This window comes from Perissodus microlepis, chromosome 18 (assembly GCF_051167445.1).
Source record: "Perissodus microlepis isolate ML-2025 ecotype Zambia chromosome 18, ASM5116744v1, whole genome shotgun sequence".
Taxonomy (NCBI): domain Eukaryota; kingdom Metazoa; phylum Chordata; class Actinopteri; order Cichliformes; family Cichlidae; genus Perissodus; species Perissodus microlepis.
In genome coordinates this window covers 22,555,577-22,616,524 of record NC_140478.1, presented here as the reverse complement: position 1 = coordinate 22,616,524, position 60,948 = coordinate 22,555,577, and the positions used below count along the sequence as shown (strand labels likewise).

At 43.6% G+C, this 60,948-nt stretch overlaps 4 protein-coding genes across 5 annotated transcripts in view; 2 read left to right on the top strand and 2 right to left on the bottom strand.

Moving 5' to 3' along the window:
- Positions 1 to 3,779: 3,779 nt before the first annotated feature.
- skila (SKI-like proto-oncogene a) lies at positions 3,780 to 39,583 on the top strand. 2 transcript variants are annotated; one of them, XM_084911801.1, is made up of 8 exons: positions 3,780 to 4,057; positions 6,332 to 7,612; positions 26,133 to 26,225; positions 26,771 to 26,859; positions 28,748 to 28,890; positions 32,818 to 33,188; positions 33,844 to 34,074; positions 35,110 to 39,583. In XM_084911801.1, the coding sequence occupies exons 2-8, from the start codon at positions 6,482 to 6,484 to the stop codon at positions 35,350 to 35,352; spliced, it is 2,301 nt and encodes a 766-aa protein (XP_084767927.1). In that variant the 5' UTR covers positions 3,780 to 4,057; positions 6,332 to 6,481; the 3' UTR covers positions 35,353 to 39,583. The 2 variants fall into 2 exon arrangements, with proteins under 2 accessions (XP_084767927.1, XP_084767928.1); XM_084911802.1 differs by having other exon boundaries at positions 3,780 to 4,111.
- A 1,329-nt stretch (positions 39,584 to 40,912) lies between these two features.
- Positions 40,913 to 41,565, bottom strand: gpr160 (G protein-coupled receptor 160). Its single transcript, XM_084912732.1, is given in 3 exon segments — positions 40,913 to 40,994; positions 40,996 to 41,235; positions 41,273 to 41,565. Coding segments are annotated over 3 exon segments (615 nt in total).
- Positions 41,566 to 42,920: 1,355 nt separating this feature from the next.
- On the top strand, positions 42,921 to 54,942 carry nadkb (NAD kinase b). Its single transcript, XM_084912052.1, has 12 exons — positions 42,921 to 43,206; positions 44,791 to 45,084; positions 45,191 to 45,274; positions 45,891 to 46,020; positions 47,055 to 47,163; positions 48,348 to 48,433; positions 48,914 to 49,016; positions 49,097 to 49,272; positions 51,896 to 51,995; positions 52,125 to 52,282; positions 53,824 to 53,906; positions 54,001 to 54,942. Exons 2-12 carry the CDS (start codon positions 44,792 to 44,794, stop codon positions 54,158 to 54,160), a joined length of 1,482 nt encoding a protein of 493 aa, XP_084768178.1. The 5' UTR covers positions 42,921 to 43,206; position 44,791; the 3' UTR covers positions 54,161 to 54,942.
- A 1,207-nt stretch (positions 54,943 to 56,149) lies between these two features.
- Positions 56,150 to 60,948, bottom strand: part of sec62 (SEC62 homolog, preprotein translocation factor) — an 11,968-nt gene continuing 7,169 nt past the window's right edge. The window contains exons 5-8 of the mRNA XM_084912053.1: positions 60,487 to 60,582; positions 60,176 to 60,236; positions 59,969 to 60,088; positions 56,150 to 59,062 (exon numbers count right to left, since the gene is read on the bottom strand). Coding sequence (XP_084768179.1) covers positions 58,533 to 59,062; positions 59,969 to 60,088; positions 60,176 to 60,236; positions 60,487 to 60,582 — 807 coding nt within the window. The 3' untranslated portion in view covers positions 56,150 to 58,532. The remainder of the gene's footprint in view (positions 59,063 to 59,968; positions 60,089 to 60,175; positions 60,237 to 60,486; positions 60,583 to 60,948) is intronic.

Sequence of the window (60,948 nt, the reverse complement as noted above, 5' to 3'; positions counted from 1 at the left end):
CCCCCTATGAGCAAGCACTTTGGCGACAGTGGGAAGGAAAAACTCCCTTTTAACAGGAAGAAACCTCCGGCAGAACCAGGCTCAGGGAGGGGCGGCCATCTGCTGCGACCGGTTGGGGTGAGAGAAGGAAGACAGGATAAAAGACATGCTGTGGAAGAGAGACAGAGGTTAATAACAGATATGATTCAATGCAGAGAGGTCTATTAATACATAGTGAGTGAGAAAGGTGACTGGAAAGGAAAAACTCAATGCATCATGGGAATCCCCCGGCAGCCTACGTCTATTGCAGCATAACTAAGGGAGGATTCAGGGTCACCTGGTCCAGCCCTAACTATATGCTTTAGCAAAAAGGAAAGTTTTAAGCCTAATCTTAAAAGTAGAGATAGTTTCTGTCTCCCGAATCCAAACTGGAAGCTGGTTCCACAGAAGAGGGGCCTGAAAACTGAAGGCTCTGCCTCCCATTCTACTTTTAAATACTCTAGGAACAACAAGTAGGCCTGCAGAGCGAGAGCGAAGTGCTCTAATAGGGTGATATGGTACTACAAGGTCATTAAGATAAGATGGGGCCTGATTATTTAAGACCTTGTATGTGAGGAGCAGGATTTTGAATTCAATTCTGGATTTAACAGGAAGCCAATGAAGGGAAGCCAAAACAGGAGAAATATGCTCTCTCCTTCTAGTCCCTGTCAGTACTCTTGCTGCAGCATTTTGGATTAGCTGAAGGCTTTTCAGTGAGTTTTTTGGACATCCTGATAATAATGAATTACAGTAGTCCAGCCTGGAAGTAATAAATGCATGAACTAGTTTTTCAGCGTCACTCTGAGACAGGATATTTCTAATTTTAGAGATGTTGCGCAAATGGAAGAAAGCAGTCTTACATATTTGTTTAATATGTGCTTTGAAGGACATGTCCTGGTCAAAAATGACTCCAAGATTCCTCACAGCGTTACTGGAGGCCAAGGTAATGCCATCCAGAGTAAGAATCTGGTTAGATACCATATTTCTAAGATTTTCAGGGCCGAGTACAATAACCTCAGTTTTATCTGAATTAAGAAGCAGAAAGTTAGCGGCCATCCAGGTCTTTATGTCTTTAAGACATTCCTGCATTTTAACTAATTGGTGTGTGTTATCTGGCTTCATGGACAGATAGAGCTGGGTGTCATCTGCATAGCAGTGAAAATGTATGCTATGTCTTCTAATGATGCTGCCTAAGGGAAGCATGTATAATGTAAACAGAATTGGTCCTAGCACTGAACCCTGTGGAACTCCATAATTAACCTCAGTGTGTGAAGAGGACTCTCCATTTACATGCACAAATTGGAGTCTATTAGATAGATATGATACAAACCACTGCAGTGCAGTACCTGTAATACCTACAGCATGTTCTAATCGCTCTAATAGGATATTATGGTCAACAGTATCGAATGCTGCACTGAGGTCTAGCAGGACAAGCACAGAGATGAGTCCACTGTCAGAGGCCATAAGAAGATCATTTGTAACCTTCACTAAAGCTGTTTCTGTGCTGTGATGAGCTCTAAAACCTGACTGAAACTCTTCAAATAAACCATTCCTCTGCAGATGATCTGTTAGCTGTTTGACAACTACTCTTTCAAGGATTTTTGATATGAAAGGAAGGTTGGAGATTGGCCTATAATTAGCTAAGACTGCTGGGTCTAGAGATGGCTTTTTGAGTAAAGGTTTAACTACAGCCAGCTTGAAGGCCTGTGGTACATAGCCGATTATTAGAGATAGGTTGATCATATTTAAGATCGAAGAATTAATTAATGGCAGGACTTCTTTGAGCAGTTTTGTAGGAATGGGGTCTAAAAGACACGTTGATGGTTTGGAGGAAGTAATTATTGAAGTTAACTCAGAAAGATCAATTGGAGAAAAAGAGTCTAACTTAACATCAATGGTACTAAGAGTAGCTGTAGATAATATTACATCTGTGGGATGATTACTGGTAATTTTTTCTCTAATGATAAAAATTTTATTTGTGAAGAAGTTCATGAAGTCATTACTAGTTAACGTTAAAGGGATGGTTGGCTCAACAGAGCTCTGACTGTTTGTCAGCCTGGCTACAGTGCTTTTTGCTTCCAACTGTCACCAAGTTTTTGGTTTTACATAGTAGTCCAGCACAGATCAGCTCATACATAGTATGAAACATGATTGTAGCGTTATAGCTAGCAGGTAATGATCCCAAGTTCCAATTATATAGAAGTCTATGTGAAAATTGTCCTCAGGTCTTTTTGCTCTGAACTGTTGTAGACTGGTCATCCTTATTTTGAATTGTAAGTATGATTGTTGAGGATATGCTAATTAGCAAACGAGGGGGTGGTTTCACAGTTGCATCTACCCCTCTCTCACCACATCTAATTTCAAAGGAACAAGGTGGTGATGAAAATACTGAACTCATAAACTCATAATGAAATTTCCCCAAATAGTGAGAGGCAGCAGAGTGACTATGTCCATCATTTATATACAGGCTATGCTTTCAGTCTACTTGGTGCAATATATGTAAGTCAAACCAGGGAACTGCAGAAAAAAAAATCTTCCTTTAAATCCAAACATGGCAATCAATATAATTCAAGAAAAAATAAATAAATAAAAGAAAACCCTGCGTAATTTCTGAAGAAATAACAAACTAGCATGGCAGCATGGCTTACATTATATAACAAATAAAGCTGATCCTTTAAAAAAATATATAAACTCCATCTCCAAAGGTTGACTCTGTTCATCTGGAAGTAGCGTTTTCACGTCCAGATGAACAAAATCAGCCTTTGGAGATTTACTTACCTGGATGATTGAGAATGCATCAAGATATATAAACTCCAGTTTCCTTTAAAAAAAAGTTTCCCATACCCTTTCAAATAGTTATAATAAGGCTTATAGTAAAATACAATAAAGAAATATGGATTAAAATAATTTCTCTTATTTAGTGTGTAACATTTTCTTCCTTTTCAAAATAATGGCATTATATTTTAGGCATTTAAAAGACTGAGGTTAGGGTTAGGGTTAGGGTTATTTATGAGGTATTTATAGTCAACGATAGCTACTTCATTGATGGCTTTGGATCATTTTAAATTATACAATAAATAACTCAGAGGGTATAAATGCTCACCACAGTTATTCAAGTTATTCAGTACAAAAGGATGCTTAAACTCTTGTACAGCCTTGCCTTATATGTATTACATCTGTATCAGGCCATAGAGCTGCTCCATTGAGCTCTATTATTGTTATTAATATTAATAATAATACATAATAATACATTAGTTATTAAGATGATCTCAAGCTGCAGCAATAAAGTGAAATGTGCATTAATTAATTAATATAGATGATTCAATATAATAACGTATATGATTCTGAAAATAAGTGCACTTGCTTTACGTAAGATGAGATAACTCTTTATTGTCATTGCACAGTCATACATAGTACAATAGTACAGTGAAATTGGAAAACTGCCCCATGTCAGGAAGACTTGGAAAAACAATTAAAAATATAAATAAATTACACATGGCGATAACATGGAGTTAAGATTAGTGCCATTTCTGATATGACCTCACAGTCTAAATACTTGTTTAGTCACTTTGTAAAACAGTTGTACATGTTTTTCTTTCTTTTTTCCTTTTTTTAATACACTGAACAGACCTGTTATAATTCTTTAACAAAAGGATGTATTTAACACATCTGTATGGGGGGTGTTTTTCAAGTTGTTTAGATTTCCTGTACCACCCCCCTCCCCCCGCCGGCTCCTACGCCCCCCGTTTAAAAAGCTGGGGCCGCCTCTGCAGCGTTACCTGCTCCTGAAGGAAACAAACCTCACAGACTGTGTGAGACAGACAGACACGCGAGCCGACAGACAGGAGGAGAGACAGGCTAGAGACACCCCCGCATAGTTTCCGTCAGCCGGATGACGTCTCCGCCTCTCGGCCGTGTGCAGCGTGACGTTACGGCGCTGTAGTGGAGCCTCTAGCTGCATCTTGTTGACGCTCCGCCAGGCTTTTCCAGTACTGAGAGGACCCCGGGAGAGTGAGGACGGCCGATACACAGCGTCCAGGCAAGTGCTCGCCGTTTCAAAGGACGGAGCCGGTTAAACGGGCTCGTTAAGGAGGTACGGGAGGTTGGTTTGTTAGTAGCGAATCCGAGCCGGTGATTAACGGTTATGGTTGAATTCCTGCGTTTGGCCGACAGTGAGTAGCGGAGTGAAGGGGGGCGAAGCTAATCTGCTTTAGCCTGCCGTATCGGTGTCTATCTGGGGTTAGCCAGTCGTGATGTTAACGCTTTCCGTGCTCTCGGTAAGCCTGCTTTATTAGTCTCTGCGCGGGGTTAGCCTGCCTTAATATGGTGGCTGTTTATCCCCCCAACGGTCGCGGTCAATGCTTACAATGTATATGAGCGCTGAAGTCTGTTCTGCCTGCTTTACTCTGGTTGTTATTGCTGCTGGGGGAGGGAACTGGGCAAAAGTGAGCCAGTCTGTACTCAGGGGAGCTGGGTTAGCCTGCTTCACAGCCCTCTGAGCTGTTCAGACTGCTATACGAGCGGCTGTATCGGAGCAAGGCTGACTGGGGTGGTCGGGCTAGCTAGCGCTATGATGATTTAGTGTTAAAGGACTCGAGAGCTGCTTCTCAGCGGGTTTCCAGTCAAATGCGCACATTTTTTACACTCAGAACATATTCTTGTTTTAAATAATCTAGATCTCATATTTTTAATATTAAACGCTTATTGCAAGTGTTTTGACCCTTAGTGACAAGTGCTCTACCTGTGTTTGGAGGGGATTGGAGAGGGGAGATTGCCACGGGTTTAAACCCGTGCCCTCACCAAAATCGGCGTGTGCGCAGAAATGCCCAACCGCGGTGCCTTCACCACACCACAGCAGACTGTATCGCAGACAGTGAATGTCATTATCAGCACTGTCTGCATACCAGTGCCGAGCCAGCAGAGGAGGCGAGGTAGAGGCTGCAGACTGGAGGAGGAGGAGGGGGATAGTTGGCGTTATACGCGGTGTCCTTGCACCAAAAAAAAGGGTACTAAGAAGTAGTGCGGGTGACGTGAAGACATAAGTCCAGCTCGGGCAAGAGGCTGCACGAGAAAAGACGGTGTGTGTCTTGGGGGAAGTAAACCGAGATAGATTTGTTTAAAAAAAAAAAAAACACGAGAAAAACCGGGGCAAACGCTCCTTTATGTCAGCCACTGATTTGAATTTTGCCGTGTTTATGGCTGTTTTGCCAATTGGCCCACGGTGGTATTTGCCATTATTACGCCCACAAACATCCACCCGTTTCAGAGGTTTTGCACCGCGACAGCTTTTTTTCTTCTTCTCGTCAGTCAGTGGAAAAAAAGAGAAAACATCGGGATGCTAAAATTTGCAGAAGCATGCAAAACCATGTCTTGTGGTTAATTAACCGAGTCTGCCTGTTTACCTTTTTGACAAGCCAAAATTTCCGTTTGGCGTGTGTGTGTGTCTCTCTCTCTATGCGTGTATATATAGAGAAAAAGCATTTCGTTACCACACCAGAAAGCGTATCATCAGAGCCGAAGTGCATGGAATCTGCTGTCTCTTGCTGTCATATTGCAGCACCATAATGCAGCCATTACCAACTACAAGGCGTTTTAAATTCGATAAAGCCGCTCGGTGTTTACCTTATTAGTAAAATCCGAGAGTTAAAAACAAAAAAGGGAGACGGAGGGAGAGAGAGAGAGATTGGGGGGGGGGGCATCGGTTTCCACAGTGCTGAATGTCAAGCTGTGAGAGGATTGAGGGAAGGGGATGACTGCTGTTAACGCTTTTATCAGTTGTTTTTCACGGAGTTGATGGGGTCAGCGTGGGGTAAGCACACCTACGGGAGCGTACAATATGGCTGGGAAGGGCACTTTCATTTGCAAAGTGAAATGTTTTTGAGCATTGTGGATCAGCCGCTCATTAACAATGTAATGACGGGGGGGGGGGGGGGGGTAAAGGTAGGGTGTTGTGGTGGTGGAGGAGGATTTCTGTTTGTCTTGTGTGGTCAACTGGTTTGGCTTGTTAAAATTCTCACTCAGCGCTGAAAAGTTTTGTCGTTTGAACCTTTGGTGGATGTAAATTTCTTCCTCTGGGGTTCAATTACAAGAGCCAAGAAGAAAACCCCCGTGTTTGTGTGAAGTATGGTAATGGCCATTTGGTATAGCGGGCCAAACTGACAGCCGATGACTTGTTCAACAACCCCGCAGGGACACCATAAAACCTTTAATGCTCCAGATATTTTTTCAGTTTGTTCATCTGTCTACAGGAAAGGTAGAAAAGACTATGATTAATTTTTTATTTCTATTTTTTTCCTTGTGTTTTCATGCTCAGGGAACAGATCAGACGATAGAAATCTTCAGTAACAATCATGCATGTGTCTCATCGCCAGAAGATTTGAGAAGAGTTAAGGAGGAAAAGAGACCCAGAGGAATACGAGAACTTGGTCAGCTCGCAGAAACGACAATAACCCTGTGCTTAGATATGGCCAGCACCCAGACCAGCCTGAAAACCCCTTTCAAAGACTTGACCTCATTCAAGGGCAACATGAAACGGCTGTACAGAGAGCGGCTGGAAGACGCGCCCATCAAGAAGCGCATGATGGCGGAGATCAACCTGAAGCGTCGCAGCTTGGACTCCCTGCCCCCCCTCCCCAAAACTCCCAAGGTGAAGAGGGAGCAGACTGAGGACCCACTCCCCGACTGTGACATGGACATGGAAGGCCGGGCTGAACTGCACATTATGGGCTCTACTAAAGCCCTGGACCTGAGCCCTGGGCTTAAACACACACTGGCCCAGTTCACCCTCAGCAGTCAGAGCTCCCTCGGGGGCCCGGCCGCTTTCTCTGCGCGCACGGGCCACGAGCATTCCCAGGCCGGCATGCCCCCCCTGCCCTCCCCTCCTGTTTTGGGAGGGGGCCCTTTGCTGGTTCCTTGCGACAGCTCTACTGAACTCACCCACTCCCTGCTGGAGGGAGAGTCCATCTCCTGCTTCGTTGTTGGGGGTGAGAAGCGGCTCTGCCTGCCCCAGGTGCTCAACTCCGTGCTCCGCGACTTCTCACTGCAGCAGATCAACACCGTGTGCGACGAGCTGTACGTCTACTGCTCTCGCTGTGACGCCGAGCAGCTGCACATCCTAAAGGTGCTGGGCATTCTGCCGTTCAACGCGCCTTCCTGTGGCCTCATTACACTGACGGATGCACAGCGGCTCTGCAACGCTCTGCTGCGTCCTGGTGCAGCCCTGCCTGCTGACCCCAGCGGTAAGCTGTCAGCCCAGGGCCTCCTGAAGGAGAGTGAAGCCAGCTTCCAGGTGGAGCACCAGTGTCTGGGGAAGTGCCAGGGTCTCTTTGTGCCCCAGTTCTACACTCAGCCCGAGGTGCCCTGCATCCAGTGTGTGGAGTGCCAGTTGCTCTTTTCACCGCAGAAGTTTGTCATGCATTCGCACAAGTCACCCGATAAGAGGACCTGCCACTGGGGCTTTGACTCAGCCAAGTGGCCCTGCTACCTGCAGCTTGCCAGAAAGTACCAGGGGACCCCGGAGGAGCCCAGACTCAAGCAGCTGCTGGACGAGGTCAAAGAGAAGTTCCACTATCAGCTCAAGAGGTCGCTAGACAAAGTAAGTGCACCTGTTAGTGATACCTGTGTAAGCTGAGTGTGTCTTTGCTTGCTATAAATCCTCATTCATCACCATTCTGCTGTTTGACCGGTGAAAGCTTTTCTGTTGAATTAAAGTCTCCATATTTGTTTGTCTAGCTGACACGTCCTCTGTCCTGCCCTCTTCCAGACTTGTGTTTTGTGTGTTGGGCTCATTTGAATAAAATGGCTGGTGTTTTCTTAAACCAGTGTTGACCTAGTGTGTGTGTGTGTGTGTGTGTGTGTCTGAGGCCTGGGACAGGTGGTGACATCTGCCTGGCCAGGTCTGATCAGACGAAGTTAGGCCAGCTGGCCACAGCTGAAGGGGAAGTGCATCATTTGTCCCCCCGGGTCACCTGGAGGTCGGTGGGAATGTGACTGAACAAAAGGCCAATATGCGAGGTTCAGGAAGCAACCCTGAAACTCCGGTACTGGAGTTATCTGTCAGCACCAAGGTTATTATAGCCAACAAAGACTTTTAAAGGGAAAAGAAAGAAAACTAAGTGACACAATATTGCACTTACAACTAACTGTAGAGGAAATGTTTAGTTTGAATGATTGTTTAGTCAAATTTGGTATCGGAACCTACCTGTATGAGGGTACATGTCTATGGGACCGAGTCAGCTGCCTTCAAAAAGCGCTTTATTCATATTGTAATATCTAATCTGTACTTCTGAGAGAGATGCCCATGGCAAAAGCCCTCCATTTTATAAACCTAACTAGTAAAATGAATAAAATCTATACTGAAACCTAACATTTTCAACTATTAAAAACTAAACTGAAACAGGGAAGCCCACACTGGAAACTAACTGTAGCTAAACAGAGTTAAAAAGGAAATAAGCTGGTCCCTTTTTACTGACTAATAACTGGCCAGTTTACCCAGGTTTACTTCATCTCCTTTCAGCACAGTCTGAGATAATGGCTGATGGAAAGGAAATCTCGTGCCGTTCACTGCTTAGGAGCCTTTTGGCTGGTTTAAAAAAATGAATGTTGGAACAGTCTACATGTACTGAAAGCCACACTTTCAGTAGTGGAACATAAACCGATGTTAAGCAGGGCTGTGCAGTTAATTGAAGCTTAGTTTCAGTTATAGTTTTGATTGGCAACATTTATTGAAAGAAATTTGTCTTATTTTAACTTTCAGCAGACCGTTTAGCTTTATTTAGTCACTCCCAGCACATTGGAATGGGTTTATATTTGATTTGATTGTGATTTTTTTTTTTTTAATTTGTTTTACTGCTCCTATGTATTTTTTTTAAGTTGCTGTGTAGAAAAAAAAAATCATGCCAGTGCAATATAGAAGCCACAAGGGCAGCGATCCTATTGAAAGGTCAGTGTTTAGAAGAGGAGGAGGGGGAGAAACTCCAGCTCGTTTCACTGCTATTAACTGGTTTATGTCGTCTCATGACCTCTCTGTGACCACAGCGGACTACCCCGGTTTGCACTGTATTCTGGGTGAATGGCTGGTTAGCTCACACGCAAATCTATATGCATGTTTTTGGTGAAGTTGGCTGTCATTGTCAGGATTTATATGTCACTACTTGGCAGCTGGTTGCATGCAAGACTGAGCAGAGTTTGTGCAGAGTGTGAGGTTTGTACGGCTCAAGACACACAACTTATGTGTGCGAGACAGAGGAATTATTTGCCTTTTGCGAATTCATCGGAAATAGCATCTACCGTCTCGCCCAGCGTCCTGACCACATTCCTGTCTCGCTTCTTCCCAGCCGGTATGCATGTGGGAAGCCACAGACGTTCTTTCTGAAAGCCAGAGACATTTTTGTAGCTCAGAGGGAAACTAGCGCACAAACTACTGCACCATGTACCTACTGTCGAGGGGGCTGATGAGTCCCGCAGTGTCGGTGGTGTGTGTGTTTATGTGTGAGACACATTGCCCCTGTGTGTGTGTGTGTGTGTAGGCCAGTATGACACATCTTTGTTTCTCTGTCTCACACACTCACACATTGCCAGGCCCTCTGGAGCATGTGTCTCACCACAGTTTCAGGTGCTGTCTCCTCTGTGAGGTGATGATTTTTTAAATTTATTTTTTTCTCAGTCAAAGTTTTTTTTTTTTTTCTCTCATTTTCTTCTTCTAGTTAAAACCCCACAAACACCATGTTCTGGTGTTTGTGGTGTTTTGGTTTCAGTGGAAATGGTTTTTGCAGGGTTAACAGCAGTGGTGAAATTTTATGTAACAGTTATGCTACAACAGTAACAGTTATGCTACAACAGTAACAGTTATGCTGGTGTTGACAGAGACAGACAAAGTCACAAATGGCTAAAATTCCTGGAAAGATGTTTGCATGAGAGTGTCCAGGAAGCAGGTGACTTGATAGAGGATGCCAGTATAAACTTCACACCCCTCCCTCCTGAACAGATTTACGAGTGTGTGAAAGGTCAGTGACCGGAGGAACACGATGACCTCGTACTGAAGTCAGGACACAGGGGCTCTCCCTTCACGTTCAGCCACTCTCTGTTTGTGTATTCCTGTAATGAAAGTGTGCGTTAACTGAACAGGAAGTGAAACAGACGGACGTGTCTCTCACCCTGAACATCCTCCAGACTCTCTGTGTCCAGCCGCCTCCACCGCACTGGCTGCGTGACTCATAGTTTCCACATCCCAGTGGATGTTGGTGGACGGCCAGGCAGGCAAGCTCATAGTTGCGTATTCTTTTTAGAAAGATGGCTCGCCTTCATGCGTGTTGGTCTAACCCCAAATGTATACCGTTACCCAATGTCCCTTATTTACACACAGTGTCAATGTGCACATTTACAAGCAGTTTTAACAGAGATTTCTGGGACCTCATAGAAAACAAGAGGGGAGCTTTCTGGAATTCCCCCCCCCCCTCCCAGTCCCAAATCCTGCTCGGACTGTTTGGCTTAAAAAGGTGCAGTTAAAAACTCCAGGACCTGCGCTCCATAAAGGCGCTTTGTGCCTGGAGGCAGTGCTAGCCTGTCTACTGATCCCTGCTGTGTAAACAGTTTACTAGACACAACCAACGCACACAGCAACAAGCTGAAACCTTATCACCGGAGTCACTTTAGTATTCGACAGACAATGATTTCATTTTGACCTCAGGGTTTGTTACAGACGCTCATTCTTTAGACTGAAAATGGTTCCTCATATTTTTAAAGCCATTTTCAAATGTATTGTGTAAATAAGCTCATGCTACTAAAAAGGTTTTTTACACTATAAGCGAGAGAGGAAAGAGCCGAAACAATCAGATTTGATATTTTGGGCTTGTTTCCTAACTCTAATAAGCAGCCCCAACATGGTGGGTGTAGCAGTTTGCTGCTTTTCTTTTTTTGCCTCAGCCTTGTTTGTAGCGTTGCGCTGGCCCCGAGTCAGAAGTGTCAGACGGAGAGAACAGCCTTCCTCTGTCTGTCTCCCTGGCCGGGTTGACACAGTGGCTGCGGCACAGACGGCAGACAGCTGCATCTTTCTGGCTTCCTCTATTTGCTATTTGGAAACCAGTGACTTCATTACCGCAGACCGGTGCAGCTGCTGTCTCTGGCTGTCTCCTGGGCTGTTTGTCTGTCTGCTTGTCAGTCTTTCTCTTGGGCGGTATCTAATTGGATTTTGGCGAGCATGCTAATCGTTCGCTGCGCCTGCCTTCTTCATCTACCTCCCCTCGACATTCAAACTGCCTGCCTTCTCTTGGATTCCTGCCCTCAGACCCACAGTCTGGTCTTCACGCTGCCACCCATTGCTCACCATTACCCCCTTTCTCCCAACTCAGACGTTCTCACATGTATCTGTAAACAGTCAATGCCCCCTCCCTGGCCCCAATTGGCGAACAGTAGCAAAGTAGGCAGCCAAATGACCCGATAAGTCAATCGTTACATAAGCAATAAGACCACTTGTGCGCTTCTGCGAGGTGGATGGGGAGGAAAGGCCAGCGCCTATTGATCAGGTCTCCTTGATGGATATAGCGAGTTGCCGGGTGACACGGACGCTGAATAGAGTGGGGGTGGGTGGCAGGGGAGGGTGCATCAAGAGGAGAGGGAGGAAGAAGGAAACAAGAAGAGTGAAAGGAGCAGACTGTTTTTTTTTACAGAGGGCACAGCCAGTGTTACATAAGTTCCTGTCTGTGTTCAGACATGTGAATCAGTGTCCCAAGTTCACTTCTCTACTGCTTCTGCTGTTGCATGCATTCATTTGAAGCAGCATCGGGCAACACAGTATCTTTGACCGCCTGAGGGCAAGACACTTGGGCAAATAAGAGAAGTAAAGGCTATGAAAGGATGTGAGGTTAGAGCCAGGACACGTCGCCCTGAATATGGTTTACTCAAAACTGCTCCACTTTTTATTTATTTATTTATTTATTTGGGGTGGGGGTTTGGCCTCTGGCCTCAAATTTCCTTTCTTCCAACATGAAGTTAACCTCAACCTCAAATGTTGCTTGTAACAGCCCTCTTTATTGGCCAATCACATGCCTGCTAGCTTGGATTTCCCCAGCTAACAAGAAGGACACACATACACATATTTCTGTCTGTTTGTGCATTTTCCGTAGAACAATTGTCCCCTTATACTGAATACACGGCCGCTTTTTGGATGCTGGCCCACACTAACCTACAGTCTATTAGGCCTGTATGTAGTTTGGTGTGGGAGACAGTCTGTGTATAACGAGCCATGCCTTGGCCCATGTTTGCAGCCTGTTGTAAAAGGCCTAAAAGGGGCCCCTCAAGGTAGGAGGGGCTTAGCTGAGGGGCCTCTGGTATGTCATCGTCAGGTCAGTGCCAGTATCATAGCTCTATAACAGAGTTGCAGCTCGCTGGAGGAGTGCCCAAACCATTACTTCCTAGTCTTTGTCTGAAATAGATAAGAATCATCCTTTAAAGCTTTAGGTTTCACATGACCACAGGCCTCTGCCACAGTTCATCAGCCTGTGCTGTTCACCACAGCCCCACATTTAGAAATGTACCATCACTGGGCTGGAACAGCTGCTGCTCTTTATTTTGGATAACAAAGTAAAAATAAGAGGAAACTGTGCTGCTCCGGGCCTGACGTGAGCCTGCCGCAGCAGTGGGCAGAACAGACAGGTCTGTCCAGATACAGCGGAGCCTCTGCCACGTCTGCCAGCACTCACACAGACTAAACACACTTGCCAAGCCCCTCCCCGCTAAACGTCCTGCAGGCTTTTAAAAGAAGCCTCGACTGATGGCCTATTTGCATGTTTGCTGCGCTCTCGCTCGCTCCCCCTCAGGGCGCCAGACCAGTTTGCTGCTTCTGAGGAAAACGAGATTGAGAACAAAGTGAGAATAGTGGGGCTACGAGTTCAAACAAGATGCAAGAAGAGAGAGGTTTCTGGATCAAAACACGCCTGACTCGTTTGCTTAGTTGGCTTTAGAAGAAAACAGAATAATGAGGAGTTTTGGTATTAATTAATCGATCTGTTGACGAGAAGATTAACTGTCCACTGTCAGGTCTTCCTGAAAGACAGCTGGACAGCCGGACAGGTTGTGCGTGTTGTGAGCTGCTTCGCTGGTGGGTATACTGTAAAGGGGCTGTGTGTGTGTTGTGTGCAAGCAGAGAGAACGCGTTTGCATTTGAAAGACTCCTCTGTGCGGCCTCCCGGTGGGAACGGTGATTAATGAAAATATAAATGGAGAACCCCGGAGACGCCGCTTTCCATAGGAGCACCATGTACACATCAGACAGTACACGTAGACGCCCGGCATATGGGCAGTGTTATAGTTTCTCCCACAGCCCCAATCTCCGAGACAAGCAGATAAACAACGGATATCAAAGGCGTGTCGTTGAATCCCAATGGGCTGCCAACCGCAATCCTGGTCAAAACGCATATCAGTCATGCGTACTGCAGTTCTGTGAAAAGCAGGGGGAAATACTGATTAATAAATCCCCATTTATTTCCCTGATGGGTAACGACTTGTTGTTTCCACACAAGTGTGTTCCTGCCTGTTTGATTTTCTCTTAATTTGCCTCTATCAAACTGAGCCTAGTTGCGATGCCTTGTTGTGACCTTAAGCTTGGAGCCTCAAATTGAAGCACAGTGAACCGCTTGCTCTATAAGTCCTTCACTTTGAGGCGTCACCTTTGCTCCACTTACATCAAACACTTTCCAATGGTGTCTTTCCCTTTCATTCTGTATACCCTGTAAATCCTCCTCTCTCCAGGAGCCTGGGTGATGTTGCTCCGGGCAAATCTGTGAAGTTAACAACTGGGAAATGGACTGCATTAATAAGGATGGGGAAAAGGGACATTTTAAGCTTTGCCCAGTCTCCTCTCTTCCCATTTTCTCTTGATGTGTTTATCTCTCCGCTATTCCCACCTGCAGTGACGACACTCATGGGACTCATCCATCTCTGGGATGTTTCTTAAGCCACTAGACATGCAAACATACAGTCTTCTTTGTACCATATCCTCCTGGGGTCCAAACCAGCTCATCTAGATACTGTAAATGGAGGACTCCTGGATCTGGATTTCCCTCTGGATCTCCAGCAGCCCCACTGCAACTCTTCACAACCTAAACTAAGTAGCAGACAGTCCTTGAGGTTGTTGACCTCCAGATGCAATTAATTACTTAACAGCATCCATAAAAGGTATAGTGTGGGTTTTTATTTGAGTATACTTAAGCTATGGGAGCATAATTAAGGGTTGCACGGGTTGGGGCTTTGGAGTGCACTTCAGCATCCTTGCACGCAAGCTAAGAGAAAAGTCTCTCCATCGCCACCGAGCAATAAAGTGGCGTGTCTACAAGGTTTGACACTTATTCTTTGCGTGTCCAGCTCTTCTTTTGGGCTTTCATGTAAAAAAAAACAACAACTTTGTTATTAAAGGAGGCTCAACCTTCATGGAGACTTATTGCCCTTGACTTTATCTTCTGACGAGTTCCTTGTGGTTTACAGTCTGGCTACAGTTTAACCAATTCCTGTGACAAGTGCACTTTGTTATGCCAGAAATTTTCTCTGTCATCACTATCAAAATGTGCTGGCTGAAACGCATCCTGATTCCAGATGAGTCCGAAAGCAGAGCAGTTCTTCGTAAGAGTGACTCACGCTGAGTGAAGATTTCTAGCCTTCACAGTGTACCGATGGCAAATTTTTTGGCAAGGTTGCCTTTTTCTGTCAGCTGCTCTGGCAGACATCCAATCTGCCTCATTTTCTATTCTGTAAAGCAGCAGAGGAGCGAAGGCTGACCCTGAAATTTCAAACCCCAAAACTCTCAAAGTTTGTGCCATCGGAGCTGGATGACAGAAGCCTCGACACAGGCTTTGAATGTGTTTGCGTGATATCTTTTATTAGAGCGATGAAAGCACAGGCTAGTGTTTGGATGACACAGTGCGGAGTCTGTGATTTAAAGGAAGTCAAAGGGTCATACTCAGTCAGAGAAGCAGCCAGACTCTCACACACAAACCCAACCAGAAACCAGCCACTTCCTCCCCCTCACCACGCCAACCCTATCCTGCAGCGTGAGTCACGGCGCTCCATCCGTGCTGCGGTCTGCTCTCCACTCATCAGCGTCACTGTGGAGCCAGGACAAAGATTTATCACCGCCCTGGTCTCTCACTCAGTCTGTTTGATCTGCACCCAGGTGTGTTCACTTAGAGCTCTGACTCAACCGTAATGAGATTTGCCAATCCCAACTGTGCTTTTCTTGGGCTGCTGTCAGAGCTTGCATCAGACATTGAATGTGTCTTGTGTGTTAATGAAGGAAGTCTGGCGATCGAGTTCACCTGTCATAGGCTCTGGTACATGAAGCTCGGTGCAGACAGGGTGGAAATTAACAGCAGCCTTTGGCCAAATGTTGGGAGGATTTCTATGTGCAGGTTTCATCTTTTCAGTGAACCACGTTCAGGAAGAACATTTAAATTTTGCAAAGGTCTTCGGAGGGTTATTTTGAAAGCCAGAGCTTGTGAAGAAAAATGGAGGAAGAGTGATGGGAGCTGATGGATTTGCATTATGGGAGCTGTGTTTGTATGAAGAGGAGAGGGAGAGATGGAGAGGGTGTCGAGCCTGAGGGGCCCAAACAGCAAAGCCAAGCTGCCCATGCAGAGAGGGAGCAGTGGAGGCTTCAAACAAGCTCCCGCATGTAATATGGATGAGACCGGAGCTCCCTGCAGAACAGTCAGAGGACCTAGGGCCAGTTTGGATTTAACTGTCTGCTTTTCCATGTGTCTGTGATAGATTTTACCCTGCGGGTCGTTTTGGCCAGGTGGAGCTTTCTGTTTGTAGCGACTGGGATAGCCTCCTTACTCCATGTCTCTCCACCCCCCCTATCCTTCCCTCCTCCTTCCCACCCCCTTCCTCTGGCCTTGTTGCAGACAATGATGGCCAGCCAAGCACTGACATTTACTGCAGTATTCCATGTTACAACTGAGCAAGAAGTAAACAAACCGCAGATCGATACGTACGCATACGAGGCCCAGTAAAAGAGGGTTTTAGTCAGGGGCGACTCCTGCAGTAAAACCTTTAAATCTCTCATTTAAACACCTACTTCACTGTGTGGCACTTGCGTTTGCTACCCTCTTAAAAGGGCAAGTGTATTTGTTTCTATTTTTCACCAGACTTTTCTTCAAATGACAATTTGGGATAAATTAATGCAGGATTGTTTCCTATTTAGCTACCGAACGGCTGTTCGAAGCAGTCTTCAGCATGCATTAGGAGGCCTTTCAGTGGGTGCTGTGTAATTCATTGCAAAGAAAAAGGGTCGGGCAGTGTCTCCATTTTGTTTTTTTGTGTGTCTCTCTCTCTCTCTCTCTCTCTCTCTCTCTCTCTCTCTCTCTCTCTCTCTCTCTCTCTCTCTCTCTCTCTCTCTCTCTCTCTCTCTCTGTAGTGTAGTGATAGCAGTGCAATGCTGGCTTACTGACAGCCTCTCTCAGCTTTCAGTCTGCTTAGCAACGCTCGTCCTCTCTGCAGCTCTCTCACTCCCCTCTATCTCCAAGCACTCCCGAGTTGTTTCATCCAATATGAATAGTAAGCCAAGTTCCCTTATATAGAAAACCAGGCAGCTGATTTGTGGTTTTTGATGGCAACAGCAGAGTGTGTGCATCTTTGTCCCTAATTGCAGATTTGAACTAGTAACCTACCTCTGCACAGCATCCTATGGTGGCACGTTTCTCTAGAGTTTCTCTTTTGGTTTTTAAAGATGTTAAATCCCCCCCCCCCCCACACACACAGAGGCCCAAGTAAAGCTCACGTGATGAGTACAGTCATCCACATAGACGACAAGGGCCCACTGGCCTCATTCTCAGTCGCTGCGTCCTCCTGGGAGAACGAAGTGTGTCTGCTCGAGTCTGCGTGCACATCGGTGCGCGACAGTTTGCCCGCAGAAACGACGTCATCCTCCTACGTTTTGCTGTTTGAAGGAGCCGCTGTTTGATCAGATGTCTGCTCACTCGCGTGCGCATATGTCTGCGGCTCCTGGCTTGGTTGACTCACTTAGGTGAGCCCCAACAGCTTTCATAATTAACGCACTGGGGTGGGGGTGGGTGTGGGCCCTGGAGAGGAAACGTGTCGCACTGAGCTGCTGTGCTAGTGATGGTAAGCTCACGTGTGTTCAGTTTGCCCTCTGTGTTTGAGTCGGGTGAAGATTGAAAAAATAAATAAAAAAAATCACACCCTCATTTCCAGGATGAATGTTACTAGACACGTTCACTACAGGCCTATAATGCATCACGTTAATCTAATGACTTACCTTGAGTAGATGGGAGTCAGAACCATCACACTCGCATAATATTGCTCTGAACGTGACATGAACCTGGTTGGAGTTTTGTTTTTAATGTTTTTCTGTCTCTCTGCAGCAGGGAGAGCAACTAAATTACATTTCAGATATCATAGATCTTCCTCTGAATGCGACAGCCAGTCTCTCTTTTACAAGGCTGAATCATATTTCCTTTCTAAAACAGCTGTGTGATTATGGCTAAAATTGTATTATTTAGCAACACACACTGTCTGTTCATCACTATTAATCACTGTAGTGCAGGCGGATGATTTCAAGTGTGACATAATGGAGTTGTACTTCTTGCCACTGATGCAATGTCTGTGGATAACAACCACACCAATGCCTTTGAGTGTGTTTCATCATTTCTTCTGGGGACGCTAAGGCATACCGTGCCAGATTTCAAAGGGATTTCTTATATGTACTGCACCTTTTTTCAAAGGTGAGAATTTGAAACCCAGCAAACATTTTTGTAGGTGTTTGACCTACGAGCCGTTTCCTTTTTTTTTTCTCCATATATATACTGTTAAAAGTATTAGATGCTCAGTAAACATGACTAAATGTTCAATTTATGAACTTTGTGCATGTAATCCCTGTGAGCCAAACGCTCAGCTTTTAAACTTTAAACTGCTCTAAATGCTCAACTGCTCAAACCTTCTGTTTGCTGGGAGCAGCCAATCAGAAGAAAGCTGGTTTAAAGCTAGCGAAAAGGGAGCTAAAAAAATAGACGCTTGAACTGATGTGTTTTACCAACACCCAGTATAAGACTGACTCATTCAAAGCTACTCTAGTGGAGTCCAAGAATAAAACTAGAGTTGAAAATGAGCAAAATAGAGCTGTCCTTTTTGCCCAAAACGTTGAGATATCACTTGTTTAAGGAAAGGTAGATATCTACAGGTTTATCTGTTTCTCAGGGTATTTTTTGATTATGGATTGGTCGATTAAACTATTTCAGGTTGTTTGGGGTTATACAATTACAGAAAAATCCAGTTTTCTGTCAGCTATCACCCTCCCATTTTGACCCAGGAAAACTGGTATTATCCACAAAGTCAGTGGCAAATTAATCATTTTCACCAGAAGTATATTTTTCACCCTCTACAATAATATATACAGTGTTATAGGGGCTGTATGTATGTGAGGTGTGGGGGTGGGGATTACCTTAGTCTGTGCAGCCTACATAGTGTATTCCAGTCAGACAAATTGTCCATTCATGAGGTAACATCATTACAACCCTCCACATACACTGCTTTGAACACACACTGGAAGCTGCCGCCTGGGAGTTGACGGTGAAACATGAGAAACGGAGAAAGGAGGGGAGGGAGATGAATAGAAAAATTGATCGAGAGAGCTTCAAGAGGCACCTTTTTGAGAAAAATTGTAACATTTTTTTTTTTATGTGAAGGATCCCAGAGAAATAGTGTTGCCGCTCTCCAAATTAAACCCCCGTCTGCCGTAAAGCTGCAGTCGGTGGACTGTAGATTATGCGTTTATTAGTGGGGAGAGATGGCTTTTATAACTCGCTTCATTTTCTGCCATAGACTGCCCATTAACCGTTTCTCCACTGGGTCCCATTTGTTCTCGCAATCAAGGCTGCAGTGTGTGGATTGTAAAATGGCTGACTGGAACTGTAGCTGTTAGAGGAAGGAGTTCAGCATGTTGTCAGGGAGAGGAAAAGCTGTGTGTGTGTGTGTGTGTTTGACGTGCATGTGATGACTGTCTAGACAGAGTGCCTTTGTGGCGCAAAAATGTACTCAAGGCCCGAAGCCAAACGCAAGTTGGGAATGAACCTGTTCTTATCTGTGTGTGTGTGTGTGTGTGTGTGTGTCTGTGGAGCATGACTGGTCTGGCTTATCAGTGTGCTTGTCTGGCTTTAGTCTTACTCTTTGTGTTTGGAAAGAGGGAGGAACAGGTGTGTGCGTGTCTGGGGGAAGGCACAGACAGACAAGCAGTCACATGCTGTCGTTCTTTCCCCTCATTTGTCTCGGCTGCCCCCCTTTTTTTATTTCCTGTTTCCTTCTGTCACCTGTTTGTCTCAGCGTCCACCTGTCAGACCTGTCCTCATGCGTGCCCTGCTCTGTTTTCTTTCCTGCTTATCTGGCGTTGCAGTGCCAAATCGAATGAAAAATTTAGTTGCGCAATTTCCCGAGTATCTCAAGTTAAAATGTAACTGACATTTGTCAGGAACCGAACAGCCAGACCTCGAAGTGATCTCATTTCACTATGGTGAGTTAATCACAGAGCCTCTACTAAAAGTGTATTCCTTTAATTGCCCCACTTTGCTGCCCGGTTCCCCTGTGGGCTGTTATTGATTTGGCTGCTGAAACAAAGTGTGGCTCCCAGTCCGTGGATAAATGGCTTACTGGATTAAGACCTCCATATAAAACCCTCCAGCGCCTGTGTCTATGTATGGGGGCCAGGTGGGACCACCAGAGCACCCAGTAAAACCCAAATCAAACCCAGAAGACCAGCGTACAGTTGTCTGATCTTAATTGCAGGCAAAGGGATAAGCGGCTAAACCACGGCGGAGGTCGACGGATATAAAAAATTGTGATTTGAGTGGGAGCTGCACAGAGAAAGTGGTGTTGCTGCAACCACAGATTATTTCTATATTTTCCCAAATGCACACAGTATGTTGTTTGATCTATTAAAAACTATGGATGCACAGCTATCAGCCAGAACCCCGTGGCTGATAGTTATCTCTCATACAGCTGAAAGATTTTAATATATGTCAGTTATTTGTTGTAAAGAACACATCTTTGTTTCCTTGGAACACAACAGGGAAATGAAGTGAATAAAAACACTCGACAGTACTTTAAACATGGTTCCCTACCTACTTAAAGGATCAAAAACAGTGGAAAAGTCTGAGCCGTTTGGTGATTTTTGAGTAAATAGTGACTTATCAGAGATAAATAAATGTGCCTTGTTTTTGCAGTTCAGCCAGGAAGTGTATATAAAACGATGTATCTCTTGCTCGATCTTTGACACAGTTGACGACTACAGCAGTACAGGATGTGGTCTAGAAACAGACAGGGTGTGACTGTCTGTGTACGTGTGTGTTCCTAGTCCTCTCTCACTGCCTAAAGAAACGCGCACACACACAATTTTCTCTTCCTCCTCTGAGAGGAAAAAGGAGAATAAGCCGCATCACTTTGTCGTCCTCCTCCTCCTGCTGCTGCTATCCGTTCACCATCTCCATTCCTCTCCTGAATGCCGGGCACATGAATGATTGGAGGATGGGGGCGCACTTACGTTCACGTCCCCTGAAATAGGTTGTGGTGTTCGTTGGGGTTTTCTTTCAGTTTTCATACCCAGCAACTGATGTCACGGTTTCAGCAGATGTGAAGAGAGTGGTTCCCAGCTGTGCGTGTGTGTGTGAGGGCACAGAAGGGTTTTTAATAACACGCAAACACACTGCTGCTGTGGGATGAAAGGTCAGATCAAGGCTTGCCCACTCTTTATTATGGCCTAGATAAGATTTGCCATCAGGCATGTCAAGACTTGCTGTTGTGTTTGTATGAGCTTTTTATATCCTGGGCAGGGTTTTAAAGTTTTAACACATCTGTAGTGTTTTCTCTGAACAAAGAGCAAAATATTTATAATGAAGGCAAAGAAGGGATTCAGTAATAAAATTGCAGCTAATGTTTATTTGCAATGCAAGTAATTGTTCTTTCCTAGAAAATGGTGAGAAATATTACTCAAAATGATGTAATGCATCTTTTTTGTTTTTAAAGCTTTTCAGTAACACAGTTTATTTTAACCTCCTAGGACCTGGCGTCCACATATGTGGACATCACATTTATTATTATTATTATTTAGACCAAAATACTCAATTTTGCTCTACAAGGGCCTGATATCCACTTACGAGGACATTATACTGCTACTGTTCTATCGAAATTTTAAATAAGTATCCTCATATGTGGCTCTCATTTTTCTTAGAAACAAAAATTAGGTAAAACAAAAAATCAGGTAATTCTTTGTCTTTACATTCATCGGGTCCCAATCAGCCCAAATATCAAAGAGAAATTAAAAATGCATGCCGTGGAAGAGTTCAGGTCTTAGGAGGTTAAAGGTGAAACGTTACGCTTTTCTTATTTTCTTCTCTGTATATGCTGTTACAATGCTGGATACCCATATTAAACATGGTCAGACTTTGAAATAATGAGGTCAGCGTATGTGCACATAATCCCTACGAGCCTAAAGCTCAGGCTTCAGACTGCTCTAAACACTCGGTTTCAGGTAGGATTTTCTACTTTTGGCTCTGTATATTGTCAAACAGTGGGTATATTTTATTCTGTTGTCGTCACGCATTCACACGGCTTTTGCTGTGAGCACACAAGCCCAAATAAACCTTCTGTTTGCGAAGAGCAGCCAGTCAGGAGGAGTTAATACAGCTTATTTCAGTGAGAGGCTCGTGATAAGATAAACAGAGATTATTTTGATCTGCGAGTTTTGCAGACCTACTCCAGTAGAGTTCACGGAGCTGGAAATGAGCTGTAACTTCTTTTTACGCAAGTTCCTGAAATGGTTTTCTGTCAGCTTATCGTGCAAGTTTGAGCTGAAGCAACCTGTGACTTTCCTGAGATTTGTTAACTAACAGAGACCGCAAGTGCCAGTTTGCTCCATCTTATGTGTATGTGTTTGTTAGAGGGGTGAGCCTGGTGTGTGTTTTATTATGCATGTATGGGGACCGGATGTGTATTTATAGCAAAGAGTAACTGCACGCATGTGTTTATGTGCACTGAGACAGCAGTCATTTAGTGGGTCCACGTGACAGGAGTGGAGTGGCGCTTGACCTCGGGCTTGTTTGCTCTGTGTGTGTGTGTGTGTGTGTGTGTGTGTCAGTCTGCGTTGGTTCATATGTGGTTCATATAAATTACACCAAGAGTAGGAAAAACAGACTCTTCTTGTTGTCTTGTCAGGATGAGCTGAAGGAGACTCACTTAAATGAAGTGCAGTCCTCAGGTATGAAGAAATTCACTGTCAACTTTTGTAGGTTGACAGCCTTCACCCCAGTCAGGCAGCAGCTCGTTGGCAACGTGGCGAGCTATGGAATCTACTTCATCTTGGTTCTAGCAAAAATGAACAAAAACCTCAACCACCTGCAAAAATGCGCAAAGTTAGAGCATCTTTTATTTTTTCCCTGCTCACAGGAGAATGCCATGCTCCCATTGAAATGCTCCTTTGCTGTGTGGGCTATCGCTTAAATACATTTGCTCTGCCAGACTGTGCATGCTAATGTACAGTCATGGGTGCCTGCGTAGTAAAGTGCCGCTTGTTACTGTTTGATTTACTGGCACTTTACAAAGACACACAGACACACATTAGAAAAACCACTTTCTACTCCATTAAAGCGTCTGCTGCAGAAATGTCACGTATGGTGAAAAAATGGGTCACTGTGAGTTCACATGGCTGCGGCTACATCCAGCTACACAGTGGTGGGACAAGCCAGCGTGAAGCTGCAGCAGCAGGCAGACTGCTGGTGATTAGGATCAACAGGGCAGAGTTCAGCCGAGTGAGTGTGTGGAATGCTAATCCACATTGTCATACGGCGAGCTTCAGCCTGACAAAGGGTTGGAGACATAAGGGGGTTAGGTGTGTGTTTGTGTGTGTTTGTGTGTCGCAGAGGCAGCCCAGATAAGAGAGGTACTTCGTTATTGCAGATTAGGACCCAGTAGCAGTTTGGTGTGTTTTTAATAAAGCAAGGTGGGGGTGGGAAGGTGAGGAAAATGGTAGTAGTGCCGAAATGTGCAAACGTTTGCACTGGCACATATTCATTAAGGAAGAGAGAGTGCAGAGCAGCAGGAATAATGAGCAGGGGTGTGTGCGTGAGTGGGTGGTGGGCTTTAGCCGTCAGCTGTCAGGTATGCAGGAGTCACTGGGAGCGACAGGCAGCCATTAGTGTAGCACACACGTGCATGTTTGTTTGGTCTGTGTGTGGATACAGAACATACAGAAGTAATGGCCCACCTGCAGCCTTGTTCTTTTACTGTGTTTTCTGGGTGTTTCTCACATTTATACTAAAACCCAGACCCTGGGAGTTTCCTTTTGAAGGGTGACTATGCATGTAACCACCATTAGTCACACAGACTGTATATCAGTGATTGCCAAAGTGTGGCCTGTGGCCTCTCTGTGGGCAGTAAAAGTACTGCAGGTAGACCTAGCGATTTGTATTAAATTCTTAAATCATTTTTGAATTCACACCTTCTAAACTTTTATGTGACTCGATCAAATCAAAGATTGAATCAAATTATAATCCTTTTGGTGTAATTCTTATGAGATTTTATAGGATAACATTTATTGGGATACTTTTTCGACTGTGGTTTAATAAGTAGTTTAAAATGAGAAAACAAAGCAAAACTAATGAAGCAAAGCCATGGGTTTAAATTTTATTATTTATTTATTTCCTGGTTATTTTCCTTTGGTGGAATTTCCAGACTTCTTTAATTGGCGTCAGATATGAGGGGAAAACCCTGGACCTTAATCTGTTCTCTGTCCTTAACCATAAAACCTACAGTCTTGACCCTCAAACAGCCCCAGAATGAGCGTTGGCCAAAATGTCCTCGTTTTCCAGTAATGTCCTCGCTCTCAAGGTCTAATTGGTCCTTGCGAATACAGACACACACACATGCACACACAGACAAAGGAGGGTGCAGACCTACCCTTTAATGAGCTGTCAGTCGTCTTAGCAGCCAAACATCTGTCGTTGTAGAGGTCAAGCAGATGAAAGACCTCTGTATGACCTGACGTTACTATCAGTTTGGCCCACGCGCTCCCTCTGTATGTGTTTGACACACACACACACACACACACACACACACACACACACACACACACACACACACACACACACACATTCTTTACATTGGACAGACCCAGCTCACCGCCACACCACTGCAGTGGTTACATCGTGGTTTCTGTCAGTCCTCCTTCTCTCTGTCTCTTCCCTGTCACCCCTCTCTCTTTCTGAGCTGTTCACTCTGTCCCTTCCCCCTCCTCCACTCGGTGCTGCAGTGCTGGAAGGGTAAAAAAGGGTAAAAAAACAACAACAAAAAACCAAAAACACACTAACCATAAACATTCACAAATGATCGAGGTCCCGTCTGTATACACACAGTCTAACAACCACACCTGGCTCACACATACGGCTCCAGCCTTTTAACATTTGCATGAACATGCTCATTCATGCATGGCCTTGTAAATAAGGGACTATCCCCCTACATACAGTTCAGAAAAACTCTCATGCAAATCACTACTACTAGTTTTGTTTTTGTTTTCTTTTGCTGATGAATATAGAAGTTGTGATTTGAGGTGGAGGTACAGAGCATAAAGTCACAGGTCACATTCACTTGCGGTGAATTAATTGCTGTTAAAAATAGATGTTGGTATCGACTGTTATGTGCAAGTAAGATGGCATTTAGAGGTATCCGTGTGTCACATCAATTCTTCAAGGGGCACATGTATTCTTTTAAGAAAGACACTGTGGCTTCTCTAGGTAGCGAAACAGAAGGTGAATAGATAAATAAAAATGATCATGTGTGCTTCGTGGAATATGTAACAGGTGAATAATTGTGTTTTTTGTAAATAATACATGCTTAAGCTGCTGAATGAGGCTGCTGCTGGACCGGTATAAATGATAAGCGGCTAATGCGTGGCTGTCACAGTTATTTGCTGGCATTGTTCTGAGGCTGTTTAGCGCTGGTAATGACACAAGCTCTTAGCTGGTACAGCACAGAGGAAAATCCTTTAGTCCAGCTGATGAAAAGCTGCCTGTTTATTATTCACTGAGAGCTTGTGTGTCTGCGTTTTGTGGATAAACGTTTTATAGCGGGCTTTAAAAGGGTACTAAGTCAATTATTGATGCTTTCACACTTTTCTCTTCCCATTCTTCTTTCGTCTCCTTCCTCTTCTTACCATCTCTCTTCTCTCTGCATCTCCCTTCTCAATCCGCTGTCTGTCGGTCGCTGTGGGCTCCCTAACGGCTCGCATTGCGATGCTGTGCATTGTTGTTCCTCTGCTGTCTCTGTTACCTGTCAGTTAGGTAGACCGTGTTTGTGAAATGCATGGAGCATGTGTGTCAGGTCTGCCTGTCACAGATAAGCATCAGCTACATCAGCTTGTGGCCTCTCGCCGAGCGTGGCCTGGATATATGCGCAAAAAAACCCTCAACCCAAAACGAAACGGTGAGATAGACAAAACTAGAGGCAGCAGGCAGTTTTTACTCAACATCCTCTGAGGGTATGACACTGACACAGGAAACACAAACGTACATTTTCCTGTACAGCGCGTGTTTTGATTCCAGCTGCGTTGCATGTATGCCGATGTCTGACACGCTCAGAAGCGTGTAGCAACAGGCCGCGTCGACTCACAGCTAGGCTTTTTTTTTCTGTTTTAGTCATAGGCCTTCCTCTACGGGCTCATTCGGCTGCGACACTCGGCTTATCCATTTCCTCGCCGCCTTCGTTTTCCTCACAGCTGCATTATGGCCAGCTCAGGCTAGTTCACTTACTTCTGCACACATTTGTATCCATCCTTTACATCTTGAGTGTCATTTGTCTCCATTTCCTATCGTTTAAGTGCCGTTTGTCTCCATCTTTCCCCCTCTGCGTCTGCGCGCCTGGTGTAATTTCTCTCCTCTCCTCGTGCTTCCTCTCATTCTCACACCTCCTGACAGATATGCTCATTTTGAGTCGTTCAGACTATTCCAACAGATGTATTCGGTGCAGCACTACATCTGTGTCTTCCTCTCGCTCTCTGCTGTATTTAACCTTGGGGTGTCTTTGCTCGTCTATTTAACCACCATCTCTCTCTCTCCTTCTGTTTTCAGAAGGTGGTGGAGGAGGAGAGCCAGGTGAGGAAACCCTCGTTAGATATCTGCTCCACCGGCGACAAGTTGGCTGATGCTGACCCAGCGAGAAAGGTCAGTTATCATTTCCCTCCCTGTGACACCTTCCCCCATTCCTTTCCTCCCCCTTCCTCCACGCTCAGGTACCCCCCACCCCCCACTGATAGACACACCCCCTGCTCACTCATTCATAGCGGCACGCTTCTCCTCTGTTGTACCAAGCTGCTCTGCTCCTCGCCCCCTCCCCCGCCAACTTTACATGCAGGGAAGAAGCTTTATCATGATTATCTCTTTCTCTGACTCGTGCACACACAAGCACGTGCCCAGTGTCTCAACTGATGCCTGATGGATGATCCCCCTTTCACATGTATGCATGCATATTAACTATATTATGGCTCCAAGAGCGCCACGTGCAGCACATTTCTTTCTCCTCTCGCTGTCTTTCTCCACGTATTTGTGTGTGTGTGCATGTTCATGCATCTCATTGCTTTTGTAATAATTTCTCTAATGCGCTGTGAAGGCTGTGCACCAATCAATATATGAGGATGGAAGATGTGCAGTTTTGTTTTTTGTTTTTTTGTTTTGTGCCACATTTATCTATTTGTTTGTGTTTCCAACAGGGGAAAGCATCTCCACCGACTCTTGTGTTCAACCGGCTTTTCTCAGAAATTAAGGAGGAGCCAGGACACCCCACCCTGGTCCATCCCAGGTACTACACCTTATTAACCCTAAGTCAGTTATTCCAGTAAAAGCTTTGAGGCTTGTAACTATCATATTTCTGATCTCCACTGCACCAAAGAGATCAAATTTCTCCAACAAAGATATAAATTGGAGTCGAGAAGCAGAGAGCGTGTGGCATTCTGGTTTAATAAATGATGATTATCAGAATATTTTCCTGTTAATAAACAGCATTAATTAACCATCTCAAACTTAGTGCCACTTTTATTTGGTGGTTTTAGAGATGTAGCAAGATGTAGAAGATTCTTCCCTTGATTAGTTGTTTCATCTCTGAAATTTTAATAGCCTGCAGCAGGCTGCCTTTAAAACCGTGTGCTGCATAAATAAACATATTCTGTGTGTTTTCATATAAAAGAAAGAAAAGCAGGAAATCAACATGTGTGAAGAGTTTTCTGGTTATTAGAAAATTTTTGGACTTTGTTCAAAAAATTTGAAATGTCTGAAAGTATGAATATTAACTTGCATAATCAATGAATGGAGCAGTTGTTGCCCCTCACATTGTTTTATTTTTCCAGTGTAGAGAACTTTATTAAATCTTGCTGAAGGAGATGAGTGGTATTCACTTTAAAGTTGGTTTTACTTGGTTGTCCTAGACAAAATTAAAAGCTGCAGTTATTTAAGAACTTATCGATACCTGAATCTGTGCCAGATGGCCTGGTGTTATCTGTAAAAACACGGAGAAGAGATAAGACTCTCCTTGCCAGATATTGTAGGTGTATGTTTTTAAGTTTTGTGTTGGCTTCGGTTTCTTCCTCTTCTTTTAATTTCTTGTGACTGCACTCCCTCATCTCCTCCTCCTCTCCCTCACTCGCTCCTTCCTCATTTCGTTTCCAAGTCCTCTGCATCTCCCTCCGTCTCTCCATCCCCAGGGGACACCAGCTCTTGTTTAGATGTGGCTCACAGTAATCTGACCCAGATTAAAGCCATAGCTACATGTGACTGCCTTTGACTTACTGACTGCGTGGAGGCCTGCAGACTCCAGGCCAGACAAATTGGAGGGATTATAGCTCTGGTCACCTGTCAGCATCACATGACTGCTACACGTACAAACCAGTCAAGACCAGTTTGCAGTGTGTCTTTTGCATCCCAGAGTTGGTAATAATGCAGCGCCCTAACAGTTGGATGTCATGCCAGACATCCGCAGCACTTAAAGTCGAATCTGGATCGCCACAAACATCCATTAGAGCTACACTTGTCACATACAAGCCAGGCTTACATTATTCAGTTGCTTCTGAGCCGTTTCATGTAGAGGAGTGGTTTTCATTCAGGCGAGCAGACAGACCAAGCGTTGTGTGTTAACCTAGTTCACTGTTCCAGTCTCAGCCCTGTCTGGAGGGGGCTGCTGATGGGGGAGGGGTTCAAAGCTCCTCTCTTCTCCTCCTCTTTCTTTTTCTCCCTCTCTTCAACTTCCCTTCCCACCATCATGAAACAGTGTTGGTTTAGTGGCCTGGGAGTATCTCACAGCACAATCTCTCTTTCTCCCAGTTGTGTCCACTACCTGAACATTTGTGATACGCAAAAGATGTGTTTAGGCTGAAATCCTGTAAACATGTGGCAGAGATTTTTTTTTCCTGCAGCCTTCCCAGCGTCCATTTACTTTGGGCTAGAGCAAACGCCACATTAGTTAAAGTAGCTGCCGAGTCAATAATTTGTTGGTACGATCATCGTTTCAAAGACAAGATTATGTAAAAGGTGGCGCTAGTTCCTGTATGCCTAGAATAAAAGAGCAAAGAACAGATGCTTAATTCAGTCTTTACATATTTAGAAACCAGACAAATGTTGGTGTTAATGAAGAAAATTGATTCAAAATTAGATGTTTATTTGAGTGCTTAAATGCCTTCTTTTTTTGTTTCTTCCAGTTACTACATGTACACATACGATAAGATGGTGGCTCCCAATGTGTCACTGCGAAGGGAGGCGGAGATGAGCCCCGAGATGCTGAGCGCACTGCTCAAACACCACTACAGTCGCAGAGTGCTGGGCCACGACGAGCCGCCAATGGGTCAGTAATAATACACCCAGCAGAGCTGAATTATTAACCAGCAAAGACGCGTGTAAAGCTTTTTAATGGCTCAACATACATGCTATAACCACTTAAACACACAATCTGGTCTTCAAATTAGGATTAGAAATAAATCAGTGACCATGTTATTGTTGCCTTCTGCCTGAGGGATTTGATGTTGGATAAGCAGAGCAGGAACATGTTTGTTGTCATGTAAACGAGAAGAAAAATCTGATCAGAGATGATGCGACTTCCTCCGACACAAAGCTGCCAAGATAATCTGACTTCATCATGCTTTTTGGAAACCATACAAATCAGCCAAATAGAACAACAAATAAGATCATACCCTGTCTTACTTGACCTTCTTGTGAAATTAAAAGCAACAGCTGACGCTCTGTAATTATGTTCAAGTGAAAAGCTGAAAATGGCAGAGCCGATAATGGGCCAAAAGGCAGGAAATTGCTTCCAGTTTATCCATTTAATAACAGGCCTTAGATCTCCAGCAGTTAATAAGAGCTGCACATCTGCAGAGACACGGAGTCTAGCTGCAGAACCCAGCGTGAGTGGGCAGGTAGAGGAAGAGTTTCTGTACACAGATTGTCTTTCTTTAATTAACGGTGTCAGACGTGAAGATGGAAAGTTACTTGGAGTTTGACTAATTAAAAAGCATAAAACTGACTGGAGACACACACACACACACACACACACATTCAGACTGATTTAACAGTGCAGATTTTTTGGCTATAACAAGACAAAAAAAAACATTTACATGGAGTGTGATAATATTCATCTCTGACAAAGTTGTGTTCCACTATTTTCTAGCTGAAAGTTGTCAAACTAGAGCTCGTATAAACGCTTTCCACAAACACTCAGCACGAATGATATTTGGGTATTATAGTAGTTTTCAAACATTTTTGTGTCATCAAAATTGCCCTAAAAAATGAGCCATATTCACAGCTGTGCAGTGTCATGTGACAAATTGGCAGTTCAGCTTTTATTTAGAGATGCATCTGTGGTGTCTGGACTGAGCATGCAGCTGCGCTCCACTAAGATATATCTCACTCACATGTTCAAACAATCTTTCTGCCACTGCTGGTGATAGGAGTAGGTTAGGTTTCTCTTAGAAAGGTGATGTTGGTTTCTGAGTACCACATTAGTGTTAGCCAGCTTCTTCTCTCTCTCGGGCTGGGAGCTATTGACATCCCAAGCCCATCCAGTCGGGGCCATAACATGTGCAACTTTCACCAGCAGTTTTCCTCTTGTCATTCAGGTGGTATGTCACACTCTTGGTTGCTGTGTGGTTTGATCCATTACTTGTGTAATAATTCCCACCATCCTGCAACTGCACGAATGGACTCGGTGTTCCCTTTCATACAAAGATTTCTAAATGAAAATTCAGGGGAAAGAGCTGGTATCTGTACTGCTAAATGAGTGCAGACAAAGTCCTGACACAATATACTGCAACAATAATCACACAGAGTCTCAAAGAACACAATTTGACAACAGCTGTCTCTCTATATATGAAGTGTTACAGTATTGCATGTGCACATCAGACAGAAACAAGGCTGACACATGCCTGCTAAAAATACATGACTCGTATATATAGCAAGCATGAGCAGTGTGCATACATACAGCATGAGCAGAAGTGACATGCATGTTCATCATGTTCATGCAACACGCTCGGCAAGCCGACACGTGCTGCACTCGACAGTGGCGCACACAAGCATGCGCTGACCTTCACAGAAAGACTCAGGGGACACCTCGGTGTTGGCGGGGTGGAAATGGCCATGACCTCCTTGTGTGTGTTTTCATGTGCATGCTTTCATGTTTTTCCCGCATTAATGAGATGTGCGTGTACTGTATATTTTTATATAATCTACGTCTATACAGAGAGAGAGAGAGAGAGAGAGGATGAATCACAGGAATGCTCTCTGTATGCCATTATTTCACCACGTCTGACTGCCAAGCTGTCGCCCTCCCTCTCTTTCATTCCTCTCAGGCATTTTCGTCTTTTTCTTCTCCGACCAGTCCGTCTCTCCTCCCTCTTTCTCTTCCCATCAGCTGTCTCCACATCCTCCTTTCTGAGCGGGTTCTCCGTTTGCTCCTGCACTTCCTTCTTCTGCCTCTTTCATCTCAAGCCTTCTACCCCTTCATCATTTTCTTTTTTAAACATTTTCTCCCCTCATTTAATGCCTTCCTCCCCCTGTTATATCTGTGCCGTTCACTCTTCCTTTTGTGGTTGTCTCTCTCTCTCCTCTGTTTATTTCCTTTTGATCTACCACCAAATGACTCACGCCTGTTATTTGTGCGCTTCAGAGCATGGATCTGGGTGTGTGTGCAGGCACACACATGCACTAGCCAGTTTGAGTCAGTAAACGATTGTCCTCTCCGGGTCCAACATGCCGTGTACAGAGCATCCCGTTTCCTGTCACGCACATGCTGCATGATCATTACCCTCTGTTCTCCTGATGTCTTTGTCACCATTCACCATTTCGCCTTCTTCATCATTATCTTCTTCTTGTTCCCCACCTTCTTCTTCATCATCATTTTTGTCTGTCTGCGAGCTTATGGTTCAAACACACTGCCATACATAACCTACATTTGTGCACTTGTGTTTTTGTGTGTCACTGTGCCAGTTGGATCTTGTATCTTGTATTTTGTGAGTGAAGCTAAGCCCAGCAGAGCAGCACACTAGGGCACTTTCCGCAAGTCTTGTTGGGCAAAGAAAACAACTCTATCTGTAGTCTGTGCCTTTGTGTTACGTCTCCTCGTGGCTTATGGGATAGTAAGATTACTGCAGAGAGGCTGGAGAAAGGCTGCTTTTTTAAAAATTCCACCTTAAAAACACTGTTTTGTTTTGCGAGAACTCCACAAATGAACAACCTTGACCTCAGTGGATAAATGAAGTGCAAACGAATTTGGAAGTACAGCAAGTCTTTGTTTCTATCACCAAGCCTGAGGGAGATTCAAAAAAATGAATTTCTAACTCCACAGAATCAAAAATGTAAGAGAATCGTTAAGCGCCGGTGCTGCGGAAATTTTGAAACTCACACATCACATTTGAAAACACATTAAGCGTCACTGTTTAGCTTTATAGCTTCTTGGTGCTTTTTGTTTTTTAATTCATACTGATGACTTTATACTTGATAGCACATTTTCCTCCAAGTTCTATTTCTTATTAGCCTACATAGTGGCTAAAGAGACATTGGGCACTAAACATCCATTGATGCCCAACACCTGATTCTTTTTTTCAACATCTCTCCAGCTCTCACATACATATAAATTTTAGTCATTATGAAACAAGTTGTATTTCAAATTACATTTTCACGTCACAGTTGTCTCACAGGAAGCTGTCAGAGAGGTGCTTAAATAACTCTAACCTCTTTATTAGCCAGTCACCCACATTAAAACCAGGTCAGCTGGAACTGAACTAGAGATGAAACTAGTCTTCTCCTTCTCATTTAAGTGATTGGAATCAAATTAAATTACGATACTGCCAGAGATTACCACCCTACCCACCGTTTCCCATGATGCTCCTCCTCACAGGCCGCAGCGAGGGAACAAGCCAGGGTTTGAACAGTGGAGGAGCCCACGCAGAGCAGCGCGGCTCCCACACATGGCCCTTTATTCCTCTCTATTCTGCGTGCGTCTGAGGGCAAACACACAGAAAATTTGTGGGCGAGTGTTTGGTTCGTCGGCTGTTGCCGTGCCATACTTGTGCGCTGTGTGAGTGCACTGGTGCTGAGGAAGAAGTGCAGGCGTTTATGAGGTTGTGCGAGGGTGTTACTAAGCGCGGGTGGCAGTGTGCATTAGCACGGCTCGCACTTCCTGTCTTTCACCCACCATTCTTCTTCTTCTTCTTCTTCTTTTTCTTTTTTTTTTTTTTTAACTTCTTTCTTCATCTTCTTCATCTCCCTCCTTCCTCAGATCTTCACGCGTCGCCTGCTGTCGCTGCTGGCGCCGTGGAGGCCAAATCCCAATGTGCTGCTGCTGACTCGGCCACTGAGAGGGAATGCCAAACCCAGGCAGTTTCCATGGAGACGAGCAGCCCAGGCTACAAGAAAGCCACCCACATCACCGCCCACACCCCTCTTCCCCGTCCTCCTCCTGCGTCGCTGTTGTCATCGGTAACGGATGTAGCAGCTAAGGACGTGAGCTCTGCCACGAGCGGCGTTGTGGCGGCGGTGGGGGGGCTGGAGGACGACAAGGACAGGATTGTTGTGGAGATCATGCAGATGTACAGCAGGCAGCAGGAGAAGCTCAACTCCACCCTGCACAAGCAGCTGCAGCTGGAAATGGTGAGTCGGTGGTCGGAAAGATAAACGAGGCCGAGATCAACGAGCCGATAACTGTTTCCGCCCATTAGAAGTGTCCTTGATGTGGATGTGGATCTTCACCTTCCACTAACCCCCTCTATTACTTCCTCCCATCACGTGGAACATGTCAGTATCAGATTGTTCCACCAGTTTTTAACACAAGTCAGCAGAACAGTTCATATAAATCAGTGTTTCACTCGTTTAGCGTATTATTAAAGCACTGGGTTTAATTTCAGTTTGGATGCATGGAAACGGAGTTGAACTAGATTATGGTGACATTCGCATCTACAGTTGAATTATGTTCTCCACTAATGGGATTTGGGGAAAATTGCATTTGTAATCTAAAATGAGATGCCACCATTAAAGAGTATTGGTGACAAAATGTCTGATGAAATAAAATGTAAGCAAACTGAAGCAAACAGCCTCCTTGTGGAGCTTCTGTAATGTGGCGGTAGAGCAGGTAGTAGTCGGAAGGTTGCTGGGTACTCTAGCCTGCATGTTAACGTATCCTTGCAAGATCCTGGACCCCCACATTTCATCAGAGTGTGAATATTAGATAGAAAGACTATATATGCGAATCGGTCCATTTACCATTTGCAGGAGTCACTGAAATGTGACTTTTTCTTTGTGCCCCCAGGAGCTGGAGACTTTGCGTGGAGGCGAAGCAGCGAGGCTACGGGAGCTGAGCGCCGAGCAGCATGAGCTGCGCAGCGAGCTGGAGGCAGTGCACAGCGAGCAGGCACGACAGCTCAGCCAGGCCCGCCAGGAGCAGCTGGAGCTGGAAACCCGTCTGGAGCAGCTCCGACAGCAGGCCTGCGCCTGCGAGCCAGGGGCGCAGCGCCAGCAAGAGGCCCACTACACAGCACAGGTACGGGCTTACAGGGGAACACATGCATGCACAGACTTCTACATCAGAGTGACTCTCCGTGACATAAAGTGTGTTCACCGGCTTGCATCACTTAACATATGGCGTTTTTATCTTAAAGACATTAAGATTGCAAAGCTCCAGTGGGACTCAAACAAAGCACACTTTAGCACAGCACTCTGCATATTAATATTAAAGTTGAGCTCACTAAGCATTTGCAATTAGTTCTCTTTTCATTTTCATCAGCATGTATGTACAAACATTTATCTTTGGATCTGTAGTTACTAGAGTCATGATTAAATCAGGTTTTTAGGTAAAACTATTTGGAGCTGCACTTATTAAACGTACCAGTCAAATAGAAAGAATTTACTGTGATGCCGTGTGAGTCTCTGTGCGGAGCACATACTCAGACGTCTGTTTGGGTTTCAGTAGACCTAATCTTAATCTCTGTTACATCGGCCTGAGCGCTTCCACCTCCTGCCTTTGGCATCAAGCTGTCCCCCTGTTAAGAGAACGGGTGTGCGTATTTCTGTGTGGCTCTGAGAGTTCAACATGGGTTTTTTGGGTTTTTTTTAAAGGTTTGGTGCACATTTCTTTGTTTACTGCTAAAAGGGGAAAAATACAATAAATGGTTACTCTGACTGATGGTTTAAGAGCTCTCAAAACACAACAGTAGTTATTCTGTCTGCACCACTTTGCAGTGTGTGTCGTAAAAGCCTCTGAGCCAGCTATGTGTCTAAATGCAGGGTCTCTGTTGGTTTGTTTTTGATGGTTAACACCTGCCTGATTATGGGGATTTTACTGCTTTTTGGCCTGTTGCCGGAACAAGCCACAGCAATTTGATGATGTCATGTTGGGCTTTAGTTAATTATTTGTTGGGAACATTTCTTTAAATATTTACGACCAAAGTAGTTTGCAGAGGAATGAACAGTTGCGGGCCTGCTAAGAAAAATCTGAAATGAAGACTGTTGACAGATTACTATTAGATGTGGAAATGTGTGAGAGTAATGTGGCTCTTGTCTCTGTGTCTCCTTTCAGTTGTCCGACCTGCGTCAGAGGCTGGAGCGGGCAGAGGCTGACCGGCAGGAGCTGCAGGAGGAGCTGCGCATGGAGCGGGAGGCGCGCGAGAAGCTGGAGCGCACGATCGCCCAACTGAAGCAGCAGATGGCCCAGTCTGGCACGATGGGAGGCAGCCCCTCTCCTCCTCCTACTCCCTCCACCGGACCCCCTAACGCCCACTCCCCACCCTGCTCAGAGGCCCCAGCGGCTGGCCAAAAGTAACTGCCGCCCCTCCGGGCGCCTCCCCTCCCTCCCCTCATTCCTTTCCTCATCACCCGCCAAGTGTACAGACACAAAAAGATCAGCCCAAAGCTGAAAGGAGCGTCACGTCTCCTCAGGCTGATTTGAAGTTGTGCATTACGCTCCCCTTTTGCTTAGTGTAGGACTGACTTTTGTTTTTGTAATTCAATGATCACTTAAAAAAGGAAAAAAAAAAATTTTTTTTTTTTTTTAATTTTCACTTCCCTCTCTTTAAACAGTATTTAAAGGTTTTTGGGCATGTATGTTGGGTTTAATTTATAGTTTTTACTGAACAAATAGCTGCTTCACAGACTGGAGACTGGTCCACTGAAGACCAACTCAATCCTTCACTATAACCCACCCCGACCCTCCCTGTTCTCCAATCCATATTCTCCGACCCTCCCTTCCTGCTTACTGGTTTCTGGAGCTAATAATGACTTTGACTTTGAGATTTCGGATACAGATTCGCTGCTCCTTGTGGAAGTCACATCACGCTACTACCGGCACAGCGGCCAGTACTCCCGAACACATGGCGCCGCCTGACCCGTGCCCCTACTCTGTCTTTCTGTATGTAAAGCCCAAGTACCAGCGACCGCAGGAAACTGCACGGACATTTTATTGCATTGTGTAACATGCGAAAACATCGAGTCTTTATGGGGGACAAAGACCTTTACTGTACAAAAAAAAAAGAAAAAAATGGACCTCATGAAAATATGCCAATAGTGATGCTGAACTTGAAATGAGTGTTTTTGGGTGTGATCTCTACAAGGTAGCTAGCTAGGGAGTAGTGTTTCCTGCACTACAGCTGCTCCTAGCGACAGACTGGTTTTCTCCTCTCTCTGCTGGGCCACCTGGGCTCTCCTGATGTAGACCAAACAGTCTGCTAGATGAACTGCCAGCTGCCCCGCATCTCCTCTGAAGAGCCCACACCTTCCATTGTCCTCTGCTCGGAAACTCCTTAACACTGTGTATTTTTATGTTTTTATTTTTTCACCTCTAGCCTGTCTATCTTCAAGCTAGAAAGGAAACACTGCTGTTTTCAGGCTCGGCTTGAAGAAGCTCACTAACAGTGTGTTGTGCAGTTGTGCACTCCTTGCCCCCCCCCCAAGATCCCTCTGGGAAAGGAATGCGTCTGGACATGGGGGCCGTGCCGAGCCGAAAGAAGAAAGGCAGAGCCCTCGCGCGTGGTAGCCGTGCCGTGTTACTATACTTCATGCAACATCCTTACGTGCCTGCACACACTCGATTGCGTCGGTGCAGTGCAGGCATTCAGGCAGAACAATGGCCCCCAGAGTTCCCAGCAGATGATCAAAGCTGTAGTCTGCCCCTCTGCTTTCAGGCTTCTTTATTGTTAGCAGACCGTTGTATCCCCACCCTGCTTGCATGTGAGAAGTGGGTCGCAGGTGAAGGCAGTTAGTCCAGGGTGGTTTGGGTCCTGCTTTCCGTTATTCTGCCTGACTGAACAAACAGGACCGGGCAGGCAGGGAGAGGAAGAGCGGGAAGGATTGAGGGCCCAGAAGACTAGCGCACTCTCCCCCCACCTCACCCCTGCGGCAGGCTGGGTGGCCCGTTTGCCGGCGGTACCGAGGGAGGCTTTTTTCTTTCTTTCTTTCTTTCTTTCTTTTTTTTTTTTTTTTGTGCCGTCAGAATCGGGGGCAGCTGCTGTTGTCTGAGGCCCTCTGCCCACCCCGAGCCAGACTGTACAGGATCTCCCAGCCAGCGCCTCCCTCTCTGCCCCCTCTCCCACAGTCACTCGCTCACACAGCCTGTGCATCCGCCTCCTGCGTCAGATCAGCTGGGGGTGTGCGGCGTTTTTTTGTTTTTGCTTTTTTTTTTTTTTGTCAGAGCCCAGGAGAGCTTATATACGTCCAGCCAGAGGAAGAGAAAACTTTTGTGTCAGTTGCCAGGCAAAGGAGCTTTTTATTGCCACTAAGAAGATCCCGGTTAAGCGAGCGAGCTTGTGTGTGTGCGTGTGTGTAAATAATCGTGTGTGTGGGGGGGTGTGGGAGGTGGTTTGCCTCGGTTAAACTCTGAGCTTTTTTTTTTTTCTTAATGCATCTGCCAGTAATGCAAATTGATAGACATTCCACTGTGCTCCATCCTGTTTTCTCACACAGCTTCCCTTTACGATGACAGAGCTGAAGAAGGGGCAGTTGTAGTTTGTTGACAGTCAGAAAAGCAGGTGCAGGTGCACAAACCAGTAAAAATCAACCCCCATGCCACAAATGTACACTCTACTGTTGTTCCATTTAAACCTTTATTGAAATTATGAAAGAAAATATTTAACGTATTAACTAAAAGATTTATATTCACTTTGTAAATACAGTAGTCATTAATATATTAACTGTTCTTATAAATAAATAATCTTAAAAGGTTATAATATTTGGATCAGAACCGAGGCTTCAGTCAGCCCCAGTGTTTGTTTATTTTTCTTTTTTGCTTTCTTCATGAAAACTGATGTGAGAACTTGACTTTGTGTGGATGTGGGGGAGTGGAACACGTGGTTTACTGAGATGCGATGCAGGACAACGGCAAAAAATAGGAAAATATTACTTTGTTACACAGTCCCCTCCCTTCTTTATGAACTGATGGAAATACTTTTTTGTGGATTTCATCATAATGGACTGTTTACTGTGTAATGTAAGCTGTTTTCCTCCCTTCCGTCTCCTCTGAGCAAAATTGAAAATGCTTTGTGGATAAAATGAAAACTTTTCTTTTCTTTTCTTTGCATGGTTTACTGCCCCTTTACTTTTTGTATCTGTGGGCCACTATCGGTCTGTTTAATGTACAAAAAAAAACAAAAAAAGAGAAAAAGATTTCCCTGCACATAACACACAGATTATTGAGTTGGCTCATATGCATGAATATTGAACGTGTGCAAGTTTTATATCGCGAGTGGATCAGAGGCTAGCTGAATATAAAGTCAGAGTCAGATCATGAAGAGTATAACCTGTAGCCTAATTTGTTTGGAATGTGTGTGTGTGTGTGTGTGTGTGTGTGTGTGTGTGTGTGTGTGTGTGTGTGTGTGTGTGTGTGTGTGTGTGTGTCTGTCTGTGGGCGGGCCTCCAATGTCTGACTGAAGCACAGCAGCTTTGAAAAGGGAAACGGGAGAAACTTGCTCATGTAGCTCTGGACGTGCGATTGTGTCCTGATTTAAGATCATATATTATCCTCGTCATTTCTCACTTTAGAATATAATCAGTATTAGTTTTTATTCACTTAATTACCTCTTCAGCTGAAAAATATATCAATACATATATATATAAATAAATATATATATAAATATATATAAAAATTCAACACACGAGCAGATATCTAAGGGAGGTCTGTACTTTCTGAGTAGTTTGCATTTTATACACATGGGGGCGCTGTTTAACTTTTTTAAACTACATCACAATGATTAAAAAAAAGGACTAAAGAATAATGAGGGCGTGCTGGGCCTTTTTGCATTTTGCTGTGTTATGAGAACTTGGATCTAGTTTGTACAGTTTTTACAGGTGTGAACTTTGCCCAACTGACTTAAAAAAAAAAAAAAGGAAAAAAAAAGTGGAGGTAGCTGTGTTTTATTTACCACATGAACAGATTTGAATGCAAGATTTGCATAACCATTCGCCTATGTGACGAGAACTTGTAAATGGCTACAAGTTGACCTTTGAAGTGTTTGAAGGTGGTTTGATTTGTAGTTGGGTGTGTGATTTCTTTGTTTTCTCTTTTCTTTTCTTCAGGCTGTAATTAGCCTTTTAAGTAGAGCTGATCACACTGATGGCCGGTCACTAAAAAGAATACCCTGATTTCGTTGATACACATCCTGTTATAGATGGAAAAAAGACAAACCTTTTTTTCCCCCTTGATGCTGTTCTGAAACATGAAACAGTGTCTGTGTATGACCATTGCATACTATGTTGCCAATACTACAGTGTGATGAGACTTTTGTTCTTGCATGAATTGAGACACTGTTCTCCTACCTCATGTTGTGATATATATATAAAAAAAAGATGTTTTTTAAGCAGAAGACACTGCATCTCTGTTTATCATCATAGATATTTACTAGAAAGATTACATACCTGTAAATGCTTTTAGCTAATACCTCAGTTGTATCTAGTGTTTGTTTTTTTTCTGTTTTTGCCCTTTCCTGATTTCAGATCTTGTAAATAAAACCCTGTATAGACAATGAACTTGGATCAAATTCAAGTAAAGTTCTGTAGTGTCAAAATCCGTCATGTCTTTTTTCTAGACCGCCTTTAAGTATAGAGCTCACTAACATTTACGGTCCTGTACATCCTTACACATAACAGTCAGGTGCTGATAATCAGATCCACTTGATTAACTGATCAGCAGTAACTCTGAGCTCTTCTGTAAAAGCAGGTCAGTGTGTTAACTCAGTGCCAAGGAAAAAAGAGGGTTATAAGGCCAGACAAGTCCATCATTCATATGTGGACATCTCAGCAAATTCACCCCAAGGTCAGATTGTGCAATGTTCAGAGAAACTACAAATCACCCAAGAGCTATATGTCAGGCTCTACAGGCATCAGTTCACATGTTAAATGTTAAAGTTCATGACAGTATATTTAGAAAAGGACTGAACTGGGGAAAGCCTCTTCTCTGTAAAAAGAACATGGCAGCATGGCTTCATCTGAACAAATTTCATTTGGGCAGATGAGAGCAAAGTGGAGATGTTTGCCAAAAACTAAACACAGCACATCAGCACAAACACCTCATACCAACTGTCAAGCATGGTGGTGGAGGGGTGATGAGTAGGCCTTGTCTTACAGCCACAGTCATTGAGTCGACCATAAACTCCTCTGTATTCTAAAGTCAAATGTGAGGTCATCTGTCTGACAGCTAAAGCTTGCGTCAAACTGGGACAGGACAACGAAACGGCAACAAATCTACAGCAGAATTGCTGAAAAATGTAAGTGGTCCAGTCAAAGTCTACACCTCAATCTGATTGAAATGTTGTGGAGAGATCTTAACAGAGCTGTGCATAAATGACTGCCTGTGATTCTTAATGAAGTGAAGCAACGTAAAGAGGAACGGGCCAGAATTCTTCCACTATGATGTGACAGACTGATAGAGTCATACAGAAAACAGTTATTTCCAGTTATCAATGCTAAAATAAACCTGTCGCCACTTTAGAACACCAGGAGTGACATACGTGTCCAGCAGCTAGTTTTGGACCTCAACCCTGCTGAAAAATGTGCAGCTTATCTAAATTATTTCTACACCACTACATCTTAAAGATGATCTTAAAGAATGTTCTACCTTTTTATAATTGGTGGTGTTGTACCTGCATAATGTCACCAATGGTTTTGAGTTCAAACTGGTGCTACATAAAAGTCAGGGAGTTACCAAAATCATCGAGGTCCTCTGGAGATCTGGGATATGATAATCAATTCAGCTGAGCTATTGTGATCAAAGTTTTAAGCCAACAGATAGTACCTCTCTGTAGTTTGTTACAGGGAAATCCACATTATTCCAATAAATAAAATGTTTGTTTTTTATTTCTTATAATGTAGGTTCTTTAGTAAAATGCTTTGTGCAGTCATGTTTTGTCCTCTGCAGCCAGGCTAAAATTAAATCTCCAACCACAGAAGCTGTCAGGAGGAACTGCAGCCAAGGCAAGGCTGGGCAGACGCTATCAGAAGGCTGTTGATGAAACGCAGCCAGACCCCGTTCGGATCCAGGTATGAGGGTATTCCTGCGGGTAGAAGAAAGAGAACAGCCAGAAAAACCAGGGAGGGGGTCCAAGTGTTGAGAAATATACACAGAGCTTGGTTGACAAAATTCCTCCCGGACTGAGTGCAAATTTATTCTGTAGTTTGGGGTTTCAAAGGAGGATAATTCACAGATATCTGTATGTAGCAGCTAATCTCAAGAGGATGGCGAGCACGCAGTGCAGCACAGAGTCAGGACAAGCAGCATGGCAATATGCAGGACCTGAGAGGTGTGAAAAACTCAGCACCTGTGCATGTGGTGGTGGGAAACAGGCAGTGGGAAGATGGAAAGAACAGTCTACCAGCAGGTGGACGCCAGTAGGCTAACTAATAAATAGATGAATCATTTTGGCTTGAAGGTGGAAGCTTGCAACCTCTGAGTCATGATGTAAAAATGAGCCCAACCAGCCATGAGTGCAGTGGGCCATTGCAGTGCTCTGTATGCTACTCTGAGGATTTGAACCAACAAACACCTCGTCATAATTGGGTGATGATGAGGTGTCTAGGCAGAAAATAGAGTGAAAGATAACTTAACACAGATGGAGCAGGGAGTGTACACAATGATAGGGCAAGAGAGGGAAAAGTGACTTAAAGGTTTTGTGGGGATGAAAGAACTGAATAAATTCTATGGGAGGTTTGAAGGATCACACTTCAACACATCTGAATTAGGGAACGGCTTAAGCCTGACAAGCAAGTGATTGCAGCACTCAACGTTTTAGAAAGATCAATATTAGAAAAGCAGCCAGACCTGATGGATTAACTGGTAGGGTGGAGGGAAGAAGTGTGTTCCCAGAACCTGGAAACCATCATCAATAGCTCCTGCTTCAAAAACGTCATAACCACGGGTTTCAAATGATTATTGTCCAGTAGCATTAACTTTTGAGAGAATGTTGTTCTCAATGATATGCAAGAAAAAAACTGGACCCACAAGAAGGAAGACTACATGGTGCATGTAATACACTGTCATCTGAACCAAAACAAAAACATATGTATGTGCTCTGTTTGTGGACTTTCCATCTGGATTTCATAATGAAAGACCACTGTAAGACTACACAATGCTAAGGTGGTCACAGAAAAAGGTCGACAGCGCAGCCATCATAAGGGTTGAGTCCTTTTTCAATGATAGATCATTGAGTGATAAATAAGATAAGTATCACCCACCATTAGCACCGACACTGGAGTCCCACAGGGGAATGTTAAATCTTTAGTCTTATTTACTCATACTAATGAATGCTGGCTTGGCTCATCTGATGTCTTCAATGTTGGCTTTGCTGATGATACAGAGATTGTTGGTTTGTTAGTTGGTGTAAACACCAAGAAAACTAAATAAGTTATTTTTGCGTGAGCAGGAAGACACATCAACAGATACCCAGGAAAAATTCCTGTGAGAGCCAACAGCAGGTAGCTGTGGATGAAATGTGAGGCAAACTCACACTCACGTGGCATCACAGACTGGTTTCTTAAACCTGTGATGATCACTTTATTTAAATGTCTTCCATAGTCTCCACAGGAGCACGTTAGGGATTTGGTGGAAGAGGAAATTCACATCATGGATGTGAAGCCATCAGATCTGCAGGAGCTGTGTGATGCTGTCATGTCAGCATGGACCAAAACCTGTAATGAATATTTTGAGACGTCGAAGACTTCAGGCAGCTCTGAACAAAAAAGGGAATCCAACCCTGTACTATCAAAGTGTAGCTAATAAAGTGTCCGGTGAGTGTATTTTTAGTGTGCATTATGAGGGTGTAGTACTGTCTTTGACCAGCAGAGGCAGGCGTGGCGCTGTGCCTTTAAGTACGCTCAGAGAGCGGGGGTTGTAGCGCTGTCTGACAAACGGTGACGTCACCTCCCTGGTCACGCGCCGTTCTGTAACGTGCCAGCTTGTACTCTTTGACAGCAGCGCTTCCGTTTTTAAAATACACCCTCGGTATTGTCTAAATATTCCCGAGCCGTGGTGAATTAGTAACGACATGTGCGCGTTCGCGTGTTTGTGACACAGTAAGGCTTCACTTTGTTAAGTTTCACTGCCGGTCGGACCCGTTAGCCGGTTAGCCGGTTAGCCATTGCTAGGTAACGGTAGCTGTCAACAGATCAGCGGCTCCAAAGCCGTTAGTCACGGCAGGTACTGAAGTGTTTGTGTGTCTATGTGTGTCTATATGTGTGTCTGTTAGTTTAATTTCTGCGAGCGCAATGTGTTATAAACGGACGGTTATCTCAGCCGAACTGGGCCCAAGGCCACTGCTGGAAAATAAGGGCTGAACAGAAAGTTGTACAGCTGTGTTTTCTTGACGTATATTTCACCGGTTAGGATGGAGAAGTCCATATGATTGAAATGATCAGTCATTATTTTTCTAATTAACCTGCAGTTGAACAGAGACTATTTATCAGTCAAGTAAAAATATTTTATTTGTGATTTGTTAGGATCATTTAGAGGTTTCAACCTCTCAGGTTGAAGGATTAGCTGCTCACTAAATACATACATACATATACTGGTTTACTTTATCGGGCACATTTAAAAACAATTACGTTGTGGGACTCTTGAGCTTTTATAATTTATCATCATTATTATTATTATTTGGCCTTTAAATGTCTGTCTGTCTGGTATAGGCGTTGCTGTATAGGGTAGAGAATGGCACTAACAATAAGACAGGAGGCAGAGCTGAAGGTGTGAGGATTTTCATTGGGACTGACCAGGATGGACAGGATAAAAAAAAGAGTACATCAGAGGGATGGCTTAGGTTAAGTGGTTTAGAGACAAAGAGATGAGGCTGAGATGGTTTGGACATGTGCAGAAGAGTGATAGTGGATATACTGGCCAAATGATGTTGAATGTGGAGCTGAACAGCGGAAGACCTCAGAGAAGATTCTGAGGACAGAGAAGGAAGACATAGAAAGGGCTGATGTGACAGAGGAGGATGCTAGGGACAGGGTGAGATGGAGGCTGATTATCTGCTGTGGTGACCTCTAAAGGGAGCAGCTGAAAGAAGAAGTCTGGTATAGGCAAAGCTTCCTGTGGTCTATTCAACATGTCACAATCCTAGGACATGAAATATATAATTTTATAAAACAATAAAAAGCAGCAAATCCTCCTCTTTGAGAAGCTGGAACCAAGTAATAAATAACGTAACAAAGCATTGGGTGATTTTTATTTCAAATAGTCAGGCTTTGTCATTGTTTCCTTTTTTTTTGGGGCGGGGGGGCTCTTAAGTATTTCAGTAATGAGTGCCTCGACTCAATGAGTGCCTCCCACCTGAGTGCCTCAGTCAGATTTCTTTGTTTATAAACCTTTAATATATTTAACAAAGCTGTGCAAAATTTTACCTTCGTGCTATGAATAGCTTAAGAATTACAATTGAAGTGCACAGGTATTTGGTGGACATTGGGAATTACTATATTTGAAAAAGTATTTAAACTTAGGAGATCATGACTAGAAGATGAGCATGTATTGAAATGTTGGTAAAAAGTTGACATTCCTTATGATATAATATGAGGACTCAAAAATGCCTGAAAAATTAATGTAATTTAAAATGTACTCCAAGATCCTGTGACTTGGAAGATTTTCATAGCATGAGGGTAAAACTTTGAATGGCTTATTGTACCAAAACCAGTCACCTGATTCCTGTGTTGTCAGATGTGAACTTTACTCAAGTTTGACTGATTTTATAAGAAATCATCCAAACCCAGTATTTATGTTCCTTGATTGCAGGATGGAAAATTCAGAGACCAATCCTCCATTGAGGCCCCTGGCAGTGCCGGACAGAGCCATGTTGCGACCCTCCGCCCCACTCGGTCAGATGTCAGAGTCACCCAGGGCCTCTAAGCACAGGGAGCACTCGTCCAAGTCACCAAGGAAACGACGGGATGGGAAGAGGTCGCAGCGACGGGGGGGCGATCATGAACAGCTGCTGTGGGAGATCGAGCGCCGGAGGTTGCCAGGCCAACACGAGCACTTGGAGCCCTGCAGTTCAGCAAGCGACACAGCGGAAAGTTCTCCTAAGAGGTTTGCACTGCAGGTTGCCAGCTGGTCCTTCGTGCCACTGGCACAGCTCTGCTGCTTGGGACGTGAGGTGATGTTCTCTTGACTCCACTGTCTTTCCTTCTCACAGAAGAGCCCACTTTCTACATGGACCGTATCCAGCCACTCACTTCGGACCCAAAGCCTGCATTCTTCCCAACCCAACTTCAGTCATGTAAGCATGAGGGTGCTGAATGAGTCGGACTTTGTGTTTGTTAGGACATTGACACAGATGAGTTTGTGTAACTGAATGAGATAAGATAAATTTAGAATGCTGTGATTGGATATTACCTGAGATGGGAAGGCTTACAAAGTGGGCTACAGATAGTGATCGTCACCTGATCGTAAAGAGTTTCTTTGGCCTTGATTTGTGAACACGCATACAGACAGATTTACCTGCACAATGCCTGTTATCCGCCACACAAAGAAGAAGGGAGATAAAAGGTAAAGGGACGAGGAAAAGAGCATTTTATATATTCTTGTGTTTGGAATTTGACCCCAGCCTGTACAGACATGACCTCAAGGTGTCATCACAGTTAATGAATGACTCGGCTCCTGGAGAATATTGAATCATGTTTATTTAATTGAGAAGACATGGTATCAGTCGGATTTACTGACCTAAACTATCAGTACAATGTGGTAAGGTTACGTTAAACTCATTTAAATATATTATATGTGATCATTTCTTCTTTTTTTGTGTGTGTTTTATAACCTGCCGCGGAGAGACGGCGTTTGTAGTTTTAGGTGTTTGTTTATTCACTTGTTTCTCTATGTCTGTGTCCGTGTCCCAGGCACATCCAAGACCCGGCCAGCCAGAGGCTCACCTGGAACAAACCTCCAGTGAATGTGCTTGTCATCAGGAAAATCAGAGATGAGAGCCTGGCTGAACCTTTCAAAGAGCTCTGCAGGTTTCTAGTAGAGGTACAGGACCCAGCGTTTATAGTGTTGTATAGTCGATAATGTACTGCACTCCCATTTTCCACAACAATAAAATTATTGACACCGATTATGTTATTACTGTGTCTGCTGTTAAGAGTATGTTAGTCAGGCAGCGATCAGACAGTTTTCAAAGTACATGTGTCAGCGAGATAAAAGCTTCGATGCTAGGCTGCTGAGTTAGAGCATCCCCAAAATGGCAGGTGTTTTGTGGCAGTTTGAGTTAAGGGTCTACAGGTGACCTGGGGCAAAAAGGACAAAGGCACCCAAAGCTTACTGATGTTTGTGGTCAGGGAAAGCTTGCCTGCATGGTCCAGCCCTACATAAGAGCTGCTAAAGAACAAATTAATACTGACGGATCACACAGGGTGGCACAGACTGCTCTGAGTGCCACGAAAGAAGGTGGCCTGGTCTGATTAAATTATCTTTTATATCCAGTGGACACTACCATGTGTCTGTCAGACTGTGTTTGTTTGTTTTTCTTTCAGAGAAGACAGACTTTTTTTTAACAACAAGTATCTCCAAAATTGGGCAACATACATAAATTAATAACAAAAAATAGGCCAGAACAAAAGTAGAGTTTGGGCTGAGCCGTCTCTTTAAAAGTGATTTCACTTCAGTTTTGTCTGTTGGCGGGTTGTAAACTTCACCCATGTACCTACTGAGAAACATGGCAAAGAACCGAGTGTACACTGACACACTTGTAGACCTTAAGAGCAACAAATAATCATAAAGAAGAATGCAGGAAAGAGTCCAGACATGTAAGTTATAGTCTGGTTTCAAGCAGTTACAACACCTTGTGACCAGATGTTTGTTTAAAAAAAACAAAAAAAACAAGCTGTACTTTGTGAAACCAGACGGTCGGTGTTGGACAGTGAATCCACATATTTGCATTCCATACAGATGCTATCACTAAGCTAGCTACATGTGTTTGGCACATGTTTAACGTTATTTTGAAAGGCTTACACTTAAGAGATGTCTGTGTGTGTTTTGGCTGCTGTTGTGCATTTTTGTGTCAGGAGAAGCAGATGATGGTGTACGTGGAGCGCAGGGTCGCAGATGACGCCACGCTGTCGAAGGACGAGGCGTTCGGCTCCATCCGTAATCAGCTCTGCACCTTCAGAGAAGGTGAGACCCAAAGCAACACAAAACTTGACCATTAGAAGACCAGATATTTGTGTTTAGTAAAAGGTGCAATCTTTTGATGTTTATTCTTCAGTAAAAGTGTAAAAATGGCAAAGATGAAGTGTTAAATTATTGATTATGTTACCCTAAGCGCTATTCTATTTCTACTCTTAAGATGACCACATCAGCAATGCAAAGAACTTGCTGAACTTAAAGTTTTCCTTTCAGAATGATTACGAAAATAAGTCTAGGCGATCTGTGATACATCCACTAATGTGCCTGACATATTTAAAATTATTTACATTCATTTTTCATTATTTCCTGTGTTTCTGTTTAAAAAAGAAAGGGTACTGGAGATGTATTAAAAAACAAAACACGTATAACAATGTGTTATTTCTATTGCATTTCTTCTTCTTTTTATAGTATAACTAAATGATCTTTATTTATAAAGTCATCCTTCAAACTAAGATAAAGAGCAGCTTTGCTAAATTTTCTTTCCTGATCTGTTTTTTGTTGGGTTTATTAAATTATTGTTTCCATTAACTACATTAGCTACAGCCGAAGTAGTGTTGTCAGTGTTGGGTTTTTCTGTTTATTTGTGCTTTGCATCTTTTCGTTCCCATAGCTCTTTAGTCTCATTGTCCCTACTTCATGTAGGTTTTTATCTGAAAGACCTGCCCAGGGTGTACCCCACCTCTTGCCCTGTGACAGCTATGATAGGCTCCAGTGCTTGGATCTTATATTATAGTACTTATAGATATTATAGATGTGTCGTTGTTTGTTAAATAAGCGTGTTCAGTTTGAAGAGTTGCTATCAGAGAGAGGATGTTGCATGTTTGAACCACTGCTCTGCTTTCCTAGTTAATGTTGTGTTGGATCAGTACCTCACTACATATGGTGGCTGTTTCCTTGTCATTCATGTTATTGGATGCTCCCATGCAGCATTTTTTCCAATGTGTTTTTCTATTAAAAACACTTAAACTGCCATTAATGAAATATTCTGACAATCTGTGTTGTGACTGATATAAAGTAGTGCAAAAAGTGAAACTTTAATAAGGGATCCTGAGTATTGAGTAAATATGATGAAAGATGTTGGCAGTGTCTGATGAGGGGGAAATCTTTTAATGGCTCGTGCTTGAAGTAACATTGTTGTATTTTTTTTAAGCACTTACTTTGTGTGACGTCAGGTTACGATGATATATCCGACTGCATCGATCTCATCATTTGTCTGGGTGGCGACGGGACTTTGCTTTACGCCTCTTCGCTCTTCCAGGTATTGTGATTTTATTTTATTTTTTTAAATGTCAGAAAACCTTATTGACGTTAGCCAAGACCTTTGTAGCGGTGACATAAAAGAAAAAAAAGCGAGTTTTACATTTTCCACTGTTTCTATTTTAATGTAGCGTTTTTAACCCTGGTGAGTAATTTATGACTGTTGCTCCTTCATGTTACAGACTCAGAATAGCAAAATGAATCACATCAAAGACACACTGTGTTTTAGAAGTTGCCGTGTGTGTAATATTATAACAGATGTTCATTTTGCATTGTAATTGCATTATAACCATAACAAATCTTTCAGATTCCTTCTCTTCTAAATTAATGTTTGTTTAAAATATAAAAAGAAATGCTTGGACTTGAATATTTAATTACAGTTTTTCTGTTGATGAGCTTTTCAAAGTATAGGTTGGATCATTTCTATTGTTCTGAGTTGGTTTTAATTTTTACATAATGGCGTGCCTTCTCTTTTCCACAGGGAAGTGTCCCTCCAGTCATGGCATTCCACCTTGGCTCTCTGGGCTTTCTGACACCGTTCAAGTTTGAGTCATACAAGACTGAAGTAGCCAAAGTGTTTGAAGGTAAACTGCAGCTCTTTCTGGATAATAATAGTTTCATTGGAAACTTTTTATCTGATCGGCAATTTTTGGGGGACTTTCAGGCAACGCAGCAATCACTCTGCGCAGTCGTCTGAAGGTGAAGGTGGTGAAGGACATGCTTCAGAGAACAGGAGAGCAGCCGTACAGCGGAGGGCCACAGCAACAGCCGGAGCACAATGGACTCCTTCCTCATGGACACACCAACACCGATGCTGGCAAGGTCACCCTGCAGCTACAGGTTTGTTAAAATGGTCAGTGAGAATATCAGCTGCTGGACTGTTTACGCCCCAAAAATAAGCTTGTTGGCTTTTGTGTTCTTGTTTAGAAGCTGAGGTGGATTGTACGTCATTCTGATGATCAGATTAATGGTTGGACAATTCTCAAGATAAACATAAATGTAGATTACAGGCTGGAACTTTTTCATGATTTGGAAGAACAATTTTAGGAATTTAGTAGGTGGATAGAATGAGCTTTTCTGTTCTTATGAAGCACTCAGTTCCTACACCACAGGTCACATTTACCCATTCACAGTCAACCCTTCTGGGGTTTCTGGTGTGAAGAAAGTGTGCAGCTCTCAGGCAACAGATGAAACTCTTGTGAAGACGCATGGCTGATGCAAACTTTTATTCACGCGGTTATCAGTGCCACTAAATGATAAATTAGAATATTATAATGAGGGCAAGGGTTACAAACCTTCATTGAACGACCTAACAGTTTGATGTCAAAGAGAGTGAAAAAACAGTGTCAGGGCAGGAGAGAAGCATCTGTTAATTAGCTGATTGCTTCGTTGCGTCCCTCAGCTGTTTGTGTACTTTGGAGACAGATGCGCTGAGTTTTCAGTTTACTTTTTCACAGTCATGGCTCCTTTGAATTTATCAGGGTGTCTGTGAGTCTCAAAATGTCTTAAATATACAATTACCAGTAAAAGGCCCTTAAATGTATTTCCAGTATGCTGTTTACACACTTTTATCACTCAGTGTGACTGCATCTTTAATGCTGTGCTTGATAGTTTGACTAACCTTTTCAGGCAGGTTTTACCTGTGTAAAAGGCTGATAAAATACTTTATCTAACTGAACACACACTTAAAAGAAATCTTAAAACACAAAAACCACCTAAGGTTTTTGTGGGAAACCCTGAAGATGATGATGATGATAGGGTTACCAGCCAATCAGCCTGCAAAAAAACAACAGTATGTTGAAGGATTTCAAAATTAGGACTTCTGAAAATGTGAGACTATGTATGAAAATGAATTCTTAAACAGTACTTTTGTTAAACCTTTTAAGTTAAAACTGAAAGTCTACATTCCAGTCACAACCTGATTATTTGATTTAAAATCCAGTTAACTCTCTAAAAGCCTTAGGTTTAACTTTTGTACCTGAGATCATTGAGATGCCAAGGAAAGCACCACAACCATGTTTCTGTTTCCCTGTGGGTCTCTAAAATGCAGTCCTTTTTAAATCTATCATATGATTAATCTCTCTGATGTCCTTTAGATTCAGCAGCTGGGACCTCTTAGTTCCCAGTTAAGTTCCTGTGGTTCCTTAGTTCCTGTAAATATTTGGGCTCATGGGACTGCAGTTTGGCCTCCTTGTTAATTCCCGATCACACTCCTGCACGGCATTAAGATGATGGAACCTGACTGTGTGTGTATGTGTGTGTAGTCTAGGGCTCAGTGAGGGATCAGCAGCTTGGTTGCCATGGTAACAGTCATAATAAAGCTGCTCGGGAGAGAAATTCGGATGTTATGAATGTTTGTTGAGCCAGTTTCCAAGGATACTGTGGCGTCAACAGTGGAGTCGGTGCCGAATGGATATTTAATGATTCCTGACGTTCTCGGTTTGACACACTGTGTAACTAACAAACACGACACACACACACACACACACACACACACACACACACACACACACACACACACACATAGCCTCTCTCTCTAAGCACAGCCCTCTCCTTAGTCCTCTCACCCCCCTGGAGTTTTTAGGCTCATCGATAAAAGACAGTGACGGATTGTTCTGATCCCTGAGCTTCAGTTTGACCTCACATTACATCATGTCTGCTTGCGCCCAGCAGGATGTTTGCATTGTGGTCAGCTGACGTCAGTATATCTGCCAGACATCACAGCACGGCGCTGCAGCAGGCTGTGAGACTCACTGAAGTGTGGAACATGATTTGTTTGCAGTCAGTCTGCTTGTACTTTCTTTCTTTCTGTAATGTACTAGTTTATTGTTTTATGGAGTACACTGAGCAGATTTAAGGCTGTCTTCAGGGAACACATGGATATGTTATTCTGTGTTTTACTGCTCAATGGGTGTGGAGTTTCTCTACAATTTACATGACAACCAGTTTGTTTATTAGACCTTCATCTCCAACCAGAGGTTTCCTTTTCATTAGATTTGCTTGTTTGAATGTTTAGTGGAAAAAACAACCAGATATTTTGCCGAAATTTTAGTGCCAACTTCAAAGGACAAACTGATTTAATTTTGTTGTAAATAGCACCACCATGTGGATATTAACAGCATGACACACTGGCAAGTTCATACAATATTTTCTGCTGTCTTATTGAGTCCATACAGTTTAGTTTCCTTGATCTGTAAAATCACAACCATTCCTACAGTTTTATTTTTGAACTGTGTTTTAGTGATCCTGAGCTAAAGACATTTATTTGCTTTTTCATTTTACTGCACTAAATTCACATTTATAGATTACTGCTCATATTAAGTATGTGTCATTTGGCCAAAAGATGGCACTGCAGTTGCTTATTTTGGGTCTTCAGTATTCGGAGAGAGGATTTATATCCTTTATAAGAACATGGCAGAGTTCCCTAGGCCTTCTGATCGGGTGTGTGTGTGTGTGTGTGCAGGTGTTGAATGAGGTGGTGGTGGATCGAGGACCCTCCTCCTACCTGTCCAACGTGGACTTGTACCTTGACGGACGACTCATCACCTCAGTGCAGGGAGACGGTGGGTCTGTGCTTCTTCCAGAGCACTGATTTGGTTTCTACTAGAGCTGAAACAAAGTGTTTGTGTACAAATAAACTCAAAGTCAAAGGCAAATGTGTTAAACTGCCTCCATCTCTCTCTGTTCTCCAGGTTTGATCGTGTCCACACCTACAGGCAGCACGGCGTACGCGGCTGCAGCAGGAGCTTCTATGATCCATCCCAATGTCCCCGCCATCATGGTCACTCCCATTTGCCCCCACTCGCTCTCTTTCAGGCCCATTGTGGTTCCTGCTGGGGTGGAGCTCATGGTAAGGAGGAGGTTGGAAACATCTTTATTGTGTTTTGTATATATTAAATGTTCTCTCAGTGCTGACTGTGCACGGAAGGAAAAAACAAAATCATATTTAAATGTTGCCAAACAACAATTATGAATCTAACATAATCTATAGAAGTCCATATTGCTAGAAATCCAGCATCTTTTTTTCCCCCCCACACAACAGTGCGCTTTCACACCACACTAATAGCCCAAACTCACTCACTGTGTTCACCTTGAGCCAAAATAATGCGAATAGAGCCATCAACACGATCTGCCAACACAGTATAAATGATGCAGCTGCCATGAGATCATCCACTGGTTAGTGAAGTCCCGTTTTGAAGCCTCTATTTTAGTGTTTTCACCATTGCTACCTTGGCTTAAAATAAACAAAACCAAAAGATGAACAGAGGAATGGGCGCATCTGACTGTGCAGCTGTTCGCACATACGCTAATGACATGTCAGTCACAAGTCACTAGCCAATGAGCGTACTACAGATAATCCTCCTCTCTGAAACATGGTATCACCAAGATTTACAAAATAGACCTTTGGGCAAGATGATGAACCCCAAGTTGCTCTCTGATCCGACCAGAGAGTGAGTGTGTGAATCTTAGATAGGAAAAAAAAGTGCTTCTATGAATGGGGGAATGAGGCATGGTTTATAAAACAAGTACAGTAGAAAAAAGCTATGAAAGAACCAGTCCATGTACCATTTAGTGGCCGCCCCCCAACCCAGCTCAGACTGTGTCTTATGGGCACAACAAATGTGCGTGTCTAACCTTACTGCACAAGAAGATCTGTTCCAAACGTGTACCACCATTCTACACAACTTAATTAGTTCTGATTGGATTTCGTCTCAACAGAGTATCTTCAGGTCATTCATAAAAGTGTCGGTACATTTCATCATAGCTTTTGTCCTCGTGCATTAGTTTTTATTTAGATATTGTTTTGTTTTTGTCAGAAAAAAAGGCCATTAATGAAAACTGTGAAATGTATTGGTCAGTGACATTAACTCTGGTCTGGAGGCATCTACAAACAAACACCAGGTAGCCTAACATGCAAGTCTCTGGACTGTTACGGAAAACCCACAATCCTCCGGGTACCAGGTCAGGCGGTTCGAACGAGGAAGCTTCTTGCTGTGAGGCTGGTGGTCTGTCCATCACTTTATTACAGGCTTAAATATCTTAATTAAATTTTCACCCCACCGTTGTGGAATAACTCCAGTAACCCTCTTACTTATACCAGCTCTAACAAGGGTTTGAATGAGAAATATTGGATATATTTCATGAAATTGTTTCTGTCAGCCGCTCTGAATTATAGTCACTTTGTTTTATCTGGTAACAACAGCAGTTTTTGCATTGGTGCTTTGGTTCATGGCCAGATGCTCACAAAATGAGTGACGTGCCCTTTGTTCTCATCCGTAAGTTTGTCAGTGCTGGTTAGAAAATGTTTTAAAAGTAAAATGGAGCTGCTCGCCTGGCTGATGTTGTTTTAACTCTAACACTGACAGTCTGTCCTCGCCTTCCCTGAAACAGATCACGTTGTCCCCTGATGCCAGGAACACTGCCTGGGTGTCGTTTGATGGCAGGAAGAGGCAGGAGATCCAGCACGGAGACTGGTAAGCACAAGTGTCAACGTCTGTAACAGATTCACTACAAATACTTTTTTCCTCAGTTTTAAGATGATTCTTCCGTCTGTTCTTCTACCCACAGTATTAAGATCACGACCTCCTGTTACCCGGTGCCGTCGATCTGTTGTCACGACCTGGTGTATGACTGGTTTGAAAGTCTGGCTCAGTGTTTGCACTGGAACGTACGCAAGAGGCAGGCCCGACTCGCAGACACCTCTGACTCGTCAGACACAGAAAACTGACTGGTATGTTTGGGGTTCAAAGACATTCAGCTGAAGCTCTCTGCAGCAGCCCGGAGAGAACGAAGGGATCAGGTCTGTTCAGAGACGAACTGAGGAATCGTCTGCAACCAAATCAGCGTCAAATCAGCGGTGCACAGTGATCATTTGCACCCCAAGTCATCAACGCATTACAGTCCAGTGAATACACACTGTAGTTTATGTGTAGCTTCCAGAAAGAAAGCATGTTTCATCTGGAAAAAAAAAGATCTTAACAATTGCATGATGATGACCACCCAAAGCTCGTCATGAGTACTAAACAATCATCAATGATAAGTGTAAGAGTGCTAGATGATAGCGACATAAACATAGAGATACACTGAAAGCTGAAATGAAGCAAGCATACTCTTTGTACTCAACCTTTAAATGTAAATTTGTAAATACAAGAATCTAGGATTAATTTATTTAATGTCATATTTATATAATATCTGAATATTTTCAGGACAGGAGTTTGAAGCAAGTTTAAGAAAACAGTCGACTTAAAATGAAATTTCTATCACGGAGTAAGCCAAAGACGACTGTATGTGATTGTTTTCTACTTTATGAACGTCTTGTGGAGTTCACGGCCTACTTTCTGTTCTCACCGTAAAACACTTCATGTTTCAGCTGCCTTACAAACTTCTCAGCCTGAGTTATAATGTAAGTCAGATTGCTGTGTCGCCGTCGTTATCGACAGACTGTGAAATGATTAAAAGATGTAGCAGGAGCCAAACTTAAAAATAAAGAAAAAACTGTTTTTCTTCTTTCATCTTTGTGTGAACCCAAACTCTCCCTTCATCAAATCAGTTTTTTTTTTTTTTTTTTTTAGCTCTCATGAGAAAACTAGCAGTTCTAGTTAGCCAGTAAAAATCATTCAATAAGCACATTTTCTACAATTACGTGTCATTCACTCCTGTTCCTCTGGACTGATGTTAACACTGCTGCTGTTTTTAGATGTAAGTCGCACAGTGAGCCAGGTATTTGAAATTAATTGTCAGGAAGTGGGTGAAAGCGCAGGTAAGCAAATTAATGGAAGCATGTCTCACCCCAACCAGTCGCAGCAGATGGCCCCGCCCCTCCCTGAGCCTGGTTCTGCCGGAGGTTTCTTCCTGTTAAAAGGGAGTTTTTCCTTTTCCACTGTCACCAAAGTGCTTGCTCATAGGGGGTCATATGATTGTTGCGTTTTTCTCTGTATCTATGAAGTTTGTTGTGATTTGGCGCTATATAAATAAACTTGAATTGAATTGAATGTTTGTGGCACTGAAATAGAAATTTCAGTTTATCTTAAAATTTTGACTTGTTCAGTAGGTAAGTTCAAATTTGGTATACCTCAAAATTTCAACTTTGTTCTGCCTGACTTTTTTTTTTTTTTTTTAATTCAAAGGCAGAAACAAGCTTTCATACAAATCTGATGATTGGGTGAAGATTTGGTGTGGTGTGGCCAAAAACACCTTGTATTTTTTTAATGTGCTAGAGCGTGCTGGCACGTACAATCAGATTAGGTCCTTTCAGTTCTCTCTTAGAAGATTCATGGCAGGACCGAAGAAGTTTGAACCTCGGGAATGCAGTCCCTCTTTGGGTTTGGAAATTCTGGAATCTGTGAAAAAAGCCATTCTGTCCCTGATTTGTAGTGCTTACTCGCTCCAATGATACTTGACACAAAGGTCAGGTAGTTTGAGGGACAAGTTGAGTTGGAGTCACACATTTAAACGAGTGGCCAGAGCAGGACATAAGGAAATAATCCCACAAAAATTCCCCACTGCCCTATAATCTGTCCAGAAGTCAAAAGATCTTGAAGAGGAGAAGAGACGGGCTAAACTGAAACCTTTTAGATTAATCAGTGCCTTTGCTACATGTATTACAAATATTTGTGGGGGACGAAATGTGAGGCGTTAATTCTAGTTTTTAAAAAAAAAAATTAATTTGTTTTTGGTGGTCACAGATCTAATATTAGAAACAAAATCACAGTGCTCATTGTGCTTTCTATATTTTTATTGCAATGATAAGATACAGATATATTTCCAGACATCCAATTTTATTAAATTATACTCCAATATTGCAGGAGACAGTCTTGAGAATGATATCAATCCAAATGTGGACAACTAGGTGATCAAAAGACACATTTTTTTTGTTCTGACCACAGATAAAACATGGAGGTTTTACAGTTTTTTTCCACTTTCATTATTTCTCCCGGAAATGCGTGATGAGAAGCAGCAGCAGCATAGAGTAATACTACAATATACAACAGACCGATACTGTGCAACAGTCAAGAACAACTGGGAGAATCTTTTTTCCCCTGCTCTCTCTTTTGTGAAATATTTATGCCAATATTCAGGGAACAGCCACTGACACACTGGCAACTCAGGAAGGGAAAAAAAAAAAGACACTACCCCTTCTGGGGAAGAAAAAAAAAAACACATAAACAAGACGACATCGTGGTCATTAGAGAGCTAAATGGAAGTACAGCAGACAAAGCAACAAACTACAAAGGCTAGAGGAGAAACTAAAAGAGTTGTAGAGAAAGCTGTGTGGATTATTTTAAAATATTACTTCATCAGAATGTGTGGGGAACCGGCAGGTCACTGTTAGTGTTACGCAAACCTCAAGTTAATGACTGACCACTGTTTGTGAGACACATGGCACCACACAACTAACCCGCCGTGTCACACGCTCAACAGTTTTGTGGCAAATGTATTAAAAAAGACATAAAAATGCTGATATCTAATAGACTCCCACTGTTGTTACCTTTAAATAATGAGTACACTTTATGATCATATTAAAAACAAAAATAGATACTCTGGGGATTAAAGTTACACCTCCTAAAGAAAAGCAGGGGCAAACTTTGATTCTTAGACTGAGTAAATGCATATATCTGATATATCAATAGAATCCATTTATAAATGATACATTTCTATTTTATATTCTGAAATAAAATCCTCGCTATGACTAAAAACAGCATCTAAGACATTTCTAGCCAGAAGATAACGTGAAGGAACAGCTTGGACCACGGTTAGCGGGACCACAGCCGCCAGCTGGATTCACAAAGCGACGCCCGCCAACTGCTGTGTGGCGGCTTGTGCGAGACGAGACGGGGACCGACATGGTTGGAGTCTAGTGCAAATGCCTTTAAACGGTTTCATTGAGACCAACAAGTCTTTGTTTAGCTGCACACTAACGACAACCGTGCTGTGCTTTTTCTCTGCGAAAGTTGTGTTGAGTTTGACACGGCAGTAACAAAACGAATTGACCCGAACGCGCCTCGCGCTCAGCTCTCCGTCTTAAAGCATGCGTCGTCGTGAGCTGTGTTTGGCACTAGAGTTTGCGTAACATTATTATCTGGTTCTGTTTGCAAATGAATGAGCCGACTCTACCTCTCCTTGCTTTAGTTGTACAGCAAATGTCGCAATTTTTGTTTTCAGTGAAGTAGGCCCTGCATCCCAGTTGCTCACACTAACTGTTAAAGATGAGTCCCACATTATCAAACATGAACTAGAAGTACTTCACACAGTGTGTACAGGATTGCACTATGATCATAAGCCGTTAAAAAAAAAACAAAAAAAAACCCCAAAACTGAAAATAGCAAGTACCTCAAAGAGCTGAACGCTCTGCTGTCCAGAAGCTACATCCAGCCACATTATAGTTGATTTGTTTATTTTTTTCTTTTGAGTAAACTACAGGTTTTGGTCCATCTGGTGAGGTTCAGGTTTCAAAGCTGACCCGCTGGTCATTTTGCTGCCTGAGAAAGCTATCAGACTCGCCGCTCCTGGCACAGCTGGCTTGCTAAATTACCACAAAATGTGAGAGAACAGTGGCTTCCTGGCTTTCTCCAGAACTACCGTGGATTATACCGACAATACAGAGCTCCTATGACAAAAAGGTGGCCAAAAAACAGAACGTGTTTTATTTACTGGTCAGTTTAACACCATCGTTCTTTAAACTCATACCTAGGCTCTAGATCTGACCTCATACAAAACATCCAAATGAATCCATTGATGGGATATAAATAAGAGACATTGGTTTGAACTGACACAGAGAAAAAGAAAAAAGTGGAGGTGGTCTGGTCTGATGGATTCCTCAGGCAAATGTGTCCGGTGGCAGTTTCATTTATACATAAATAACATTTGGGTGGGAGGAAATGGATCCACCGTAAGGCTTCTTTTTAAACATTGTTTCCCCATTGTCGTGGGTGTTAACTTTTCAGTGTTGCGTCTATCTCGGTACTTTAGTGGAAGATCTCAACAACAAGAGATGGAACCTCTCTGCGGCCTCAGAGAGGCCGGACCAGCAGGTCCTGGGATCACAGCAGGGAGGGAGGGAAGGACAGAGAGAAGTAGAGAGTGATGGGATTGGAAGAAGTTTATGTTTGAGCAGTCTGAGGTTTAGTCTCACTCACAAACCGTTCTTTCCTTTCTTGTGTCTCTTCATCTTCCTCTTCCTCCTCCTCCTCCTCCGTGTGCTGCTCCAGCTCCTCCCTGGTGATCATCTCAAAGTCGTTTCCGTTGCTGTGCTGTGAGCCTTCATCCTCTCGGCGGTCGCTGTCTGTGTCTGACTGGCGTTCCTCCGTTCCCTCCCCTTCCTTACTCTCCTCCCGCCCTACCTCTTTACTCTCCTCTTCATCCTCCTCCTCTTCCTCGTAGCCATCCTTCTTTTCGCTGTCCGACTTCTCGTCGCTGTCTGACTTCTGAGCCTTGGTGGAAGTGCCGCCGTCCTTCTCGTCTGACTTGTCTGTGCCCTTCTTCTCGCTGCCTCGAGGTCCCTTGTATTCATGGGTGTAGAGCGGCCTGAACGAGTCGATGAAACCAACGTCTGCTGTCAGGTTGGGCAGGAACCAGAAGTGATGGCGCCCGCCAGTCACCAGCCAGATAATGAGGAAGAGAATGCAGCGAGCTGAGGAGACAGGAACCAAGCAGTGAGATAAACTTAACACACACCGGGCATCAAAAAGTGGAGGAGAAAGAGAGACCATATTTCTCACACATTAGCTTCTCATCACTGGCTCCCTGTTAAAACCACAATTTAAAGTCCTTCTCCTCATACAGTCCTGAATGATCAGGCCTGATCTTATCTTAAAGACCTCACAGTATCATATTAACCTAATGAGGCACTGTTCTCAGACTGCAGGCTCAAGCTGTGTCCACACTGAAAGCTGACAGCTGGTTGCTTGCAGACACACCAGGCTACGGTTGCCTAGGCAACCCTATATTCTATTTACTAACAGGCTATATGACCATTTACAGTATCCTGCGCTCTCATTGGTAGTTGCCTCAATCAGTCTCCTGGAAGCTAAGAAAAGTTTATTATCAGGTTCCGCCCGCTTTTGGTCCCCATGGGTTATTTTGTGAATCCCTTTCAATCCTCTGCTGCAGTTTCTAAAATTAGAATGGGAGGCAGAGCCTTTAGCTTTCACACCCCTCAGTCGGTGGAACCAGCTCCCAGTCTAGATTTGGGAGAACCTTCTACTTTTAAGATTAAACTTCAAACCTTCCTTTTTGATAAAACTTATAATTGCTGGATCAGCTGACCCTGAATCGTCCTCTACTTATCTCAGCAAAAATCCAACTTAAAATTGTTCATGTGTTACCTTAATTTTTCATAGAATATCTTTTACAGTGCAAAAGTGGAGAAAAATGGTGGGAACTGCGGAGATTTCCCTCTGACATATGGCACAGTTTTCACTAAATAAATACAGAACAGTCTTCAGCTGTGGAAATGCGTCTCATCAACAACATGTATTGGCACAAATTTCATCACATCCCTGCCCGGACCGATGATTTTATTACTGTTTGCACTTACCGACAGCTAGAAGCAGGATGCTGGCCACAAAGCAGCCAGCTGCAACACTTAGATAATACACTCCAACACGCATTTCAGCTGGCCACAACGGAAACAGTGTGGCCGCTATCACCGCAATAACTGAAAGACAAAAAACAGGAAAATTCGTGTCAGATAACTCTTTCATTCTGTTCTTGATGGTCGAGGAGAAGAACTCCGCTTACTTACCGAGAATCAGACCCATCGCAAATGTCTTGAAGTGGACGGGATCATAAATCCACACGTACACCTGCAGGAGAGAGGCACACTTTGAGTACTTCACAAGCCCTTCCTGTGTAGATTTAACAATCCTGCAAACGTACTCGCCTCTGTCAGGGCGCCCCAGGGCAGCTGTGGCTACAATGTAGCTTGCCATTACCAGTGTGTGAATATGTGTGTGAATGGGTGAATGACTGAATGTAGTGTAAAGTGCTTTGGGGTCCTTACGGACTAAGTAAAGCGCTATACAAATACAGGCCATTTACCATTTACGTACTCACCTCATTTCCATCCAGGAACAGCTGATCTTCATGAGGCTCCAATTTAAACTTCTTCTTCACCTCTTTCTTCTTTTTGGGGGTCCCAGGACTGTCATCCTGTCCGGTCAAATCAAAATTACGTTTAAAAAATATACTTTATTTGAACCGTTATAAGTTAATTTAAACTGTGGAGTTTAAATTGTCAGGGTATGTTGTTAACATTCAGCTTAGTCATGCTTTCTCTTTGCCGACATAGACCAGACACCATGTAAATATGACTTTGAACTGGGCGTCTTTCCAGGGCGTCTACAGATCTGTCTCTATGCGCACTTTAAACTCTCTGAGTCAACATATCCGCCCATTTACTGTCAGGTTAGGATGATCCCATCAGCTGGGTCAAGGTAACTCTAAACAAACATGCAACTTTGGTTCCACCTGGGAACAAGCAGCTAAAGGTAAACTGTTATTATCCCAGTGAATAAG

Bases quoted from the DNA above. Each gene is read 5' to 3' on its own strand.
- skila (XM_084911801.1), top strand. From the start codon at position 6,482: ATGGCCAGCACCCAGACCAGCCTGAAAACCCCTTTCAAAGACTTGACC. The intron at 26,226-26,770 runs GTCAGTTATCAT...TGTTTCCAACAG, and splicing joins ATGCTGACCCAGCGAGAAAG to GGGAAAGCATCTCCACCGAC. The intron at 26,860-28,747 runs GTACTACACCTT...TGTTTCTTCCAG, and splicing joins CCCACCCTGGTCCATCCCAG to TTACTACATGTACACATACG.
- nadkb (XM_084912052.1), top strand. From the start codon at position 44,792: ATGGAAAATTCAGAGACCAATCCTCCATTGAGGCCCCTGGCAGTGCCG. The intron at 49,017-49,096 runs GTAAACTGCAGC...GGGGACTTTCAG, and splicing joins AGTAGCCAAAGTGTTTGAAG to GCAACGCAGCAATCACTCTG. The intron at 52,283-53,823 runs GTAAGGAGGAGG...TCCCTGAAACAG, and splicing joins CTGCTGGGGTGGAGCTCATG to ATCACGTTGTCCCCTGATGC.